We start from the raw sequence: 70,045 nt of genomic DNA, 5'->3' as shown, positions 1-70,045 counted from the left end.
TTTCAAGTTGACGATGCCCTAAGTGACGTCACAAAGGGAACGCCCCTGACCGAGAAAGCGACACACAATGCATTTTGGGTACTTTTTTCATCTGAAAACACTGTGTTGATGGCGAAATTAGAAGGAAAACATAAAGAACGCGATGGTGAATCGTTGTGTGTGGCAGCCAATTGCGGTAACACGCATAAAGGTGTAATTTGACACAAATTCCCAGCGGACAAATCAGCCCATTTCCAACGGAGCTTGTGCGCCATCTTGTCCTCCCTTAATTGATTGCAAACATGTATGCTTTCGTCTTCAGAACTATTTGAATCATATTCATAACTGGATGAGTAACAAGAAAGCATCTTTTTCCGAATGTGAACTCTCTGAAGCCATTGTTTTGATTGTGGAGCAAGGCAGTTTGTGAAGGAGTCTCCTAGCGTGATGTCACGAACAAGGGGGCGGGACTTCCTGAATGTGCCCAGTTCCGAGCTCATTTTGTGGCACTTTTAAGTCACTTTTATTGGTGTTTTGCATTTGACTAAAAATATCAGTCTGCGTGTTTTGGGTATTTTAGATGCTATAAAACGTTTTTCCGATGTGAATTAGGAAACAAAAAAATGGTGTCGGTTGTCCTTTAAGCGTGCCCTTACAGGCGACCTGACTCCATTTTGATTTGTGCCGTTACATGTTAAAGAGGGATTAAAGTAAAAAGAGTAACGTTGACTCTCTTTCACTTTGTTTTTTTTATACTTGACCATTATAAGCGCGACTATGTACACGTGATGTCGACTGAGAACAGTCTGCCACCACCACTTTTTTCACATCCTTGACCTGCGGGGGTCTTCCCCCCTCCCCTTTAGTCGGACTTGTCGCCATCCTCGGGCCTGGGCGGCGGCCTGTCGGCTTGGGCCTGGGCGGCGTCCCCGCGGGCCTTCTCTTCCTTGGCGGCTTGGGCGGCCTGACCGTGCGAGTAGTTGGCCAGGATGGAGGACAGGGACAGCAGGCCCGAGCCGGACGAGGCCGCCGGCAGGCTGGGCGGAGTCAGGCCCAGAGGGAGGGGGGCCACCGGGAGGGCAAGACCCTGGAGCTGCGACAAGTGCTGCACCTGTAGCTGTTGCTACACACACATATACCCACGAAAGGGTCAAGCAATGGCCGACAATCGTTTATCAGTTTCAACATGAAACGTTATTAATACAGTACTACCTTGGCTCACGAACTTAATTGGTTCCCAGACAGTGTGTAAGGCAAAAAGTGTGTATCCCAAAAAATAATTTCCCATAGGAAACCATTAAAATAGGAATAATCCATTCCCAGGTCCCCATAAAACATAATTTTCTACTTTCTAAGTTTCTTAAAGCGACATAAAATATACCTTATTTTATGTATAATAAATGTGCTATGGTATTATAATTAAAGAAATAAACTGTACTATATAATAAAGTCATTTTATTTACCTTTGTGATGGTCGTTGATGGCTTGATGGAATGGAGTGGCCGGTTTCCTCAGCATTAAACACTTGATGAGGAACGTAACCATCTTCTTTCACCATCTTTAGGAATGAGCACCTTGTAGGTGCTTTCTCTGCGATAATTTTACCTAGTTCCTCATCAATCGTGTTCTGTTTAGCTGGGTTGATAGCTTGATAGCACAAAAACGAGTCGGCTGCCATTTTCTTGTTCCGAGAACGGGCTCGTTCGCGAACGACACATCACTCGTGGCGCTCCTTGTGTATCCCGAAAAATAGTTTGTATGCCAAGGTAAAATTAGTATAAATTTCACGTTCGTAAACTGCAAAGTTCGTAAGCCAAGGGGTTTGTAAACCGAGGTATCGCTTTATAACTAACCCGTATGATGGAGTTCATCTCAGGGGGTGTGACCTGCTTGGCTCTCTCGATGGCGCCCATGACTTGCTGTTGGTGCTGAAACGTAAATACACACATTTAGCATGGATGAAAATGGTGTCAAATCGCTTACGGGCACGCGTGTGTAGCATTTACCTCCTGCGAAAGGTACGGCAGCACTTGAGCGCAGATACCGTTTAGTCTTTTGACTATTTCGGCCTGAGCGAGAAAAACGACAAAGCGACATGGATGAGAAAATGCGCACACCACAATGACAAGGATATTTTTTTTTAAATACCTGTTTGTGCATTTCGATGTTCAGTCCGTAGGACATTTCGTAATACTGAAGAAGACGTGAAGAAACAAAGCATTTTAAAATCCGTAGCTCGAGGTTGATTCAAATTTGAGTTGTTGTTGTTGCTCACGTTCTTACCATGATGTAGTGACGCTGCATGTCGGATTTTTCCGATGCCAGTTTGTCACATTCCAATTTGAGACTGGATGACAGGCAGCGGGGAAAAAGACACGGCAAACAGCAACATAGTTCAAAACTTGAGCGCAAAATATTTTTAACACGAGGAATTAAAGGACAACCGACAACATTTTTTGGTTTCTTAACTGACAGGAAAAACGTTTTGCAGCATCTAAAATACCCAAAACATGCAGGCTGATATTTTTAGCCAAACGCAAAACACCAATAAAAATGACTTAGTGTCCGAAAAACTATTTCAAAATGACCGCAGAAAGTTTCCGTTTCAGAAAGTCCCGCCACCTTGTTCGAAACGTCACTATTGGTCACAAACTACCCTGCTCCAGAATCAAAACAATGGCTTCAGAGAGTTCAGATTCGGGGAAGATGCTTTCTTGTTACTCATCCAGTTATGAATATGATTCAAATAGTTCTGAAGAGGAAAGCATAAATGTTTGCAATCAATTGAAAGAAAGTCCTTCCGTTTCAATTCGAGCCGTCTGGACTCCAATGTAGCACCCAGAAAATGTACAAGATGGCGCACAAGCTCTGTTGGAAATGGGCTGATTTGTCCGCTGGGAATTTGTGTCAACTTACATCTTCTTTATGTGTGTTGCTGCAATTGGCTGTGACACACAATGATTCACCATCGCATTATTTCTGTAGTTTTCCTTCGAACAGTGTTTTCAGATGGAAAAAAAGGACCAAATATGCATTGTATACCGCTTTCTCGGTCACGGGCGTTGCAAATGTGACGTCACTTAAGGCATTGTCATCAACTCGAAAACAAGACTTCCTGAATATTCAGCGCGAGTCTTAAAACGTTAAATATAGCTTTATACGGTGGAATTTTCGTAAAATGCGCTCAGTAGAAGTCATTTGAAGCGATTTTACAAATTATGGACGCAACTTGTCCGGAGGTGTCGGTTGTCCTTTAAGATCCGCCTGGTAAGCATGCCCAGTGAAGCAGAAGATTGATGCCAATCTTCAGCCCGCCACAAATATTTTCAGAATTTTAAATAGAAACAACATATTTAATAATAATTATACTAATAATAATAATAATAATAATACCACAAATAATAATAATAAAAGTCTTACCTGTGGTATTGTGCTTGAAGAAACTGGAACTCATCTTTAATGCGATCACACGAGTCAGAGGTGGTGAATTTAAGAGCTTGTCCGGACTGAGCAGATGCCTGGTGACAAAAAAATCACAAGGAAAGAATTTAGGGGAAGCACAATAAGAAATATTTATTTGACATGAAATCATATTGTGTATATTTTGGGAAGAAAAATCATGAGAAATAATTATTAGCACCCTTGATGTTGATACTTGGTACAGCAAAACAGAACCTAATCTTCACAAGATTTTTCACTGAAATTATCCAGTCATTTGACAGGTTTTAATGGGGTTGAGGTCTGGGGACTGAGATGACCATGGGAGGAGCTTGACCCTGCGTCTGGTCAACACTTTTTTTCGTTTTAAGAATATACTTCTGCATTATATGTTGAATTCATATTCAATGTTATCTATAGGTTGAGGAAGGTGAACGTTTAAGAAAAGACAAAAAGTGACTAAAGCATTAAAAAAATATGTGGTCGGTGCAGAATAAAATGTGTTAAACTATGCTAGGCTAACGCGTTCACACTCGTCACTGGCAAGCTAACGTATGCTTCAACTGGGATTTTAGCAGGGATATTTTGATTATAGTTAGACATAAGTGGCGAAAAATGAGACAAAGATGCGAAGCGTGGTGGGGGATACAAGAAAAAGAAGATGACATTTATTTTCCCCGTCCTGGGTCGTGAGTTCGCGTTAGCATAGCTTAGCCTAGCCGCGATGCTAAGGTAAAAACCAAGCAGCCAGCTGACGGGACTTTGACGAGTTTGCATTTAAGCGGACACCAACTCACCGAGTGCCTGGATTGAGGAAACATCATGTCAGCAGCCAAGCAAGCAAGCAGCAGCGTCGCTCGCCGAGGAATCTACGTCGTGTCGAACCCCGAACGAGCTGGCTATCCGGCTAAAGCGAACGCGTTCCCGGATATGGGATTTTAAATGATTGCTATTCGTACTTTGTACCCCGTCATCGTTTGAGAAGAACCCTGGCCTAGCGTGAAAACCACCCACACTCGCCGACACCGTCTTTTGTTTGTCTTTGCGACACAAAAAAAACGAGAGTATGCGGTAAAAAGGTCGATTAAAAAAAAACTTTTACAAGGGAATGTGATTATTTTCCCTGATAACGTTACGCCTCCCTACGGGAAAGCTAGATGAGATATGTTGACACATGAGGCCGCGAGTCTCCAGCATTAAAGTCTTCTTCTGTGGTGTTTTCTTGCTCGGAGTAGAGCTGAGGAGGGACTAGAGCGCCCCTGAGGTGAAGACGTGAACTGCAAGTGTTTTTTTTTTTCTTCAAATGTGTACCAAAACGAGCAAGAAACGTTCGTGGTTGAGGCAGCAACTTTTTTCTTGAACTCTGGAAATGGTCCAATTTGACGGAAGAACATCAGGGCCAAGTTGAAATATATATTTTTTGGAGATGGAATATTATTCTGAGAAAAAAGTCGCAAATTTGCTAGATTCAGATTCCGTATCCGTCAGCTACGGAAGAGCAGGAGGCTGCTAACCCACCGCAGGACTGAAGGAGTTTTTTTTGTTACTTTTTTACATTAAAGGACAACCGACCCCTGCAGACAAGTTGTGTCCATAATGGGTAAAATCACTTCAAATGACTTCTACTGAGCGTATTTTACAAAGTTTCCACCGCATATAGCGATATTTTACCTTTTAAGACTCGCGCTGAATATTCAGGAAGTCTTGTTTTCGAGTTGATGACGATCCCCCATGTGACGTCACGTTTGGAACGCCCCTCACAGAGAAAGCGACACACAATGCATTTTGCGGTACTTTGTTTGGCCTGAAAACTTTAAATTAGATGGAAAACACATAAATAACGCGAATGGTGAATCGTTGTGTGTTGCACCAAGACTACTATTTGACACAAGTTGACACAAATCAGCCAATTTCCAACGGAGCTTGGGCGCCATCTTGTGCATTTTTTGGGAGGCTCGAATTGATACGCAAGTACTTCTTTTAATCGATTTCAAACATTTATGCTTTCCTCTTCAGAACTATTTGAATCATATTCATAACTGGATGAGTAACAAGAAAGCATCTTCTCCCAATCTGAAGCCATTGTTTTGATTCTAGAGCAACGCAGACAAATCAGCCAATTCTGAAACTGCATTTCCGGGTCATTTTGAAGTAGTTCGGACACTTTAAGTCATTTTTATTGGTGTTTTGCATTTGACGAAAAATATCAGCCTGCGTGTTTTGTTTGGGTATTTTAGATGCTATAAAATGTTTTTCTGATGTCAGTTAGGAAACAAAAGAATGGTGTCGGTTGTCCTTTAAATCTAGCAAATTTTCGAGTTTGAATCTAGCAAATTTGTGACTTTAAATCTATTTTTTTTTTCAGAATACACCATCTAAAAAAAAGATTAAACTTGGCCCTAATGCTCTTCCATATAATTTTTATTGTGATTTATTAAAAAAAAAAAAAAAATGAACCGCACAAACGCTCAGCAAATATAGGAACACATTTATTTCAGTGTTTAAAACAGATAACCTTATGTTTCTTTAAAAGGCGGCGAAAAATGATCATACATCATGTTTGAATGAGGATCAGGCAACAGTGGTCGAGAAAAACAAAACAAAACAAAACAAACGCATGAAAAGACATTTAAAAAAATATGGCAAAGAATTATGTAAAATCGATAACCGGCCAACTGCACGGTTACAGGCAATACATCCAAAGCCCCCTCACTTGCAAACAAAAAAAAAAAAAAAAACAGCACATACAATAATTATTATTAGTTTCTTATTTTGAACAAACAAACAGCAGATTAGCCTTAAAAATATTCTTATAGAATATAATATTTACCCATTTAATCATCTATTCTTTTTAGTCATTTAGGGGGTGGAGCAAATGGGGAGGGGGCATTTCCGCTTGGCAGTGGTGTGTTGGCACTTTTGCGAGCCTGGCGTGCTCATACTAATATATATATATATATATATATATATATATATATATATATATATATATATATATATGCACACACCACTTTACGAAGCGAGGATGGGAAGTGGTATTAAAATCATATCTACAATATCGTTCTGGTCATTGTTTTTTGAAAATCCAGAATAACAAGAGCAGGGGTGTCAAACATACGGCCCGCGGGCCAGAATCGGCCCCCAAAGTAGTTTGATCAGGCCCGCAGGATAATTTAAAAGTGGGGGAAAAAAATGCAAAAACGACATTGAATTTATATTTTTAATTAGGTGCAATTCAAAGATTGTCCAATAGAGGGCAGAGTGGTACTGTTTCGATCAACGTAGAAGAAAACAGCGGTCGCTTTTTTTTTTTCAACCGCGGTTTCAACACCCTCATTAGCCAAAATGTCATTATCCGACCAGAGAAAAGTAGATGAGTGTAGAATTTTCTATGAAAAATGAACCATGTCATATTTTTTTACGTGGGAAACATTTGTGCTTGGTGTATTTTGAAGGAAATAGATACATTTATTTAGCCATATTAAATATTGCTCAAGATAAACATTAAAATAGTAAGTTTAAAATACAGTAAAGTCTCGTTATATCGATATTCTCGGGAATGGGAAAAAATATCGATATAACCGGACTATCGATATATCCGATCCTGCGGCATGTAAATTTTCTCCTTGCGTTGATAGAAATAGTATCGTAATAAGCAGTACTATTGATATAACCGATATCGATATAACGAGACTTTACTGTATTTAATTCTGTTCAAAATTGTTAAAAGATTAAATGTAACTGTTCCCGCTAATATTAGCTTGTAATATTCTAACCTAACATTTTTCAACAAGTTTCAGTATTGAAGGAATGCTATTTGGTTATTTATACCATTTATGGTATAATTTTAATGGCCCACGATGTAAAATGAGTTTGACACCCCTGAACAAGAGCATCAAGGCAACATATTAAATAATAAGCGAGGAAAATAAACACATCAAGTGAACACATTGAAGTGTCATGCAAACACCGTCGCCCTCTTTTCAGATCAGACATGGTTTATATAGATTGTAAAAAAAATAAATAAATACATGTGCCAAATAGTACTCCACTGTGCAACACAAACTATACGAAAAAAAACCAAGTTGTCAGTCAATTTTTACACCCCACACGCTACTGACGGATATTTTATGCACTTAACATTGGCACCTTGGCTCCAGCAAAAGCTAGCAATGTATTTTAGTGTTAAAGCAAACAAATATCATTCTTTTTGGCAATTTAAAAAAAACGTATGTGTAATTGCTTTATTTTAAAGGACAACCGACACCATTTTTGTGTTTCCTGACATCAGAAAAACGTTTTATAGCATCTAAAATACCCAAAACACACACGCAGGCTGATATTTTTAGTCAAATGGAAAACACCAATAAAAATGACTTAAAGTGTCCCAAAACTACTTTAAAATGACCCCGGAAATGCAGTTTCAGAAGGTCCCGCCCCTTTGTTCGTGACGTCACGCCAGGACGTCTTGCGTTGCTCTACAATCAAAACAATGGCTTCAGATTTGGAGAAGATGCTTTCTTGTTACTCATCCAGTTATGAATATGATTCAAATAGTTCTGAAGAGGAAAGCATACATGTTTGAAATCGATTAAAAGAAATCCTTCCTGTATCATTTTGAGGCGTCTGGACTCCAATGTAGCGTCCCCGAAAATGCACAAGATGGCGCACAAGCTCAGTAATTTGTCTGCTGGTAATTTGTGTCAACTAGTATCAAATAGTAGTCTTGGTGCAATACACAACGATTCACCATCGCTTTATTTATGTTTTCCTTCTAATTTCGCCATTAACACGGATCGACACGAAGTTTTCACACCAAACTAAGTACTCAAAATACATTGTGTGTCGCTTTCTCGGTCAGGGGCGTTCCTTTAGTGACGTAACATACGGACTCGTCACCAACTCAAAAACAAGACTTCCGGAATATTCAGCGCGAGTCTTAAAAGGTAAAACATAGCTATACGCGGTGGAATCTTTGTCAAATACGCTCAGTAGAAGTCATTTGAAGCCATTTTACAAATTATGGACACAACTTGTCCGGATGCGTCGGTTGTCCTTTAACGTACCATCTGCGCAAAAAAATGGGATTGTCACCTGTTCACTCCTTTCCGAAGTGGATTTTTTTGTGTGTGTGGATATGCAGAATTCAAAAATGAAATCATCAAAAGCTTAATAAAATAATCATGAATGACAAATATGGCAAGTTGAATACGTATATCATTTTCCCTAACATGAGTCCATCACATGAAAACACCTTTCAGTTGTGTTTAACATTTTGAGCGCTTCTCATTGGCAATTGGCTGACATGCAAATACTTATTGTGGCCGTAATTATTTTTTTAAAAATACATCTACCGCATGAAGCTCCAGTTGTGGCTAACACGGCAGAAGACTAGACGATTCTTACTCAAGAACAGGGGGGGGGGGAGAAAAAAGTGGTAGTAGAGGGTAAAAAAAAATAGAAATAAAAATAAAAATCACCTTTCTATTTCTGCATGTACTGTTTTAGCCCTTCATGACAATCAGGGATTCGTAAATCACCTGAAAAAAGTTCATCAGTACTTCATTGGCACCAGCAAATCAATCCAAAACACCGTTTGAAATGTACATTTTTTTCAACATAAGTAAGCATTACAAGCGCTGTTTCTAAATGGATATATAACCTAAAGGAAACACACATTGTGCCCCTCCCCCCCACTCCAACTAAATTAAACTCCTCCGAAAATGGTACATGACAACAAATGGAAATCATCCCGGAATAGAAGGTAAACACTGAAAAATCCTTGTATAATACCACATACAGTGGGACCTTGGCTTACGAACTTAATTGGTTCCAAGACAGAGTGTGTAAGGCGAAAAGTGTGCATCCCAAAAAATTATTTCCCATAGGAAACCATTAAAATGAGAATAATCCGTTCCCAGGTCCCCATAAAACATCAATTTCTACTTTCTAATTTTCTAAGCCTACACAAATATACCTTATTTTATGTATAATAAATGTGCTATAGTATTATGATTGAAGAAATAAACTGTACAGTACAATAAAGTCATTTTATTTACCTTTGTGATGGTCGTTAATGGCTTGTTTGAATGGAGTGTCCGGTTTCCTCAGCATTTAACACTTGATGAGGAACGTAACCTTCTTCTTTCACAATCTTGAGGAATGAACCCTTGTAGGTGCTTTCTCTGTGATAATTGTATCTAGTTCATCAATAGTGATCTGTTTAGCTGGGTTGATAGCTTTTTGCATCAAGTATACAGATGACTTGTGCGGGTTATTTGTGGAGCCTGATTGATGAGATATTTTAACTGTTTTCTATCCATTTTCTCACTATTCTCACACTTTTTTTTTTTTGTTTCAAGCTCTGTCATCTCCCTTTGGTGTGTGTGTGTTTTCTCACTCTCTGTCTGCCTGCCTGTCTCTTTAATGTTTACCCCCCCCCCCCCCCACACACACACACACTGCTGGGTTCTTGACCAATCACGTGGCTTTAACCGAAGACACCATTTTGTTTTTTGGAGAACAGCCTCAATCTCTCTCTGTAACTCCATCACCCACTGCTGCATTCTTGACCAATCAGGTGGCTTTAACCGAAGACTGGGGGCGGGGATTAGAGGACAAAAACAGTGGCCACCATTTTCTTGTTAGAACGGGCTCGTTCGCGAACGACACATCACTCATTGTGGCAGCTCCGTGTGTACCCCGAAAAATAGTTTGCATGACAAGGTAAAATTTTCATAAATGTAACATTCATAAGCCGAAAAGTTCGTAAGCCAAGGGGTTCGTAAACCGAGGTTTCACTGTATTCCTTTTTTGTTGTTGTTTTTTTTTTTTTTACATTTTAAACAGCAGTTCAGACACAGGTAGGGCTCCGTGGTGAGGAAAACCAAATAGAAGGCCTTATAACACCCGACAAAAATGGTAGTTGAAATAATCAACACCTTCAAATCTGGTCCATAAATTAGATACATTAAAACAAAAAAGACTCTTAAAATCATCACCGTATTATATATATATTTATATACTGCTAATTGACCACTCGGCTCTGTGATGTCTCCTTCTACAATCGACAAAGGCATTGATCACAGTATCAATACTATTTATAGAAAGAAAAAAAAAGACCCCAAATGTTATGCTAACCTTTTTTTTTGCGTTGTTTTTTTCCTGTTGTTATTTTTATGCCAAACATGTTTTATCAGAGAGCATTTTTGTACACGGTTGGTGTGTATATGTATTTACAAACAAATATACACATACAACGCATTGAATTACGGCGGTCGCCCTTAATCAGTCAACACCAGCAACCTATCGCTTTTTTTTTTAAAGTTTCATTTTAAAAGAAAGTGACTATACAGTAAAAATAATAATAATAATAAACAGAAGTAAACAAAAGCACATCCTGATATATTAAAAACGAGTGAGCAATAGTGTTAGGCAGCGTCTGATTGGACGGCATGGTGCGAAAGGGCGGGTTGATGGACATGTCAGGGTGATGGCTGAGAAAAAGAGAGAATGATTTATTTTACTTTGAAATTTGCTAAATTGTAGTTGTGACACATTTGGTGAAAAGTAGCATTTGGACTTTGTCTTTAAAATACTGTAGCTTTCCATATGTAGCAGGGGTGTTAAACATACGAAAAAGTGGTGGTGGTCATTGGTAGAGGGTGGTGGGGCAGGGGGTCATAACTTGTTTTCATTTTAAACTGCAATACGATTTTATACGGTCGTAAGTCGAAATCCATTCAAAATGTTGAATAGAGACTCGGAGGGTAAATGACTCGCAAACTCCACCCCCCCTCTGGTGCCATCACAGGGTCGATTGCTGTGCGAGTGTGTGACATGCTGGCTGGCCAAAATTGTAGTACGCGTTGCCGGCCTGCTAGTGCATTGTTGTGCCAGGCATAGAATTAAAATAACACCCCACTATATATATATATATATATATATATATATATATATATATATATATATATATATATATATATATATATATATATATATATATATATATATATAGTGGGGTGTTTTTGATCTCATAATAGCAAAAGTACTCCACTTGATAGCAAACTACGTCTGCACTCAAAGGGGGGGGTGGGGTGGAAAACTAGTCCGCCTGCCACCGGTGGCGTTGTGTGTTTTGGTTCGTTCGCCGAAAACTAGTTCGGATGCCAAGATTATATTCTCGTGAATTTAATGTTTGTAAGGCGAAAGGTTCGTGAGCTAAAGCATTCGTAAGCCAAGGTATGACTGGATATAAATATATATACATATACACATACATATTTCAGAAATATATACAGGTAACATCCGACTTACGACCGGCTCGACTTACGACCATCTGGTCTCACGACCACGACATCCAGACCCTATTTTTAAAATGTTTATTCTCCGCCTGACACCGCAACACGCTAGCAAGGCAGGCAACGCGTACGGTAATTTTGGCCAGCCAGCCAGCCAGCATCTCACTCTCGCACAGCAATCGACCGTGTGATGACACCAGAGGGTGGAGTTTGCCAGTCATTTAGCCTCCGAGTCTCTATTCAACATTTTGAATGGATTTCGACTTACGACCATTTCGACTTAACGCCTGTTTTGTCGGAACGGAACTTGGTCGTAAGTCAGATGTTACCTGTATGTATATATCGAATACATGTGACAAAAAAAATCTTTTATAAACAAATCATTGGGATTTGACATATTTTTGTCTCACAAGGAATCTAGCCCTCGTCTTATTGATAGTACAGTAAAGTCTCGTTATATCGATATTCTCGGGAGTCCGAAAAAATATCCATATAACCGGGACTATCGATATAACGAGACTTTACTGTAATTATGTTATGACTGAGCTGGTCTGGCACTTGACATGAAATTCGGCTACTATAACACCCCCCCTACCACGCCGAAGTACAATGCGTTTGACACCCTTGACATATAATATACTGTATTATTACACTGTAAAGAGGTTCCATTGCCCCCCCCCCCCCACCCAAAAAAAATTGGCACTTTTCACACACTAGTGGGTACATTCATCGATGTGAAAGTGGAGACAAAATCTTGTTGAGGAGCGTTCGTCCCCCGCTGTCCCTCCCGGTTACCGTTTCAGGGTCGGATGTGGATGCGAGGGGGGGGGGGGGTCTTTTTGCTGTTTTTTTTTGTTTTAGCGGGGGGAGGGGGGTAAACGGGGAGTGTGTGTGTGTGTGTGTGTGTGCATTAAAAGTGGAGCGCACTCGAAAAATGAGGTTGTGCAAAAAGGATAGTGAAGTGGACTTGAGAATCGGGGGTGGGTGCGGGGGAGGGGGTCTCACACCAGGTTGTACTCTTTGAGATTGAGCTGTAGGATGGTGTCCTTCACGGCGGCAAATACAAAGCGGATGTTCTCCGTGTCCGTGGCACACGTGAAGTGGGAGTAGATGATCTTGTCGCTGTCAGGGTTTAAGTCCACAAACATCTTGAGGATGAACTCCCGCGCCGCCTGCGCGTCCCTCTGAGGGCCTGGAGAGGGTTGGGGGGGGGGGGGCAAACAAGGACACAAGGAAATTCAATATTGTATGATGTAATTAATTGGTTTTGGAAGATTTTTTTTAATGACATAACTTTGAATTTTATAGGAGATTGGACCGAATTAAACCGTTTACATAGAAAACACGTCTTGACTTACAAACATGTTTCTTTAAAGCTTAAAAATGCACCAAAATCAGAATCACAAAGCCCCGCAATGGGGAAATTTGCAATCTACAGCAGCAAAATTGAAAGTGTTGGGGGTGGAGGGGTCAAAAGAGAAAAAAAAACAAAGTACTTTATGCACAAAAGAAAATGTACAAGTGTCATTCATTTCAGAAGTTAAGAGGTACGACTGTCCGAAGACAACCGGTTCATTGTACAGGCGGTTCTCAAAAAGTTTCACAAAGCTTCGTCACACAAAAAAAAATAGCTCTCAAAGTACAGTGATACCTTGGCTTACGGACATAATTGGTTCCCAGACAGTGTGTAAGGCGAAAAGTGTGTATCCCAAAAATTCATTTCTCATAGGAAACAATTAAAATGAGAATAATCCGTTCCCAGGTCCCCATAAAATATAATTGTCTACTTTCTAATTTTCTAAGCCTTTAAAAATACACAAACGATACCTTATTTTATGTATAATAAATGTGATATGGTATTATAATTAAAGAAATAAACTGTACTGTATAATAAAGTCGTTTTATTTACCTTTGTGATGGTCGTTGATGGCCGGTTTCATCAGCATTAAACACTTGATGAGGAACGTAACCTTCTTATTTCACCATCTTGAGGAATGATCCCTTGCAGGTGCTTTCTCTGCGATAATTTTACCTAGTTCCTCATCAATTGTGTTCTGTTTAGCTGGGTTGATAGTTTTTTGCATCAAGTGTACAGATGGCTTGTGCGGGTTATTTGTGCAGCCTGATTGATGGGATATTTCCCATCAATCAGGATATTGTGAAATGTAAATTTCTCCACTGTGAGACTAATAAAGGCATATCCAATTTTAACCTTACAGTCTAATCTCTGCCTTTGAACTATCAAAGTTGAAACGAATCGAAATTTCACTGTTTTCTATCCATTTTCTAACTCTCTCTCTGTCATCTGCCTGTTTCTTTAATGTTAAAACCACGTCCCCTCACTGCTGCGTTCTTGACCAATCACGTGGCTTGAACCGAAGACTGGGGGCGAGGAATAGAGGACAAAAACAGTCGGCTGCCATTTTCTTGTTAGTAGCACGGGCTCCACATCACTCATTGTGGCGCTCAGTGTGTGTCCCGAAAAATAGTTCTTATGCCAAGGTAAAATTTTCATAAATGTAACGTTCGTAAACCGAGGTATCACTGTACGAAGGTTTGAATCAATGCATCGTTGTATAATATGTAACAAATACATTCTACCAAAGCAATTATTTTTCCCTGTCAAATTCCGAATCTTACCGTCAAACTCCGGGAAGTAGTCCACCAAGTGTGAGTAGGAGATCTTCTCCTCTAACAAGTCCTTCTTGTTCAGGAAGAGGATGACGGAGGAATTTTGGAACCAGGGGTAGGTAATAATAGTCCTAAATAGAGCTTTACTTTCTTCCATACGGTTCTGATGGGCATAAAAAAAAAACAACATTGTCGTTTACGATTATGTTGTCCAAATCTAAAGGAACGTGACTATCGGATTGGTCGCCAGCGCTGACCTCGTTGTCGGACTCCACAAGGACCTGATCGTACTCGCTCAACGCCACCAGGAACATGATGGAAGTAACGTTCTCAAAGCAGTGGATCCATTTCCTCCTTTCTGACCGCTGACCACCCACGTCAACCATCCTACAGGGTGGACGCGAGGGTATGCAAATGAGTAGTGATAAGGGCTAAAAAAACGTTTTTAATTCAAGAAATATGATGGATTCAAGATGTTCAGAAGCAGAAGCAGAGATGTTGACAGAGTTGTGCGCCATGTGAGCGAGTCATGCATGCATTTGGAAGGCAAGGCTGGTATGCGTTTAAAATGGATGCCGCTCATTAAGGGGGGGGGGGGGCTCCTGAAAGGCATCCATCTGTTCCTCACTACTTGTAAAGCGTCACGTCCACGGTGAGCGTGAATGCAAAAAAACAAAAACATTTTTTTTTTTTTGCAATAGACGTGATTAAAGTCGCATTTCGGAGAAGACTTCTTGAAAAGACAAGGAAAATTGGATCAAGGGCAGAATTGATGATACACGGCTAGGAAAGCTAATATTGCTAGCATGCTAAACGGCCTAATAAAAAACAAAACACTTTTTTTTATATTTTATATTTATATGCAGTATTTGCCATTTTGCTACCGTAAGCATTTGTTAGTTTTCGGAGTCTTCGGTCCTTATTCAAAGGCCACATGGACAATCGGATGTTCTTTAAATCTCTCGTTTGCCCTTCAAGAACAGCTCGGTGATTTAAAACACTGATTAATTGACGCGCCGTTTCCCTCGAGAGATTTCAGCTTTCTAGAGCTGTTCTCCTTGTTGAGGTCACCTGTCAATCTTTGGGGAGTTTCCGAGTCCCACTTTCATTTGAAAAGTCATATCGCGCTAATATTTCGCCGCTATTAGGCGCCCTTGTCAATCAACAATGTGATGACAACAACCGAGGGACTAATTACGCAAACAAATGCATAGTTACAAGCTGTTTTTTTTTACTCGGGTGGATGATGCAACGCCGCCCCCTGGCGTTGGCCCAGTCCACTGCGGTCCGCTGAGACCCGGGGCCATTACAGCCCTCCCGGAGGAACCCACCGCCTCCAAAATAGCGCATCCCTCCAATGCGGAGAGGACGACCTGGTTTGTTATGCCAGCCATAAAGGAAAAGAGGCGACAAGGAGGCGACCCAGTTACGAAAATCGGCCAGCGGTATGTAGAACTTTGTGTTCGCTTTCGGATATTGTTCGGTCGTAGAGAGTGGAGGATAAGCAAGCGAGGGGGTTGTTAGGGGGGGGGGGGGGGGTTGTTATATTAAATTCTGGTTTATTAGGTGGTAGAAATTAATTTTTTTTAATTAATTCACGACTTGAAACTCCTTCACAGGAAAAGCTCATTAACCAGGTTACAAATGTATCTGTTCATTGTAAAGATAATATTTTATTGCTTACAGCTGTTCATGCCTAGAACTCAAGAGATGCTGTATTCTAATCAAGAAAATTATATTTTACGAATGTATCACTTAAATTTGCAGATACTCTCAATAAATAGCTTGGCAGAGGTCTGCAGAATTCAGGCGTCTGTCATGAACGGCTGCGTCTCCTGCCGGCAGTAAAAGACAATCATTCTGTGTTCGAGCCTTAGTCCACAGTGTCCGATCGAACATCTCTGACATTAGGGGATGAGGTCAAGGAAGACAAAAAAAAAAAAATCAAAGCAGATTGAGCCCCTCCCACCAAGGCATCTTTCTACCTGAAAATGATGCTCTGCAAGTCGAAGGGGTACTCGATGATGCCCGTGGTGGGAATGCGCACCCTGAGCACATCCTGCTGAGTGGGAAGATAGCTGGGATCTGCAATGCGATCCAGATCGGAAAGATAGCTACAAGGCAAGCCGGGCAGAAGAAGAAAAAAAAAACAGACAAGACAGACACACACACACACACACAAAAAGACAGGAAACGATTACATAAAAGCGTGACAGGCAATTTGAGCAACCTGCTGCCAAGTGTGGAAGTGTGGCTGGATCCAGAAAGAAAAAAAATCAGATAAAAACTGGTGTGTTAGTGTCATCGTTCCACCAAAACCGTTTCCACGGTACGTTTCATATTTGATAGCCTCAAATTTGAGGGTCTGAGTAATTCGGGGTACACAAATCCCGACAATGGTGCAGAATATGAACTTTTTCCGATGTTTAAGAAAGGTTATCCTAAATGATTATCGTGCGGTGTATCAAAGTGATTATCCTGAGGTGTGGCGGGATTGGAAGTGATTTTGAAAAAATCCTGAGCAATCGTATCCGGTGTAGTTCGGTGCAAAGTGTATTTATGACGTAAAAAAAATGATCTGAGCAGTTGTGGTGTGAAAAATAATCATTTTATCGGTATGTGCGCATATTTTTAATCAGATTTTTATCCGATTTTTATCTGAAGCCAAAATGGAACTGTATAGTGCCACTTAGCAGTTTTTTTGACGACGATACTAGTGCACCGTGTTCTACCGGAAACAAATTCCTTGTGTGTTCTACATACTTGGCAATAAAGATGATTCTGATTCTGATTCAGTACTGTCACATTTTGCCGAAAAATGTCTTAAAAAATTATTTTACACAACTTTTCTTCAGTGTTAGCGAAGACAAGGGCTGTCAATCGTAACGGTTAAACCGGTTCAACACATACGATCAGAAGCTACATTGAGATTGTAAAATACCTCGAATCAATGAAAAGAAAAGACATGGAGATGAGTTTGCCAGGCAAATTTTGTCATCCGTTGAGCTAACCGTTAGTCCCGCTTGTCTTATGATTTTGACTATCTGGTGCGATCACAACATTGAAAACATCTTTTAAAACACACTTGCCTCGTCTTTTAAAGGACAACCGACACCATTTTTTTTATGTTTCCTAACTGACATCAGAAAAACGTTTTATAGCATCTCAAATACCCAAAACACGCAGGCTGATATTTTTAGTAAAATCAAAACAGCAATAAAAATGACAAAGTGTCCCAAAAATGCCACAAAATGAGCTCGGAACTGGGCAGATTCAGAAAGTCCCGCCCCCTTGTGTGTGATGTCACTATTGGTCACACACTGCCTTGCTCCAGAATCAAAACAATGGCTTCAGAGAGTTCAGATTCAGAGAAGATGCTTTCTTGTTATTCATCCAGTTATGAATATGATTCAAATAGTTCTGAAGAGGAAAGCATAAATGTTTGCAATCGATTAAAGGAGTCCTTCTGGATCAATTCGAGCCGTCTGGACTCCAATGTAGCGCCTAGAAAGTACACAAGATGGCGCACCAGCTCCGTTGGAAATGGGCTGATTTGTCCGTTGGGAAATTGTGTCGACTTACACCTTCTTTATGCGCGTTACCGCAATTGGCTGCGACACACAACGATTCACCATTGCGTTATTTATGTAGTTTTCTTTCTAATTTCGCCATCAATATGGTGTTTTCAGACGAAAAAAAGTACCCAAAATGCATGGTGTGTCGCTTTCTCGGTCAGGGGCGTTTCCTCCGTGACGTCACTTAGGGCATCATCATCAACTTGAAAACAAGACTTGCTGAATATTCAGCGCGTGTCTTAAAAGGTAAAATACGCTCAGTAGAAGTCACTTGAAGTGATTTTACAAATTATGGACGCAACTTGTCGCAGGTGTCGTCATTTAAAGAACCCAAAACGACATGTGTACCCCGCGTTAGTTGACCCTTTTCCATTTGAATCTTTGGCAATTTTGTTTCCCGGGCAGTAATGGTGGAATCAATGACAAAAGAGGAAAAAGTCCACACTTGGAAGCCGACAAAGAAGGTTTGGACAACCGTCAAGTCAAAGAAAGACGGGAGGATTCTTTGACGTTGACACAGTTGCAAGCCCTGTTCATCACGTGATGAGGTTGGTTGCCCTTTTCGAGCCAGCGTGAAGCCTTCGGTTTCGGTCCCGGGAGGGAAGGCCGTAACCGCAACACAACTACACACAAATCACTGACGTCTGTCTGGTCAAGCTAAACACTTTTTGGCCTTCTGGATATTTTCAAGTCAAATTGCGGCCATGGCAATGTTTAGCGTCCGACCGTGAGTGGATTTGTGCCAGAGTGGCGGTTAGACCTGCTTATCACGTCAGGGGTACCTGAAGATGACATTCTCCAGATCAAAGGGGTACTCTATAATGCCCGTGGTGGGAACGCGGACCCTGAGAACGTCCTGCTGGGTGGGGACGTAGCCGTCGTGGGTCACGCGATCTAAATCGCTAAGGTAACTGGAGATATACACGTGGATATACAGTGCAAATGGCAAACACAAACGGTATCACAGAATCGACTCGTTCGTGGAAGCAGCGATTCCCAACCGGGCGTGCGCGGTGAAACATTCGTCGACGGCGAGATCGCGGGTGTGCTTTGGGGAATGACCCACTTTTATGGAAAAATGATTTTGTGACTATTAATGTATCTTGAACTCATTCATTCATTCAATGCCAGACCGTGTGCAGAAATGTGTCCGCTCCAGTGCCAGGATTTTTGTCATTTTCACTCCAATTGCTTGTTTTAGGACTACATAAACATCAAATTCAGTGTAAGAAAGCTTAGATTCTCTTATTTCAGGGGTGTCAAAGTAATTTTTGCCGCGGGCCACATTGTAGTTATGGTTTCCTCTCGAGGGCCGTTATGAATTTGGGGAAGCCATTAGAATGTTTAAATCCCTTCAAATATTACATATAGAGCACACAGCAAATTAATGAATAAGTCGTTTTCAAATCTGAAGTCAAGAATAATGACTTTTATTGTGGTTGACATCCAAAAATATGAAATTTTGGCTCAGATTTTAGCAATCATCATGGAATTTAACAAGTTTGATTTGCTTTCGCGGGCCGAAAAAAATGAAGTGGCGGGCCGGATTTGGCCTGCGGGCCTTGACTTTGAAACCCGTGTCTTATTTCATCAGAAAAAAAAGTTAATAATAATGACAATAATCATCATAATACATTTCATTTCTAAGCGCCTTTCGAAACTCTCGAAGGTCACTTTACAGTCACAGGATAAAATTTGTATGTGGGTGAGCAGCGGCAGCCACATGCGCCAGCGTTCACTCAACCTCGAAGTAACTCAAATAGATAGAAAGCTAGCTAGCTAATGGATAGCTAATAGATAGCCTGATAGCCAACAGGTAGCCAGCCAGCTAATAGCTAGCCAGCTAGCTAGCTAATGGATAGCTCATTAATACCTAATAGATAGCCAACAGCTAGCCAGCTAAAAGCCAGCAAGCTAGACAGCTAACTGGCCAGCAAATGGATAGCTAATACAACATCATTATTTAGCTTGGAGTAGACGTGCACATTCCACCATGACGTCCCGGATCCAGTGGTGAAAAGAGCGCTTAATTCCTAAGTGATATGGTTCTGGAGTTATCTGAGCTTGAAATGAGGGCAGCTGTGCAAAATACAATACATATTGATCGATACAGCGCTTGAAGCTGTAGCAAAGCGCTAACATGGAAAAAAAGGGAAATGCTTTATCGGCACCCCCCTGCAAGAAAAAAAACCCCAAAATCCGAACAAATTTGGGAATGGCGCTTGCTCCACGTCATGCTTTTCAATGACCAAATAAATTCGGGAATGGCAGTGAATGTGTTAATGTCATTTGTATGCCGGTGACGGAATAAGTAAGCCTGTTGTCGCCGATCTCAAATGGGAGGGACCAGATTAGCGTAGCAAATTGAGAAAAGCTCAAGTCGTCGCTTTTGTGCGGGTGTTGGGAATTCGATCATGTCGATTATGCGCCACGGTTGGGAAATGAGCTGCGTTTAATCAGATCTACAATCGGTAATACATCACGTCTACAGCAAAGGGGTGCTAAAAATTACAGCGTCAACATCACAAATCCAGCAAACTCCGCAGCTAATGTTTCATTTTTGACACCAGAAGTCGGCGGAGCAACCTACTATTTGGTGGAATCGGACAGCTGGTACTCTCGACGGCGATCGTAGGCCTCCTGGATCCCCGGGTCGGACCACAAGCATTTGATGGCGGTGATGTAGGGTTGGTCAAAACCATTGATCTTTTCAATGTCCACTTCTTTCACCAACATGGCGTTCGACTGGTGAGATTAACACAAAGAGATTAGTTGCCAATCCGTTAGGAAATTACAGTGATACCTCGGTTTACGATCCCCTTGGCTTATGAACTTTTCGGTTTATGAACGTTACAGTTATGAAAATTTTACCTTGGCATACAAACTATTTTTCGGGATACACACGGAGCGCCACAATGAGTCTTTCGCGAACGAGCCCGTTCTCCTAACAACAAAATGGCAGCCGACTGTTTTTGTCCTCTATTCCCCGCCCCCAGTCTTTGGTTAAAGCCACGTGATTGGTCAAGAAAGCAGCAGTAAGGGGTGGGGGGGGTTTAAACATTAAAGAGACAGGCAGACGACAGAGAGTGATAAAATGGATAGAAAACAGTGAAATTTGGAGTCGTTTCAACTCTGATAGTTCAAAAGCATAGTGTAGCCTGTAAGGTTAAAATATCCCATCAATCAGGTTCCACAAATAACCAGCACAAGCTATCTATACACTTGATGCAAAACGCTATCAACCCAGCTAAACAGAACACAATTGATGAGGAACAAGGTAAAATGATCGCAGAGAAAGCACCTCCAAGGGATCATTCCTCAAGATGGTGAAAGAAGAAGGCTACGTTCCTCATCAAGTGTTTAATGCTGATGAAACCGGCCACTCCATTCCATCAAGCCATCAATGACCATCACAAAGGAAAATAAAACCACTTTATTATACAGTACAGTTTAATTTTTAATTATAATACCATAGCACATTAATTCTACATGAAATAAGGTATATTTTGTGTCGTTTTAAGAAAATTAGAAAGTAGAAAATTATGTTTTATGGGGACCTGGGAACGGATTATTCTCATTTTAATGGTTTCCTATGGGAAATTAATTTTTGGGATACACACTTTTCACCTTACACACCCTATCTGGGAACCACTTAAGTTCATAAACCAAGGTATCACTGTCATATTTTTTTTAAGCTGTAAGGCGCCACCAACGTTTTTATCCCCGATGGCGGGACTCTGCATCACATTTCTTACCCGATTCTGTTCATATTTGTAAGGGATCTTTAAGTGCTCCGTGGCTCGGATCATGGCCTGCATGGAGGTGAAGATGTTTTGGTAAACCAGTCGGATGAAGCCTCTTTTGTCTTCATCGGAGTAACCGGCGCCGTGGATGATCCTCATTTGTTTGATGAAGGTGCTCTTGCCGCTTTCTCCCGTGCCTGCGATGGACGGACACAAAGGAGGACGTGTGATCAAAGACAACATAAGACCAAAAAAGGCGTCTTGTCAAGAATTTGACTTTGTGTTTGAAGATGAGAAACTTGGGCCATATGCTCAGACTTGAATATTTCATGACACCCCCACTAGTCGCTAGGAAATGGATCAGGCTAGCCCAGGCATGGGCAAACTACGGCCCGCGGGCCACATACGGCCCGTTAGGCTTTTTAATCCGGCCCGCCGAACTTGCCCAAATTATAGTACAAACAGTGTCTAAAACTCATGACAAAAAGTTAGCGAACAACAGGGCAGATAACTGAAAAGTTGCCTGTCCCAATTTTCACAACTTGAAGCACAAAGAGACAACTAATCACATTAAAAAACATTGTAACAAAGTATAAAGTTTTTTTTTAAATCAAGAATGCACCTACTACAAATGCTACCTTGCTTAATTTACGGTAAATGTGCATGGCCGTAGATTTTGCTGCAGTAGTCGATTGTCATTGCGGTGCACAATGCAACGTTTGCATTGCTTCCTACGAGCCACTAAGCCCCTTTCATAAGTCTTACGTACACTTTACAGTCACGGTTTAATGTGAATTTACGTTTTTTTAGCGTCACATATGTTGTTAGCTTCTTTTGAATCTTTCTTCTGGGCTGAGGTTCTGTGCATCTATTTTGGAAAATGACATGCAATTGCGCGACTTTATAACGCTTGCGAAAGTCCGGAAGAAAGAAGCAGGCTTCTGATTGGCTGCCGTGCCGAGAATGCAAATTTCAACTGCAGGTAGTCTATGTTTGTGTGCTCGGCGACGGTACACGTGTTTTGTTTGTGCGTGTAGGCGAGGGCGTCAGTGAGGAGTTTGTTGAGCGCGCGGTCAGGACAAACCATCTATGATTTGGCGGAATTTAACACAAGTAGGTATTATTGAGCTTGAATATTTCGTTGTGTAATAATATGTTTTGAATTTTGAAAGTGATTCCATTTTTCAATAAATGTGGATTTCTTTAACTTTGCCCCTTCGATGGAAACTTATTAAAAACAGACGCAATCTTGATAAATCACAGTGCATGTTATTTTAATCTATTTCCATTTCCTCCTCCAAGTATCTGCGAAATAGTATGTAAACGCCATATTCCTTGAGACAAATTTATTAACTGATCAGGGATATTTTTCACATTTGAAAGACAGTTAATAAATTGGGTTGTAGTGTTCTTACTGTGCTATGAGGTTTGTACATACTACATTTAAAGGACAACCGGCACCATTTTTTGTTTTTGTTTCCCACTGACATCAGAAAAACGTTTTATAGCATCTAAAATACCCAAATCAGGCAGGCTGATATTTTTAGTTAAATGAAGAACACAAATAAAAATGACTTCAAATGAATCCGGAAATGGTCAGTTTCAGAAGGTCCCACCCCCCTGTTCGTGACGTCACGCCAAGACGTCTTGCCTTTGATCGAGAATCAAAACAATGGCTTCAGATTCGGAGAAGATGTTTTCTTGTTACTCATCCAGTTATGAATATGATTCAAATAGTTCTAAAGAGGAAAGCATAAATGTTTGCAATTGATTCAAGGAGTCCTCCCATATCAATTCGAGCCATCAATGACAGCAATTGTAGCACCCAGAAATGCAGAAGATTGCGCCCAAGCTCCGTTGGAAATGGGCTGATTTGTCAGCTGGGAATTTGTGTCAGCGAATATCAAATAGTTGTCTTGGTGCAACACACAACGATTCACCATGGCGTTATTTATGTGTTTTCTTTCTAATTTCACCATCAACACGGATCAACACGAAGTTTTCAGACCAAACAAAGTACCCAAAATGCATTGTATGTCGCTTTCTCGGTCAGGGGCGGTCCAAACGTGACGTCACATGGGGATCGTCATCAACTCGAAAACAAGACTTCATGAATATTCAGCGCAAGTCCTAAAACGTAAACTATAGCTATATGCTGTGGAATCTTTGTAAAATACGCTCAGTCGAAGTCATTTGAAGTGATTTTATAAATTATGGACATAACTTGTTCAGAGTATTTCCGGCCCAAACACTCCCTCCAAATGCTCCTGGCCCGGCCCCTCTGTCAAATTTTAGAACCCAATGCGGCCCGCGAGTCAAAAAGTTTGCCCACCCCTGGGCTAGCCCGTGACGAGCGAAAATCAAAGTATAATGGACACCCAGCAAAATTCAATTTGGAGAAATAATAATAATCAAATAAAAATTACATACAAACAAATGCTAGCTGGAAAGAGGTAGCCCAAATATTATCTGGAATGAGCTAGCCCAAATGCTAGTTGGAAACAGCCAGCCCAAATGCTATCTGGAAACAGCTACACCAAATGCTATCTGAAAACAGCTACCCCAAATGCTATCTGAAAACAGCTACCGCAAATGCTACCTGGAAACAGCTAGCCCAAATGCTATTTGGAAACAGCTAGCCCAAATGCTAGCTGGAAAGAGGTAGCCCAAATGTTACCTGGAATGAGCTAGACCAAATGCTAGTTGGAAACAGCTAGCCCAAATGCTATCTGGAAACAGCTAGCCCAAATGCCAGCTGAAAACAGCTACCCCAAATGCTAGCTGAAAACAGCTACCCCAAATGCTAGCTGGAAACAGCTAGTCGAAATGCTATCTGGAAACAGCTAGCCCAAATGTTATCTGGAATGACCTAGCCAAATGCTATCTGGAAATATCTCACTCAAATGCTATCTGGAAACAGCTAGCCCAAACGCTAGCTGTCCAGTTTTAGCAGTATGGTCCATTTAATACACCATCAACCGAATCGTCACATTACAAATTGCCTCAAGATTAAAATTCGGTTGATTTAATTGGTTGAAACCTCTCACAACGGACTCAGTAGCTTTTTTTGGGGGGGCTGGCTGAAAAGGATGCGCTAATTTAATGACGTTCATTAATCTGACCTCCATTTTAACATCAAGTCTGAACTGCCTGCACACAACAGGTGATAGCGAGGCAGGGGGGGGGGGGGGGTTAGCATTCCTTTAGCACCCCTCATATTAAGCCAGAGGGAGGCTATCCGAAGATGGCAACATGAGTAAAAAGATCATTTTCAACAGAAAACTGCAAATCAGAGCATCTATGTTCATTTTTTAGGGGTGTGTGTGTGTGGGGGGGGGGGTGAATCAAAGAGCAAATGCATAATATCTGCTAAAACAGACTCATCTCAGCACCACCTACATTCAAGGTTTCCGAAAAGCAGCCATGTTTCTGTTACCATGGCAACCCTTCTCACTCTTTTTTTTTTTTTTGCCATTGCCGGTTTTTCTTCCCTTTCCCATTTACGCTCTCCATTTTTTTTAATGCAAAAGAAAAAGATGCTTTTATTTGATTTTTTTAGAAGCATGTGAGAAGAAAAAGTCAATATTTTGATTGATTTTCAGACCCCCCCACAGAAAAAAATGTTAGTCATCGTGAGGTGTGGGTATGGACCATCACTTGAGTTATCTGGCTATCTAGCTAGCTAACTGGCTGGCTACCTCGCTAGCTATCTAGCTGGCTACCTAGCTAGTTCTCTAGCTGGCTAACTAGTTAGCTAGCTATTTGCTATATATTAGCAATCTAACTAGCTAGTTATCTATTTTAGTTATTCCGGCTTGAGTGAACGCTGGCGCGTGTGGCTGCCACTGCTCGCCCACAGAAAAACTGAAACCCTGTGATTGTAAAGTTACCTTGAGAGTTGTGAAAGGCGCTTATAAATTACATGTATTATTATTATTATTTTTCCTGATGAAAAAAGAGAGCTTAAGGTTTCTTGCGCTGAAATGTCGTCCTAAAACTCAATACCCTGTGGGTCCTGCAATTTGAGTGAAAATTACAATTTATCAGCACCTTTCAAAACTCTCAAGATCACTTTACAGTCACAGGATTTTCTGTGGGTGAGCAGTGGCAGCCACACGCGCCAGCGTTCACTCAACCCGGAATAATTTGATGCATGATTTTACTATTTTGTGTATTGTCTTTGTTGTAAAGTGTCCTTGGGTGTTCAGAAAGGCGCTTGTAAATTAAATGTATTATTATTAATAACTCAAATAGAAAGAAAGCTAGCTAGCAAGCTAATACATAGCTAATAGGTAATCAGCTAGCTAGCTAATACATGGCCAATAGATAGTAAGATAGCGAGCTAATAGATAGCTAATAGATAGCCAGCTATGTGGATAGATAGCTAATAGATAGCCAGCTAGCTAGACAGCTCATAGATAGCCAGATAACTAGCTAGCTAATAAATATATAATAGATAACTGGCTAGCTGGATAGACAGCTAATAGATAGCCAGCAAGCTAGCTAGCTAGGTGGATCTTGCGTTTTAATGAGCTTCAAAGATTATTGTGACTACCATTTATTATTTTTTTTTACGTACACAGTAAACAGCCTTCACAATTTAGGTGAACGATAACTCCTCTCGAGTCGCTAAGACCGGTTAAAAAATTTTTATTAATTAATTTTAAAAAAAGTGGGTGAGGTTTCTTGTCCTGGTAATGAATGAAGGCTGCTTTACGTCGCCAGCTTCCAGTCTGATTGACTTCTCGTGACCCCCCCCCCCCCCTTATTAACCCCCACATCACAAGATCTCGCTGCACTATCCCTCTTTCACGAGCTGACACACTACTAGCCTCTGTTTCACAAATTCACAACAATATATGCTTCAATAACTTATAAATATTTAGATTTGATGGTGTGTGTGTGCAAAGAGTGCTAGAAGTAGCTAGCTATCTGTTTGCTATCTCACTACTACTAGCTGGCGAGTTAGCTTTCTATCTATTAACTTCCGGGTTGAGTGAACGCTGGCACACGTGGCTGCCGCTGCTCACCCGCGGAAAAATGGATCCTGTGACTGTAAAGTGACCTTGAGAGTTTTGAAAGGCACTTATCAATGAAATGTATTATTATTATTTTAATTAGCTATCTAGCTAGCTGGCTGGCTATTTGTTAGCTATCTATGAAGGTAGCAAGCTATCTATTACCTTGCTAGCTGGTTAGCCGGCTATCTTTTAGCTATCTATAAGCTAGCTATCTGGCTATCTAATAGCTAGCTGGCTCACTTTCTATCTATTTGAGTTACTTCCGGGTTGAGTGAAGGCTAGCGCGTGTGGCTGCCGCTGCTCACCCGCAGAAAAACTGATCCAGTGACTGTAAAATGACCTTGAGAATTTTGAAAGGCGCTTACCAATCAAATGTATTATTATTATTTGTATTACAGTAAAGTCTCGTTATATCGATATTCAAGGGAGTCCGAAAAAATATCGATATAACCGGGACTATCGATATATCCGACCCTGTTTGCATGTAATTTTCTCCGTGCGTGCATAGAAATAGTATCGATATAACCGGGACTATCGATATATCCAATATCGATATAACGAGACTTTACTGTACTTGTTTTTTGGAACCATTTTGCTATGCTTGCCGGTTTGCTCGAAGCTTTCAAATTTAGCAGGGTTCTTTCTTCTCCGTGGCATGTCAAGCCCTCTCTAATACTCTCTAAATGTGTTAGCTACACCTTAGCTCACACACACACACACGGAGAGGAGCAGATCTGGAAGATCCTTATTGCCATATATGTTCACGAAAAAGATGGCTTGGCATGAGACGGCGAGGTCATCGCGAAACATTTTCAAGCTAACCCCCCTCAACCTCTCTCTTGATCTAATCGATAGCAATCGCCGATACAATCGAGACAGTACACATCAGACTTCCGTTGACTAACGTGAGACATGAAAAGAAAAAAAATATATATATAGAAAGACTGCAGACGTTGGAGCTGTTTGTGGCCAAATCTTTGAGCTTGAAACTTTTTTTGGGGGGGTTTGTTTTGACCAAGTACAGGCAAACCAGTGGTGTGTGCAAGCAGGAAGCTGCCGGTATGACCTGATATGGTGACCGCCGGCTATCAAACTGTGGGCACACTGCGAATGGAACCCGGACCATTGTGTCCATAATTTGTAAAATGGCTTCAAATGACTCCTACTGAGTGTATTTTACAAAGATTCCATCGCATATAGCTATATTTTACGTTTTAAAACTCTGAATATTCCGGAAGTCTTGTTTTTGAGTTGGTGACGAGTCCGTACGTGGCGTCACTAAAGGAACGCCACTTTGTGTTGCACCAAAAAGAGGCAAAAGAGGGCGACAAAGCTCCGTGTAAGGAATTAATCAGCCTGTTGAAATATCCTGACTTCCTGAATATTCAGGAAGTCTTGTGTTCGAGTTGGTGACGCCCCTGACCGAGAAAGCGACACACAATGCATTTTGGGTACTTTGTTTGGTCTGAAAACTTCGTGTTGATGGCAAAATTAGAAGGAAAACGCATAAATAACGCGATGGTGAATCATTGTGTGTTGTGTATTGAGGTATAATTTTAACATGGGAAGGAAGTCAATATTATTTAGTCAATATAATATTACATTATTACCCTAAACCTCAGACACGTGAGGCATATATGCAAACCGCGACATGAAATTAGTGTAAATATGATATTTAATCCTGCCAATTGTTTGACACAAGGGTCAGGTTGTCCCCCGACCGGAATGGGCTGTAACAAAAGAAAACAGGTCACATTATAAATTGCTATTGCATTTTCTGTGTTGCTCTATCTCCCGTTTCTATTCATAATGGAATTTTATTTATTATTACACAAACATGTGGATCAAACCTCTGAAAATGGAGGACACTGATTCTGAAAAGGAGACGATTATATCTTTTAAATAGGAAACCAAAAGTAGCAACCGGCCACATTTACCTCAAACTTTTAGCACTTAAAGGACAACTGACGCCATTTTCTTTGTTTCCTAACTGACATCAGAAAAACGTTTTACAGCATCTAAAATACCCAAAACACGCAGGCTGATATTTTTAGTCAAATGCAAAACACCAATAAAAATGACTTCAAGCGTCCCAAAACTGCCACAAAATGAGCTTGAAACTGGGTAAGTCCCGCCCCCTTGTTCATGACATCACGCTAGGATACTCCTTCACAAACTGCCCTGCTCCAGAATCAAAACAATGGCTTCAGGGTTCAGATTCGGAGAAGATGCTTTCTTCTTACTCATTTAGTTATGAATACGATTCAAATCAATCCGAAGAGGAAAGCATAAATGTTTGCAATCGATTAAAGAAGTCCTTCCGTATAAATTCGAGCCGTCTGCAAGCGATGAAACCAGTGAAGATCTGGACTCCAATGTAGCGTCCAGAAAATGCACAAGATGGCGCACAAGCTCCGTTGGAAATGGGCTGATTTGTCCGCGAGGCATTTGTGTCAACTTATACCTTCTTTATGCGTGTTACCACAATTGGTAGTCTTGGTGCAACACACAACGACTCACCATCGCGTTATGTGTTTTCCTTCTGATTTCGCCATCAACCCGGATCAACACGATGTTTTCAAAGTACCCAAAATGCATTGTGTGTCGCTTTCTCAGTCAGGGGCGTTCCTGACGTGACGTCACATCAGGCATCGTCATCAACTCGAAAACAAGACTTCATGAATATTCAGCGGGAGTCTTAAAACGTAAAATATAGCTATATGCGATGGAATCTTTATAAAATGCGCTCGGTAGAAGTCCTTTCAAGTCATTTTACAAATTATGGACGCAACTTGGCAGGAGGTGTCGGTTGTCCTTTATAAATAAATGGAATTATACAAAAATGGGAACGTAGAGTTGAGTAGGGGGGTCGTTGTCCACAACGTCAACGAGCACGCGGTGGCCTGTTGGTGTCGAATGCTTTTATTGAGTAACTAGGACATGGAAACGTGGCTGCACAGTTAAAACATGTACTCACACGAAAGGCGACATGTATCCACATTGTCCTCTTGCTTTTTGGGGCGTTTTTTAAGCCGCCAATACTGACTTGAAACGTCAAACAAGCATCATTTGAGGGAGAAAATAACACCATTCTCCATTGGCTCCGAGCTAGCACGTTTGTAGCATTGGGTGTAAGAAGGCCCCAGGAGCTAAGTTTTATATTTTAAAAATATATTTTGACACAGGACAGCGGTTAGACACTCACCGAGAAGAAGTAATTTCAGTTCCCGCCTGGAATCTCGCTTGTCTCGGCGAAGTTGCTTGTCAATTTCGGCATTGATTCGCTTCGACTCCTTCGCCTCCTCGCTCAGGCAACAAGCCATCATGGACTCCAGAGTCATCCCCACCGCCGTGTTTGGCCAGTCCCGCTTGAATCCGGAAAAAAATAACTCAACGTTTGGCGTTTTCTTCCCACCACCGCCGCCACCAACCCCGGCGAGTAAAAAAAAAATCAGCTGCGGTCCTCGCGCGGACGTGGGGCGACGATCGCTTGTTGGTGGTCTGGTAGGGACCGGACCGGACCACGGAAAGAGGAGCAAGGGGGGAGGGGAAGAGCAACTCCGGGCCTCGTTGCCAAGTTGTCCCCGGTCTTCTCCGGTAGAGTGTCGGGAGAGGACGGGCAGGCGTGCTGGGGGCTGCTCGGCGTGATGCGCAACCCGCCCCTTGTGAATAACTCGAACTCCGGGAACGGAAAGACAAGCGGCGGTACCTCCTTCATCCAACAGCCGACAAATCTGGAGCCGATGCTAGTAGGCTAACCACTGGGTAAAACCCCGAACGAACGAACGGCACCGCCGCTACTCGAATGTTTCCCCCACTACCCAGCGACGCTACCCTTTCTCGGCGAAAAAAAAAGGCCGACAAGATGCTGCCTGCGGTGATTGGTTACCTCGTCGCTGAAACGGGGTTCCGCCGTTATGCCGTCGCTACCGCGGCTCCGATCACCCCAATGCGGTCCATTTTGACGCCAGAATGCGACATGCGGCTTAATTTTGCCCGCCCCTCTGTTTTTTTTTTCCTTTAAAATGGAGCCCGAACTGAGAGATTCTCCAATGTTGGAACAAGGTGGGCAGCGAGTGTGTCCGCCAACCTGATGCATAACAGGGAGGAAGAGAAGTTGGAGTGACACGAGGAGGGTTGAATGAGGACCAATTGGAAGGATCAAGTGGGCGGAAACCGAACCTGAGAACAACCAGCAATACTGAACTACAACGCCGGAACGTGCATTTTGTGTGTCAATTATAATTGTCCTGAGACAAAATGTCAAAGCATTTGTTTCACTCTGCAACTACCGTAATTTCCGGACTATAAACCGCGACTTTTGTCACAAGCTTTCAACCCTGCGGTTTATGCAACGATGGAGCCAATGTATACATTTTTTTTTCTAAAGGCCGCAATGGGGCGCTAGAGCACTAAAGGCAAGAGTGAGACACAGCGAATATATGTACCGAGGAAGACGCAAGTTAAAGGACAACCGACACCATTTTTATGTTTCCTGGCATGAGAAAAAAACGTTTTATAGCATATAAAATACTCAAAACACGCAAGCTGATATTTTTAGTCAAATGAAAAAGGCCAATAAAAATGACTTACTGTCCCAAAACTGCCACAAAATGAGCTTGGAACAGGGGAAATTCAGAAAGTCCCACCCCCTTTGTTTGTGACGTCACGTAAGGATACTCCTTCACAAACTGCCTTGCTCTAGAATCAAAACAATGGCTTCAGAGAGTTCAGATTGGGAGAATATGCTTTCTTGTTACACATCCAGTTATGAATATGATTCAAATACAGTAAAGTCTCGTTATATCGATATTCAAGGGAGTCCGAAAAATATCGATATAACCGGGACTATCGATATATCCGACCCTGTTTGCATGTAATTTTCTCCGTGCGTGCATAGAAATAGTATCGATATAACCGGGACTATCGATATATCCGATATCGATATAACGAGACTTTACTGTAGTTCTGAAGAGGAAAGTATAAATGTTTGCAATCGATTAAGGAAGTCCTTCTGTATCAATTCGAGCCGTTTGGACTCCAATGTAACTCCCAGAAAATGCACAAGATGGCGCACAAGCTTCGTTGGAAATGGGCTGATTTGTCCGTGGGAATTTGTGTCAACTTACACCTTCTTTATGCGCGTTACCGCAATTGGCTGCGACACACAACGATTCACCATCGCGTTATTTATATCGTTTTCATTCCAATTTCGGCATCAACACGGTGTTTTCAAACGAAAAAAAAAGTACCCAAAATGCATTGTGTCGCTTTGTCAGTCAGGGGCGTTCCCTCTGTGACGTCACTCAGGGGACCGTCATCAACTCGAAAACAAGACTTCCTGAATATTCAGTGCGAGTCTTAAAAGGTAAAATATAGCTATGTGGTGGAATTTTTGTAAAACGCGCTCCGTAGAAGTCATTTGAAGCAATTTCACAAATTATGGACACCACTTGTGGGGGTGTCGGTTGTCCTTTAATTGATATGCATTCGTTAGGTGGGAATAAATAAATAAAAACAATTACATGATCAGCAATTGGGAGTGACCTTCACTTTTTTTTGTTTACAAATTCATCAGAAAACACGGCTAAACATTCATGAGATGTTCCCTATGGAGGAAAAATAGGACATTTAAGGATTTTTTAAAAAAACGTATATTTTTAAAAGTCGGACTTCTATACACCATTTCATTCAGTCATTCTGTTGAAAATAGTCACAGAAAAGCTGTCGTACCTCCTCACCCTCACCCTGATCAGCGTCACCTTTGACCTCAGCATAAACAGGCTGCGGGCCCTCGGCCTCTGCCACTTGGGCCAACCACTCGCCGTCGAAGGCGTCGCCGTGGGATTCGCACACGTTGTGCAGGATGCAGCATGCCCGTATCATTGCGGGCACCACGTCCAGTCCGCAATCGTTGCGCTTGCTCAGGCACTGCCAGCGCGCCTTCAGTCGCAGCAGGGCCTTCTGGGCCACGCAACGGGCACGTCGCAGTCGCCGGTTGAATACGTTTTGGCGCTCGTTCGGCGCCGTCGGGTGGGTCCGCGTCGCCTGGTTCTCGCGGTAGGCCTTCAGCAACCAGCTTTGGAGTGGGTAGCACGGCTCACCTAATATCACGTAGCTGCAACATACGGGGGTGGAAACAGGATTTTTGTTCATTCTAATTTGCTGGTTTCTGTGTGAAAGGCATATACGGGGGAGTTCAAGTGCCCCCCGTGAGAACATTTACTTGAGTTGTCTTCCCATGAAGAAATAGGGCGGCACCGGCGAGAATCCGCCCTCTGCTGCCGTGGTCCAAAGCGACGATTTTTGCAAAATCTCCGCTGGCTCGATCCCGCCGGGGAAACAAGCACACATGTCCCAGATCTGCCCATTGCCGTTTACCGTCACCTGTAGAAAAAAATAACAATAAAGATATAAACTGTACAATATAATAAAGTGGTTTTATTGACCTTTGTGATGGTCGTTGATGGCTTGATGGAATGGAGTGGCCGCTTTCATCAGCATTAAACACTTGATGAGGAACGTCGCCTTCTTCTTTCATAATCTTGAGGAATGATCCCTTGTAGCGATAATTTTACCTTGTTCTTCATCAATTGTGTTCTGTTTAGCTGAACACAACACTGTTTAGCTATCAAAATTGATAGCTTTTTGCATCAAGTGTACAGATGGCTCGTCCGGGTTATTTGTGGAGTCTGATTGATGGGAATTTTAACCTTGCAGTCTACACTCTGCTTTTGAACTATCAAAGTTGAAACGAGTCCAAATTTCACTGTTTTCTATCCATTTTCTCATTCTCTCTCTTTCGTTTGCCTGTCTCTCTAATGTTTAAACCACCTCCCCTCACTGCTGCGTTCTTGACCAATCACGTGGCTTTAACCGAAGACTGGAGGCGGGGAATAGAGGATAAAAACAAGCGGGCTGCCATTTTCTTGTTAGGAGAACGGGCTCGTTCGCGAACGACACATCACTCATTGTGACAGCGCCATGTGTGTATCCCGAAAAATAGTTTGTATGCCAAGGTAAAATTTTCATAAATTTAACGTTCGTAAACAAAAAACTTCTTAAGCCAAAGGGTTCGTAAACCAAGGTATCACTGTATTATTATTATTATTATTTTGACTACACAATATTTGTGACTGTAAAGTGTACTTGAGAGTTTTGAAAGCTGCTTATAAATGAAATATTTTATTATTATTATTACTATTTTTACTATTAGTTATTATTGTTGTTATTTTTTATTATTATTATTATTATTATTATTATTATTATTATTATTATCCATCCATTTTCCAGACGGCTTTATCCTCATTAGTGTCGCAGGGGGTGCTGGAACCTATCCCAGAATTTGTATCTTTCCCTTGATAAATACTACTTGAATGAAATGTGTTATTATTATTATTATTATTATTATTTATCAATTTGAGTTATTCCCAGTTGAGTGAATGCTGGCGCATGTGGCTGCCACTGCTTACCCACAGAAAAACTGATCCTGTGACTGTAAAGTGACATTGAGAGTTTTGAAAGGCGCTTATAAATGAAATGTATTATTATTATTATTATTATTATTATTATTAGCTATATTATTATTATTATTATTATGGTTGTGGTTATTGTTATTATTACTATTATTGCTATTACTACTATTACTACTACTATTACGACTACTATTACGACTATTACTATGACTATTATTATGACTACTATTACTATTACTACTATTATTATTATTACTATTTTACTATTAGTTATTAATGTTGTTGTTGTTGTTATTATGACATCCCAAAAAACGTTTACAAACTAACCTAAAATGAGTAAAAACAGGTGTGATAGACCCACCAGCACCCACCTGTGAGAGCACGGAGAGCCACCCCGCTGGGTTGATGTAGTCGGACGCATTGCTGGACGGCGTGACGATGGCAGTGTGTAACGTCGCCACCGCAGCAACGCAATGCGGGAAACCCCACCGGGAGAGGAACAGGCGTGCCGACGTCTCCAGTTCGAGGTCGGACGGGAGGCCGCAGGTAGTCAGCGCGCAATAGCGCCACGATGCTGTGACACATGTCCCGTACGCACTTACACACGGTGGATTTGCCCACCCCAAACAGAGCGCTGATGGTGCGGTACTCCACGTTGGAGGCCAGGCGCCACAGCGCCACCGCCACGCGCTTCTCTACGGGCAGCGCCAGGCGGAAACTGGTGTCTTGACGGGTTAGGCGGGAGCGCAGTTTGTCGCAAACGTAGAAGAAGGTCTCCCGACTCATGCGGAATTTATCCAGCCAGTCGGAGGGTTGGAATTCCATCATCACCACTCGCTCCCACCAATCCGTGCTGGGGACGGTGGTCCAAGGCCGTGTGCGGATGTGGCCGTTGGAGCCAATGCCTCCTGCTATCGTCATCTGGGTTGGGGCACAAAGAGGCAACGCAAATAAAATGATACTTTTTGACTCGTTAAGAAAGAGAGTGACAGTTTATTGAACAGGACAGTCACGACAGGTGTTAAAACTTGCCATGTTACTGAACAACAGGCTGCCGATGTCACTCTTTTAATCATAATAATAATAATAATACTAATAATAATAATCATCATCATCATCATAATAATAATAATAATAATAATAATAATAATAATAATAATAATAATAATAATAAACCTCTAAAGATGGAGGACACTGATTTTCTGTGGCAACCCCTTGAAGGGAAAAGCCAAAAGGAAAAGAGGCTCATAATAATAATAATAATAATAATAATAATAATAATAATAATAATAATGTTGATAGTAATGTTAAGAATAATGTTAATAATAATAATGGTAATAGTAATAATAATAATAGTAATAATAATAGCAATAATAATAATAATAGTAATAATAACAACAACAATAATAATAATCATCATCATTATAATAATAATGTTAATAATAATAATAATAATGGTAATAGCAATAGTAATAATAATAGCAATAATAATAATAATAATAATAATGTTGATAAGAATAATAATGGTAATAGTAATAATAATAGTCATAGTAATCATGTTCTGCCAATATTATGTCATTGTCCGGTGTCCGTGCTGAAAAGACTGGGAGTGCAATTTAATATTCGACCGTGTGGCAACACGTCACCGATTGCCTCGTTCCTGCGAGACGGTTAGTGGTGTGCCGCAAAAAAATTCCAATGTAAAAAAAACGTGCCGTGGTTCAAAAAAGGTTGAAAAACACTGATTTAAATAATAATAAAATAAAATACAATTCATACACAGGCATAGAATGTATTGTATTATTATCTTGTCTATGTATATTATACAAACAGCCGTAGTTCGACTAATATCGACTTGGATTAAAAACAAATAAAGGGGGAAAACGTGTGTTATTGTTGTCCATGCAGTCTGACCATCATCATTCTCCTCTGCCTCTGGAAGAAGTATTGTCGCTGTCTCAGACGTCTTTGGATCTCATTACGCCGCTGTGCGTCCGCGTTGTTTACGTCCCTGCGGCGCTTTAGTAGAACGTAGGTCATGAGAAAAGCCAACGGACGCAGCCGCTCATCGTCTTCTTCCATTTCGGCGTATGGCGGCTCAACACATTCGGTGAGGTAATATTACCAACGAACCAGAAATTAAGACTGCCAGAATGGAGCTGTCATACACTACGGGTAGATGACGCACACTTCCGGGTTTTCTTCCTCGACGTGTTTTGAGGCGTGACTCGTTTCTTCTTCGTTTTCTAAACTATAATTTCGAGTTACGATTCGATACATTCCTTGTGTTCCATTTTCTGCTCACTCAACTCATTAAATTACATATTTGCAAAAAAAAAAAAAAACATGTTTGAAGACGTGATTGTAAAAGCGATAGAATAATGAAAAATTGTTATTTCATGTGGATTGAACACCCCTTTTCCGTGTTGGCCCTTTTTCCGCTTAATCAACAGGGCGAGTTAGCACCACCTACAGGACAATCGTATAACATCTTTTCTGTGATTCATGCATGTCCATTTCAAGTACGTACAGGATTTTTGTTTAACCTTTCAAAATAACAACGTTTTGTTAATTTTCTTTCAAAATTATTTAAATTGTGATTATTATTTTAATTTTCTTCGTTCCTTCGCCCGCCCAATCAAAATTAATTAAATTTGAAGCTGCGGGAAAGGAGGCTGAATTGGGTTCAAGTACTGCATCTACTTGTAAAGAGACTGATTCAGAACCAAACTTCCATGATTTGGTGCCGGGAAGGCATTTTCTTACAGGTACAGGGATACCTTGGCTTACAAACTTAATTGGTTCCCAGACAGAGCGTGTAAGGTTAAACGTGTGTATCCCAAAAATTAATTTCCATAGGAAACCATTAAAACGAGAATAATCCGTTCCCAGGTCCTTGCGTGGGATATTTTAACCCCCCACACCCTCATTGCTGCGTTCTTGACCAAACGTGGCTTTAACCGACGACTGGGGGTGGGGAATAGAAGACCAAAACAAGCCGGCTGCCCATTTTTTTGTTAGGAGGAGAACGGGTGCGTTCACGAACGACGCATCACTCATTGTGGCAGCTCCGTGTGTATCCCAAAAAATAGTTTGTATGCCAAGGTAACATTTTCATAAATTTAACGTTTGTAAACCGAAAAGTTCGAAAGCCAAGGGGTTCGTAAACCAAGGTATCACTGTATCTCCATATATGAAAAAAATAATTTCTTCTGCCCTCAGTGCTGTTGACGATGGCTTTGTCTCTTTCCGCCCACAAGTATGTGTAATGTCACGCTGAAAAGAATGCTACGAAACCACTTTCACGCGAGCGATAAACAGTTCCGCCGCGGCGTTCTCAAATTCCTCCACGACGCGCGCAAGCCGGTGCGGCGACATCTTGGCGCTAGCCTCCAGGCGGCGCAGCGCCTCGACGCTAGGGGAGTCCCTATCGCGCGTTGTCTCTAATGACTCTCTCAAAGCGCCCAGCACGGCCAAACATGTGGCCCGCGAAGCCGGTCCTTCGTCCGGCCGGCACACCTGGGCGTAGAGCCGCTGCGCCTGGCGAATGTAGTCTGAGAAAACGGCGCACGTCAACACACCGTGGCGGAAGATGCCGTAAGGGACGGCCTCGTGGTCGTGGCAATGGAGGCGGCACAGTAGCGGGGCGGAAGTGGAGGCCGGGACGCCGCCCTCGCCGCACAAGCATTGAAGGGTTTGAGTGTATAAGGCACCGCTCACCCCGCCGCCTGAAGCCCCCGTGGGACCACCGTCATCCGAATGTCCAAAAGGTCCCATGAGGCTCAGGAGGTCGTAAGCTACACGGACGTTGTTGCCAAATGCAGATCTGAGTTTGCAGATATAAAAGAAAGAAAAACATAGTTATTGTGTTATATTCAGTGTTTGAAACAACTTGCAAAACGTCTCGGCTAGCTATGTAGCTGCCTATTTATCCATTTGCTATCTATTTCCTATCTGTCAAGCTAGCTAGTTATGTAGCTGGCTATTTATCCATTTGATATCTGTCTAGCTAGCTAGCTAGCTATGTAGCTGGCTATTTATTAGCCATATGGCTATCTAGCTAGTTGGCTAACTGCCTATCTATTAGCCATCTGTTAGCTAGCGAGCTAGCTAACGTTCTATCTGTTTGAGTTACTTCCGGGTTGAGTGAACGCCGGCGCATGTGGCTGGCGCTGCTCACCCGCAGATAAACCGATTTTGTGACTGTAACGCGAGTTTTGAAAGACGCTTAGAAATTAAATGGATTTTTTTATTAGTATTAGTAGTAGTAGTAGTAGTAGTAGTAGTAGTAGTATAGTAGTAGTAGTAGTAGTAGTAGTAGTAGTATTTTATTTTAAACATGTCAGGTATTTGAACACCTACAATACACTGTCTGTAAGAAAATAATCTGTTTTAAATTAGATATCAAGTAGACATGATGAACTTAATATAACGAGTAGTAGTAGTATTATATTTCTTCTTCTGCTTCTTTTTTGTTGTTGTTGTTATTATTATTATTATTATTATTGTTATTATTATTATTATCACCATCATGATCATTATTATTATTATGAATGATGAATTATTGGTACCTCTGCGAGTGGTGCGCCAGTCGCAGATGCCACAGCGCCCGATTGAGTCGCTGCTGAGCACGGGCGCCTCTGGGGCCTTCAATGGCCGACGGGCCATCACTCAAACGCGGCTCCTTGACTTCTTCGCCGCCGCTCTCGGCCAGCGCGGCGGCCAAGCTGCCGAAGTGGTCGGCGAGGAAGCCGACGGGGTCGTCCGGGCGGGCCTCCACAATCTTCAACAAGGCCCCGCGAAGTAGTTCTCCGACGCCGGCCTGGGATAGGAAGTCACGGTCGGAACCTTTGGTGGCCGGGCCCGGTTCGGTACCCGTTGCGGTGAGACACTGCCCGGACCCGGCTGACCGGCGCTTTTCTCTGTCGGCCATGTTTGTTGATCTATAGTCACGTGTCGCAGCAACTGAGTTGGACGTCGACCTGGGAGGAGCCTCTTAAAGGTACAGTGCCGTTTTTTTTTCCTAAAATGCAAAATTTTGTAATACGAACAAAAAACGATGATAAAAAAATCATAAATTAATAAATTTCAACACTCTTTAAATACTCAAACTTTACTTATTTTACATGTAATTTAAAATCATTTTAAAATACTTTTTTTTAAATTGCTTAAAAGTCACCGGTTCCACCATGTTTTTAAAACATCTTAGTCCCATTTACCCATACTTCCCTTTTATAATAATAATAATAATAATAATAATAATAATAATAATAATAATAATAATAATAATAATAATAAATTATACATTTAATTTACAAGCGCCTTTCAAAACTCTCAAGGACACTTTACAGTCACATGATATTTTTTTCTGCAGGTGAGCAGTGGCAGCCACAGGCGCCAGCGTTCTTTTGTTCATTTAGATGTATTTTATGTCAATTATGTATGCTTGTCTTAGGGTATACAGTTTATCTTGCATTATAAGCTATTGTAAAGTGTCTTTGAGTGTGATGAAAAGGGCTTTCAAATATTATTTTTTTTTACATTTAATGCAAAATTTACCCTTTACAATGATGGTATGTTTTTTTAATATTTTATTTTAATCACTTCTTAATCAGAAAAAAAAACAATTTATATACACTAAGAAAATGTATAGTTATAATTTATAGTTTGGAAAAAATATTTGTGTATTTTTTTTTATATAACATCAAATTTATAGTCCATAAAATGTTGTCTGATTTCATACCAGACACTGTACATTATTTTCAGATTTATCGCAATTCATAATGTATTATTTTTTTTTAAAATGTTTTTCGATGGAAAGCATGAAACTTTGTCACCTTTGGCCCATTTTAGATTGACACCCAGTCAGATTCTTGCTTCAGTACCAGCTTTAATGAAAACCAAATCAGCGCGTTACATGGTCTTAAAGGACAACCAACGTCTCCGGACAAGTTGTGTCTGTAATTTGTAAAATGGCTTCAAATGACTTTTACTGAGCGTATTTGACAAATATTCCACCGCATATAGCTATATTTTACGTTTTAAGACTTGCGCTGAATATTCAGGAAGTCTTGTTTTTGAGTTGGTGACGAGTCCGTACGTGACGTCACTAAAGGAACGCCCCCCCCACCGAAAAAAGGACACATTGTAGCAGTCCTTCCATCACGTCAATGTGTTTTGCTGTATTGTTTGGTCTGAAAACCTTGTGTTGCACCCAAAAGCCGCCAGAAGAGGGTGTCTAAGCTCCATATAAGGAATTTATCAGCCTGTGGAAAAAGAGGTGGCCACAGGAGGTCGCCATTTTGTGCCTCTTTTACTGGTGATCCGTTTCTCCCCAATGTTGCCTCAAAATGGCATGGAATACAGTCTTTAATCGATTGCAAACATGCATGCTTTCCTCTTCGGAACTATTTGAATCATATTCATAACTGGAGGTGTAACAAGAAAGCATATTCCCGAATTTGAAGCCATTGTTTTGATTCTCCAGCAATGCAAGACGTCTTGGCATGACGTCACGAATTGGGGGCGGGACTTTCTGAAAATGCCTAATTCGCAGCTCAATTTTTTGCTTATTTTGGACACTTTAAGTCATTTTTATTGGTGTTTTGCATTTGAATAAAAATATCATATTGCGTGTTTTGGGTATTTTAGATGCTATACAACGTTTTTCTGATGTCAGTTAAGAAACAAAAAAGTGACGTCGGTTGTCCTTTAAAAGATGTATGAATGGGATCAACAGCAAAAAGAAAGTCAACTTCCGTAGAAAGTTGTGCAGTTTACTGTAAGATGTTTGTAAAAGAACACAGTTAGATCCTGGCTTTTATGTAACATTTGTCGTCTACTTGGAATGCTCGGCGTCGTTGTCGTCGTCGTACGCGTGGACGCCGTTGGTGACCTCTGTGCGATTGACGTTGGCGACGATCTTCTTCGAGGTGGCCACGTCGCCATTGATTTGCAGCGGAGACAGGAAGTTATTGTGTAGCTTTTCCTCCAGCAGCATGTGACTCTGAGGGGGAAGGCCCAGACACGCCCTGGAAAAAAGGACGTATTTTAAAAGACAACCGACACCCCCGGACAAGTTGCGTCCACAATTTGTAAAATCACTTCAAATGACTTCTACTGAGCGCATTTTACAAAGATTCCGCCGTATATAGCTATAGTTTACATTTTAAGACTTGCACTGAATATTCATGAAGTCTTGTTTTCGAGTTGATGGCGATGCCCTAAGTGACGTCACGGAGGGAACGCCCCTGACTGACAAAGCGACACACAATGCATTTTGGGTATTTTTTTTCATCCGAAAACATAGTGTTGATGGCGAAATTAGAAGGAAAACTACATAAATAACGCGATGGTGAATCATGTCGCAGCCAATTGCAGTAACACGCATAAAGAAGGTGTAAATTGACACAAATTCCCAGCGGACAAATCAGCCCATTTCCAACGGAGTTTGTGCGCAATCTTGTGCATTTTCTGGGCGCTACATTGGAGTCCAGATGGCTCGAATTGATACGGAAGGACTTCTTTTAATCGATTGCAAACATGTATGCTTTCCTCTTCAGAACTATTTGAATCATATTCATAACCGGATGAATAACGAGAAAGCATCTTCTCCGAATCTGAAGTCTCTGAAGTCTCTGAAGCCATTGTTTTGATACTGGAGCAAGGCAGTTTGTAAAGGAGTATCCTGGCGTGACATCACGAACAAGGAGGCGGGACATTCTAAATCTCGCCAGTTTGAGCTCATTTTGTGGCAGTTTTGGGACACTTGAAGTCATTTTTTTATTGATGTTTTGCATTTGACTAAAAATATCAGCCTGCAAGTTTTGAGTATTTCAGATGCTATAAAAAGTGTTTCTGATGTCAGTTAGGAAACAAACAAATGGTGTCGGTTGTCCTTTAAATACTGTCGATAAATGACAGCATCTAATTCATGTGTTCGTACCTCATGACGTTTTCAATGGAGGCCCTTTGGCGGAAAAAGGCGTTGATGACGGGGGTCCCCGGCGGGACCAGGGGGGCTTTGCATAGGAAAGAGAGCAGCGCAAGGACGCTGTGGAAGGACTGAAAGTGGTCCTCGCCATCAGGCCGGAAGCTCACGCGCTGGCATAGCTCCGTCAGAATGGCCAAGTCCAGGATGATGGGGCTGGCCAGAAGAGAGTCCTGCTCCGAAAAATGTGGCACAGTGGAGGACCATCACAGAGGAAAGTCAAATAAGTCATGAAAAGGCAGTTGGCATTTTACTAGAATGTGAGAATTTTGGGTGGGGGAAAAAAAAAAAATCATAATAATGCGCAATTGTCATATTATCTGAAAAAAATAATCATCTTATTAAAATTAAACTACTACTACTACTACTACTACTAATAATAATAATAATGAAAATTTCCCCATTGTGGGACGAATAAAGGTTTCCTGATTCTGAATAATAATAATAATGCAAATTTCCCCATTGTGGGACGAATAAAGGTTTTCTGATTCTGAATAATAATAATAATAATAATAATATAATAATAATAATCGGAATCACCTTTATTGCCAAGTATGTAGAACACACAATAATAATAATAATAATAATAATAATAATAATAATGCAAATTTCCCCATTGTGGGACGAATAAAGGTTTCCTGATTCTGAATAATAATAATAATAATAATAATAATAATGCAAATTTTCCCATTGTGGGACGAATAAAGGTCTTCTGATTCTGAATAATAATAATAATAATAATAATAATAATAATAATAATAATAATCACCTTTATTGCCAAGTATGTAGAACACACAATAATAATAATAATAATAATAATAATAATAATAATAATAATAATAATAATGAAAATTTCCCCATTGTGGGACGAATAAAGGTTTCCTGATTCTGAATAATAATAATAATAATAATAATAATAATAATAATGCAAATTTCCCCATTGTGGGACGAATAAAGGTTTTCTGATTCTGAATAATAATAATAATAATAATCGGAATCACCTTTATTGCCAAGTATGTAGAACACACAATAATAATAATAATAATAATAATAATAATAATAATAATAATAAACACATTTGAGTGATAAGCGCCTTTCAAAACTGTCAAGGTCACTTTACAGTCAGTTTTTTTTCTGTGAGTGAGCAGCGGCAGCCACAAGCGCCAGCGTTCACTCAACCCCGAATAACTCAAATAGATCGAAAGCTAGCTAGATAGCTAATAGATAGCTATCGAGATTTTTAATAGCTAGCTAGCTCCATAGATAGCTAGCTAGATAGCCAGCTAACCAGATAGCTAGCTAATAGACAGCAAATAGATAGCCAGCTAGATAGCAAGATAGGTAGCCAGCCAAATAGCAAGCCGGATAGCTAGCGATTACCTCGCAGGTGTTATGCAGAACGATAGTGTTGAGGCCGCCCATCATGATCTCAGACGTGTATTCATCCATGGCTCGCTTACTGTCTCCCACATACGGAATGTATTTAATTACCACCTGAAACGAACGGGGAAGAAAAGAAAATATATTTTTTCAAAAACTGACCATCTGCCTCATAATGCGGTGCACCTTATGTATGGAAAAGGTTTTTAAATATGTCATTCGTTGACAAATATACCATTCATTGAAGGTGCGCCTTATATTCCAGAAAATACTGGAAATTAAAGGTCATTTTAAACAAAATGTAGGGAAAAAAAAAATCAGTGGTGTAAATGCATTTTGGATGCACCAAAATTCACTCACACAGTGGTCGGGTTTTTCTCCGTGGTCGTAAAGCACCGAGTTGCAGCGCACCATGTCGTCCACCACGTTGCTCTTGGTGATTTCCTTGGAGCGGAATTGCTGCGGTGCAGACAAATTCTTGCCATCGTTGTTGCCAAGGTGGTTGTAGCTCACGATGGAAGTTGGCTGGAAAAGAAGGAGGAGGGAAAAAAAAAAAAGGAATTTGATAAGAATAAAATTGTTTTGGTACATGTTACTTCGATTGTCCTGACTGAGTATGGGGTCTATGACTGGCCTGATTGGACCATTTGCTCCGGTATCATCTCATCAGCATAACTAAGCCTATGTTGCCTAAGAAGTCTGTTGTAGGAACGATACAAATTGAACCTAACCCCACCATGGTGATTTAGTGAAGGGTTTTGGTGTTTTCTGAAAATAGCTTCTTTTTATTGTTTTTGTTGTTGTGTTATTATTATTATTATCATTATCATTATTATTATTATACTTATCATTATTATAATTATTATTTTAGTCAAGTGTTTTTTTTTTTGCCAGGTGTCACCTTAATTCCTGAGCTGACCAGGAAGTCCACCAGCACGGATTTGATCTTAGTCTGTCCGGACTTGAAGTCATCCCCTCCGATGAAGACCCCCCTCTGCTGCGCCAGTTCCACGGCTCCCGGTACAAACGTATTCTGAGGTGAACCGTTGATGTAAGCGCATCCCTCCAGGATGCTGGCCACTGCGAACAAAGTGGAGGGAGACACCTCTGAGCCCTCCTGACCAAAAGACACAAAGGGAGAAAAACAAACACAGAAGTAGTCAATTTACTGGCTAGGTAATTTTATAATTTTGGATTTATTTTTATTTTTTTTTGACACACTCTACATCAAGGGTGTCAAAGTAATTTTTGCCACGGGCCATATTGTAGTTACGCTTTCCTCTTGAGAGCCGTTATGAATTTGGGGAATCCGTAAGAGTGTTTAATCCCTTCCCCATATTACATATAGCGCGCACAACATATTAATCAATAAATAGTTTGAAGATTTTAAGTAAAAAATAATGTTATTGTGGTTTCAGAATCAGAAAACCTTTATTCGTCCCACAATGGGGAAATTTACATCTGACAATTTGAAATGTTTTGTTGGGACTTTAGCAAGCAGCATGGAACTTGCTTGATTTGCTATTGTGGGCCGAATAAAATGATCCGGTGGGCCAGATCTGGCCCCCGGGCCTTGACTTTCACACCTGTGCTCTACGTCTTGGTGAAAAAAGTGAAAACATGTTTTAAGCCATTTTAACTCATTCACTGAATTTATTCGGGAATTGAAAAGCATGACGTGCAGCGCCATTCCCGAATTTTTTCGGGGTTTTCTTGCGAGTGGGTGCCAATAAAGCGCTGGTCAGACCTCTGGAAATGTTTTTTTTCTCTTCCACGAGGGGGCAGCATTTCTCTTTTTTCATGTTATAATAATAATAATAATAATAATAATAATATCATGTCTCTTTTTTCCATGTTATAATAATAATAATAATAATAATAATAATAATAATAATAATAATAATAATAATAATAATAATAATAATAATAATAAATGTCATTTATAAGTGCCTTTCAAAACTCTCAAGGTCACTTTACAGTCACAGGATAAGTTTTTCAGTGGGTGAGCAGCGGCAGCCACATGCTCCAGCGTTCACTCAACCCGGAAGTAACTCAAATAGATAGAAATCTAGCTAGCTAGCTAGCTAATAGATCGCTAATAATAATAACAATAATACAATTGTTGGCAATTTGTTACAGCTACAGCTTCAAGCGCATTTTCAATCAATATGTATTGTATTTTGTACAGCTGCCTCCATTTCAAGCTCAGATAACTCCAGACCCATATAACTTAGCAATTAACTATTTATTTCTGATGAAAGAAGAGAGTCTAAGGTTTCTTACGCTGAATTGAATGTTTATGTAGTGCTAAAAGTCAATATTTTGTGGGTCTTGGAATTTGAGTGAAAATGACAAAAACCCTGGCACTGGAGTGGACACATTTTTCCACATTTTTGGTAGTGAATGAGTTAATAATACTCCTTCAATTCGGGATTTTTTTTTTTTATTTTTTGCCCCACGTCGAAATGACTGTTTCACTTTCCATCCCAATCACGGCCTCAAACATCACTTCTCACCTGAATGGCAGCCAGCAGGTTTTCCGCCGTGTCGTTTACGCCTGGCGTGACATCGCAGAAGCGCTCGGTGGTGGCGGTCCACACCACGATCACTTTATCCGCTCCGCTGACCTCCTGGAAATCACGGATGTCCGCTCGGATGCGCTCCACCTGAAAACGTCAATTGCGCGCAAACTTCAGCTCGTTGTAAAAGTGTCGCTAAAAACAGGAAGCGGAAGTTTAAACGTCACCTGCTCCGCCATGGTCCCGCCGAGTATGTTGTCGGCTCTGCTTTCCTGGTTGGCGGCGATGAATTCGGGGATGTAGATGGACGGTCTGGGTTTCATGACGACCATATATGGTCGTAGCTGCTCTTGGAGCGACCAATCGAGCACCTGGGCACGCTCCATCGCTTTTCCCAGATCCAGCGAAGAGATATCCCAGCCTCAGAAAACATTCAATATGCCAACAATAAGTCTCAATTAATAATAAGGCAGCTTTTTTTGGTCTTTTAAGGCGGCTTCAAGGACAACTGACGCCTCCGGACAAGTTGTATCCACAATTTGGAAAATCACTTCAAATGACTTCTCCTGAGCGTATTTTACAAAGATTCCACGACATATAGCTATATTTTACGTTTTAAGACTCGCGCTGAAGATTCAGCAAGTCTTGTGTTCGAGTTGATGACAATGCCTGACGTGACGTCACTGAAGGAACGCCCCTGACCGAGAAAGCGACACACAATGCATTTTGGGTACTTTGTTTGGTGTGAAAACTTCGTGTTGATGGCGAAATTAGAGGGAAAAATCATAAATAACGCGATGGTGAATCGTTGTGTGTTGCACCAAGACTACTATTTGATACTAGTTGACACAAATTCCCAGCTGAAAAATCAGCCCATTTTCAACGGAGCTTGGGTGCCATCTTGTGCATTTTCTGGTATGCTACATTTCAGTCCAGATGCCTCAAAATGACACGGAAGGACTTCTTTAATCGATTGCAAACATTTATGCTTTCCTCTTCAGAACTATTTGAATCATATTCAGAACTGAATGAGTAACAAGAAAGCATCTTCTCCGAATCTGAAGCCATTGTTTTGATTCTCGAGCAAGGCAAGACGTCTTGGCGTGACGTCACGAACAAAGGGGCGGCACCTTCTGACTCTGAAACTTTCTGAGGTCATATTGAAGTAGTTTTGGGACATTTTCAGTCATTTTTATTGGTGTTTTGCATTTGACTAAAAAATATCAGCATGCGTGTTTTTGGTATTTTAGATGCTATAAAACGTTTTTCTGATGTCAGTTAGGAAACAAAAGAAATGGTGTCGGTTGTCCTTTAAGGGACTTGGACTATTGGAGAGAAATGGTTTCTATTTCCAAGTCAGCGGCTGCATTTTACCTTCTGAGCACTCTAAAGTTGCCTTAAGATAAGGATTGAAAATGGTGTCATGTCACCCGTCTTACCCATACATACAAAGATACACAAAAAAAAAAAATCGACATGGACACTCTCTACCATCAAAGACGATGTCATTGGGGTGCACCATGGGCAGCAGATCACAGAAAGGCACATTGACTTCGCCATCAGGCCCCGATCCGAGAGACACGGTGGAAGCTTGCAACAGTGACCCAAAGTAGTTTGCTTTCTAAAAAAAGAGATAATGTCATCACAGGACAAAATACAGTAAAGTCTCGTTATATCGATATGGGATATATCGATAGTCCCGGTTATATCGATACTATTTCTATGCACGCACGGAGAAAATTACATGCAAACAGGGTCGGATATATCGATAGTCCCGGTTATATCGATATTTTTTCGGACTCCCTTGAATATCGATATAACGAGACTTTACTGTATGTTCTATATTAAAGGGTGAAACTTTTACACAGAACAAACCAAGTGTTGCTATCATGACAAAGTGGTACTCAGGGATTCTCATTTAAAGGACAACCGACGCCTCCGGACAAGTTGTGTCCATAATTTGTAAAATCACTTCAAATGACTTCTACTGAGCGTATTTTACAAAGTTTCCACCGCATATAGCGATGTTTTACGTTTTAAGACTCACGCTGAATATTCAGGAAGTCTTATGTTCGAGTTGGTGACGATTCCTGACGTGACGTCACTGAAGGAACGCCCCTGACCGAGAAAGCGACACACAATGCTTTTTGGGTACTTTGTTTGGTCTGAAAACTTCGTGTTGATCCGTGCTGATGGCGAAATTAGAAGGAAAACATAAATAAATAACGCGATGGTGAATTGTGTGTTGCACCAAGACTACTATTTGATACTAGTTGACACAAATTCCCAGCAGACAAATCAGCCCATTTCCAACAGAGCTTGGGCGCCATCTTGGAATGGAAGCAGATTTATTTGGGACAGGAGATGTGAGACAATCTTTTTGTCAATGGATGCTACAGCTGCGTGTTTGCGTTCAACATTTAGCTTGTCGTCGACGTGCACAATCCACCATGATGTCCCTGATCCACTGGTGGAAAGACGCTTTGATCTTCTCCTCTTTCATATAGAACTGCTTCAAGTCACAAAGACGGTACAGAAAGACTGCGAGACTAATAAAGGCAAATCCATCCATCCATAACTGGATGAGTAACAAGAAAGCATCTTCTACGAATCTGAAGCCATTGTTTTGATTCTAGAGCAAGGCAAGAAGTCCTGGCGTGATGTCACGACTAAGGGGGCGGGACCTTCTAAAACTCACCATTTCCGGGATCATTTTGAAGTAGTTTTGGGACACTAACTCATTTTTATTTGTGTTTTGCATTTGACTAAAAATATCAGCCTTCGTGTTTTGACTATTTTCGATGCTATAAAATGTTTTTCTGATGTCAGTTAGGAAACAAAAAATGGTGTCGGTTGTCCTTTAAGTCACCCATCGTTTTACATTGGCCATGATTTTTCATGAATATAAATCTAAGGATCTCTCTCACCTTGAGTCCAGTTTTTGTGTTCCAGGTGAGCTTCATCTTGTTGGCCAACACCGCCGCAGTAACTGTGGTGCCGTTGTTGCCACCCCAGCCTACCAGCATAACCCCCAGGCGGGGTACGCGTTTCTCCGTACGAATGGTCATCTCAGTGGAGCGGGGCGTCACCTATTTGGCGTTACGTGCCTGATTAGCGTGTGTGATAAGGACATTCTATTCTGCCTAAGTTAAATTTTAGAGCGAAACTTACTGTGACCGTATTGCCATTTTTGTGCACAGATGTGGTGTGGTAGGAATATTGAGCTTCGATATGTGTGTCCGTATACTTGACATTGGGACTGTTGATGTGAATCTTCACAGGCATGTTTGACAATTCTGAAACAAAAACACACAGGATCCCATCAGGCAAAATGAACAAAGAATTTGATTTTGTTTGTTGGAAAAAAAACAAACTAAGAAACGATACATTTGGCCTAACATTCATCATACATGACACTTTTCAGACACTAATGCTAAACATTTTATGAATGACGTCGAAATGTTCGTCGGGGGTAAAAAAAATAACATTTCATGTTACATCGATGAAAAGGTTTCTTCAGCCGTCATCTGTACTTCTTTGAATAGCAAACCTCCCTTTCGTCACTAAACCTACCTCCCTCTCAATAAGTAAAATAAAAAAAGATTGTTGACATATTATCTCGGCATGTTCTTACAGAATTGAAGGCACTTGTACTTAAAAAATAAATACACTTTAAAATAATACGACCACGTTTAAGACATTTTTAATGAAACCAATAAAAACGAATACTATCAATATACATGCATTATACCGTCTAATTGTATCTCATTCAACATCATTCTCGCACTAACAGTTACCACTAATGTACATATAACAGTTACCACTAATGTACATATTAAAAAAATGCCCAAACATGTACATTAAAAATAAAAAATTAAAAAATGACATACATGCGTCGCCTCCCAAAGTCGTTAAAACGTCCAATGGAAAAGAATTGACACACTCAATAACGTCTAATTAGCATGAAGGCAGATCTGGAAAGTTCCGTTGTTCTTCTTCTAAATTTAGGGTGTTGATCGATAGTGTGCTGCTTCTCAGTGGCGGAAAGTGGAATTACATCCCAAAACAATCGCATGATTAAATTCGTCCTTAAAAACATAAAATTAATCCAAAAGTAGTACCAAGAACCCGAGTTAGAGACATGTTTCATTTAAAGGACAACCGACGTCTCTGAACAAGTTGTGTCCATAATTTGTAAAATGGCTTCAAATGACTTCTACTGAGCATATTTTACAAAGATTCCACCGCATATAGCTATATTCTTATGTTTTAAGACTCGCTCTGAATATTCAGGAAATCTTGTTTTTGAGTTGGTGACGAGTCCGTACGTGACGTCACTGAAGGAACGCCCCTGACCGCAAAAAAAAAAAGACATATTGTAGTAGTCCTTCCATCACGTCAATGTATTTTACTGTACTTGTTTGGTCTGAAAACCTCGTGTTGCACCAAAAAGCCGCCAGAAGAGGGTGACCAAGCTCCATGGAAGGAATTTATCAGCCTGTGGAAAGGGGCTGATTCATTCCTCACAGGAGGTTGGTCGCCATTTTCTGCCTCGTTTTTGGTGATCCCCCAATGTTGCCTCAAAATGGCACGGAATAAATTCTTTAATCGATTGCAAACATGTATGCTTTCCTCTTCAGAACTATTTGAATCATATTCATAACTGGATGTGTAACAAGAAAGCATATTCTCCGAATCTAAAGCCATTGTTTTGATTCTCCAGCAATGCAAGATGTCTTGGCGTGACGTCACCAACTGGGGGCGGGACTTTGTGAATGCCCAATTCGCAGCTCATTTTTTTGCAGATTTTGGACACTTTAAGTCATTTTTATTGGTGTTTTGCATTTGAATAAAAATATCATACCGTATGTTTTGGGTATTTTAGATGCTATAAAACGTTTTTCTGATGTCAGTTAGGAAACAAAAAAGTGATGTCGGTTGTCCTTTAAAGTACACATATCAGGGAAATAAGTAGCAATTACATTTTTTCAGTAAAGTCAAAAACGTCAAGGGAAAAATAAACGGGGTGAAATCGCAAGTAAAGCCAAAAAATTACAAGAATTAAAATTAAAAAAAAGCAAAAAAAAAATTTAATTCATAATTAATTGATTATGTGGATTTTATTCTGCCATATATAGGAACTGGGATCGGTCTAACAAAATAAATATAAAAAAATCATCCATGTCCATCGTCATCCAAACTGGAGGCAATCTGAGCCCTTGTTTCCGTGGACATGATTCTGATACTCACACTACAAGGGGAGTCATTGACATCCATTCAGGCATGCTTCCAAGGAATTCAAAAAAGACACTGTGGGCTTCCAAAACCACTTGGACCAGACGCGAGTCATTGGAGCCCTTTGGAAGCCGAGATGCATGGCAGCTGACAACAATGGATGTTATGCAACCGAAGCTTACATGCCAAAACTTTGGTACAATGTCGCTCAAGTGAGGTCATGTTGAGTATGGATCACTTCTTCAGACCCTCTCTAGTGGAATTGTACTGATGCCGACAGCCCCGGCATTTTTTTAAAGGTTGGGTGGGAATAAAAGAGCAACAAAAATACATAGTCACCTTCCTTTTAAACGTGTATTAATTGATTCCGAACTATTCCAACCAACGTCTACCTGTTCAACACATTCTGGGTCATTGTCATATTATTTCACATCATTCAATATTATCCCCTTTCATTTTATTTCATTTCAAATCATTCCATATACAGTGATACCTTGGCTTACGAACTTAATTGATTCCCAGACAGAGTGTAAGGCGAAAAGTGTGTATCCCAAAAATTAATTTCCCTTAGGAAACCATTAAAATGAGAATAATACGTTCCCAACACAACACACACAATTTTCTACTTTCTAATTTTTCTTAAAACTACAAAAAAAATATAACTTATTTTATGTATAATCAATGTGCTATTGTATTATAATTAAAGAAACAAACTACTGTATAATAAAGTGGTTTTATTGACCTTTATGATGGTCGTTGATGGCATGATGGAATGGAGTGGCCTGTTTCATCAGCATTAAACACTTGATGAGGAACGTAACCTTCTTCTTTCACCATCTTGAGGAATGATCTCTTGTAGGTGCTTTCTCTGTGATAATTTTATCTAGTTCTTCATCAATTGTGTTCTGTTAAGCTGGGTTGATATCTTTTTGCATTAAGTGTACAGATGGCTTGTGCGGGTTGTTTGTGGAGCCTAATCGATGGGATATTTTAACCTTGAACTATCTAAGTTGAAACTCTCTTACTGTCGTCTGCCTGTCTCTTTAATGTTTAAACCATCCCCCTCACTGCTGCGTTCTTCACCAATCACGTGGCTTCAACCAAAGACTGGGGGCCGGGAATAGAGGACAAAAACAGTCTGCTGCCATTTTGAATGACACATCACTCATTGAGGCAGATCCGTGTCTGAAAAAAGTTTGTATGCCAAGGTAAAGTTCGTATGCCAAAGTAAAAATTTTCATAAATGTAATGTTCATAAACCGAAAAGTTTGTAAGCCACGGGGTTCGTAAACCGAGGTATCACTGTAGCTCTTTTCATTCAGCTTTTAGGCTTTCACATGTAATTTCTCCAAGTAAAATGCAATAAACAAAAAAAATGGCTCTGTTCAACATACGAGTTCTTTTCTGGAATTCACACATGATCCCCTGCAGCGGTTGGTTGTTATGCAATGCATACCGGTTGAACACGAGAGTGGATTTTTTCACACACACACACACACACACACACACACACACACACACACACACACACACACACACACACACACACACACACACACACACACACACACACACACACACACACACACACACACACACTCCTGTTTCAATGGTTTTGTGAAGTCCGGATAACTCCAAATAAGTAGTGAGGACCACTGTTGCTGATAAGTTTAGAGAAGAACTTTTGTTACATTTGAACACTAAATGTCACCCCATTTCCCACTTCAACCTCGTTAAAAACAAAAAAAAGTGGACTTTAAACTGAAATAACAGCAGGAGTGAGATTTCTGAATGCCGACATTCAAAGTCCTCACTCCTGTAGTGAATTTGGTTAAAATATCATTTTACTTTTTGTGGTATAAACTTTTTCCTCTCATTAACCACACACACACCCAAAAACACACAAAGTGAGTAAAAAGTGTGTGTCCAAGTGAAATGAAAATACACACCAAAAAATTATTTTGGGTGAATTTGTGAGGACCTCTTTGAAACTTTAACAGATGCATATATAGACCCTCTAGAAGCCTTTAGAATGGAAAAAACTTGTGAGGACCGGCCAAAAGGTCCTCACTTGTCAAAAATGTCCTCACTACGTGTGGTACAAAATGTTAATGGTCTTCACAAGACTAGTCATACAAACACACACACACACATCCAAAAGAAAAGCAGAATTTCTAGTGTGACCCCGGCAATTGACTCCATCGTGAATACAAACACTTATTACAGATATTGATGCAATGACCTACGTGTGAAATCCTGCGTCTTGCTGCTCTGATCGCTGCTGGCAATGTGAGCAAGTAGGAAAGTTCCACAAGCTTCGAACAGCTTGGCTACCTGCCAGTGGGCTTTCTCAGGAACCCCACCTCCCTCCCCCCAGCCTCCCACTTATAGCCTCTCCAGCGCCGTCTAGAGGATATAGGAATGTTCAGTGTAGGATAGTGTGCATACGTGTGTTATTTGTAGACACGTACTATGAACCAGGGTGGCAGCTATAACTTTTTCACTGGGGTGGCCACGATGACACGTTTGAATCACTAAGGTGGGGATGGGCAATTTCAATGATCCATAGCTTTTCGGTCGCGCTATTCGTTGGACCAAATGGTTTTGTAGACTGTGTGGTTGGATTTTTGCATTATTTTATTATTATTTTGCAGTATTTTTTTCTGTTGTTATTTTGACTTTTTTTTTTTCTGTTGGATCCTGTTACTTTGAATTACTTCTTACATAATGATTCAAATTAAAATTTATTGTGTTTCCTATACAAAATATATATTTGATGAACACAAACAAATATCATATAAATCTACTATCTTGGTATATATATATAGGTCTTTTTTAATTTTTATTGTTTTTTGGAGCGGGGGAATTTAATGGGTCAAACGTACAAATGGTATTGGTGACTACTCAAGAGTTGAGTACTCGTACTGCTCCCCGTCTGAAAAAAGGGGCTAAATAAATACCTTAATACCTTAGTTTCTATTATTATTATTATTATTATTATTATTATTAATATTATTATTGTCACTGCTGCTGTGAAATGTAAAATATAAACACTGTCCTTATACAGTACTCTACATGTATTTCCATTATATCTGTTGCGTGAAGTAAAATCATGAGACGAAGCGCACCAAATCCAGCAGACATTTAAACAGCTTCTTCCCCAAGTCATTATCTCTTTGAACTCTTTCAACAGTAGCCAAAATGGAACTGTATAGTGCCACTTAGCAGGTTTTTTTTGACGACGATACTCGTGCTGCGTGTTCTACCGGAAACAAATTCCTTGTGTGTTCTACATACGTACTTGGCAATAAAGATGATTCTGATTCTGATTCTGAAACAGAAACAAAATGTTTATCGGTTGTTTCACAACTTCTAAATTATCTTTTCCTGAAAGTGTAAAATTATGAACTACGTGACAAAGTTGTGACTAAACTATGTGAATTACATTGACTGATTTTTGTATTGTCATTTTGATTAAAAAAAAATTGGGAACGGCAGATGACGTCACGCCACTGTTCTTTTCTGATTGGATGAGCGCGCCATCTACGTAGCAACCGTCCGGAAGATGTCGCTCAGGCCAGTCCTAAAAAAACTTCCGCCTTAAGTTGTACAGAAAACATAGCTGCTAAAAAAAGGTTTTTTTTTTCGGACGACGTACGCGCCCTTGCTTACGGAGTCCCAACACAGGTAGAGACGAGCACACGCTTCTCACCTCGTCGCGCACACGCCGCATGAGCACTTGATGTCGCGTGTTTTCCTTTCGCCACATTTAAGCAGGGCCGAGACAAATGCTACGCTTCGCTTTCGCTGAGCTAACACGGCTAGCACGTCCGCGACGCTTTAGGAAATGCTAACACTTTGGCTTTTCCCCCATCGATCCACTCGAGCTGCAATTACTCATCGAAACGACTCTGACCGAGACATTCAAAGCCTTTTGTTGATATTCATTTTGATCGTCTCGACGAATTCACCAGAACGTTAGAACTATACGTCGGCTACTTTCGGAGCTAGGTTAGCCTAGCCGCCGCTCAGAGGCTACATTAAAGGTGAGGAAAAAGCGTCTTAACAAAAAAAAAAACAACAACCACGCTGTTGTATTAACAACATATTCAGTGTGTGGATACGTCAGTCAAATCACAATTGAATGTAATTTCTTTAAAGTCTTACTTTGTTATATATCCACTGGGCTGATATTTCCACACACCTGCAAAGGAGAACGCTTCCAAGTTGGCCAAATTTTGTGACTCGTCATGTTAGGTGTTAAAAGGCCCCCACGTTGGCCTGCCACTCCCATCTTTCTCTCTCTCTCGCCCTCTCTCTCTCTTTCACATACGCTGGCAGAGAATTCTCAAATTTTCATAAAACAAACAAGTGTCGAAAAGACAGCGATACACGCACACACCCAACAACTAACTATTATGACTTCAAAACATGCGTGTTCTGAGGATATAGCTGCACTCTTACAAGATTAAGGTCAATATACAATAAGGGAAATAAAACTTGGATGTGTTGCATGAAAAAAAAATACTAATGTTTAATGAAGAAGAAGATTTACAGTGATACCTTGGCTTACGAACTTAATTGGTTCCCAGACAGAGTGTGTAAGGCGAAAAGTGTGTAATCCCAAAAATTAATTTCCCAGAGGAAATCATTAAAATAAGAACAATCCATTCCCAACACAACACACACAATTTTCTCCTTTCTAGTTTTCTAAGCCTTAAAACTACACTACATTATTTATGTATAATACATGTGCTATGGTATTATAATTAAAGAAATAAATTGTACTATATAATAAAGTCGTTTTATTTAATTTTGTGACGGTCGTTGATGGCTTGATGGAATGGAGTGACCTGTTTCCTCAGCATTAAACACTTGATGAGGAACGTAACCTTCTTCTTTCACCCTCTTGAGGAACGATCCCGTGTAGGTGCTTTCTCTGCGATAATTTTATCTAGTTCCTCATCAATTGTGTTCTGTTTTGCTGGGTTTGATAGCTTTTTGCATCAAGTGTACATGTGACTTGTGCGGGTTATTTGTGGAGCTTGATTGATGGCATATTTTAACCTTGTAGTCTACACTCTGCTTTTGAACTATCAAAGTCCAAGTTTCACTGTTTTCTATCCATTTTCTCACTCTCCGTCATCTGCCTGTCTCTTTAATGTTTACCTCCACCCCTCCCCCTCATTGCTGCATTCTTGACCAATCATGTGGCTTTAAGCAAAGACTGGGGGTGGGGAATAGTGGACAAAAACAGTTGGCTGCCATTTTCTTGTTCGGAGAACAAGCTCGTTCGTGATCGACACATCACTCATTGTGGTGCTCCGTGTGTATCCCGAAAAATAGTTCGTATGCCAAGGTAAAATTGTCATAAATGGAAAAGTTCGTCAGCCAAGGGGTTCGTAAACCGAGGTATGAATGTAACAATATATATGACACAGATACAAAATGGATGCCAGAGGGAAAATTCAATGTTTCAAGCATAAAGTATTAAGAGCCAATAGTCAAATCGGGCAAAGTTAGGGCAGCCATAATAAAAATCATGACAAAAAAAATGTCATTTTAAATATTAAGTACGTGCATAACAAAAATAGAATAACATTAAACAGTTTGCATTGATGACCCGTTGACTTAAATTCTGATTTTCCCTCTTGTGTTTTTTTTTTTAAAGGTTGCCTTCCCCTGAGAACATTTATTTCTTCTTCTTATTGTTTTTAAAGAGTGTGCATGTGTGCTAGCGTGTTTGTATGTGAGTGAGTTTGTGCGGGTGTATATGTGCGGGTGTGCGTGCATGTGTGCGTGTTCCCCCCCGACCACCATTTGACCCTGAGCCACTCCTCCCTGGAGGATGACAATGGAGGAGATGAAGAATGAAGCGGAGACAAACTCCATGGTATCCATGACGCTCTACACCGTGATGTATCCAGTCTTTAATGAGGTACGCCGGCGATTTCATAATTTCGTAAAAAGATCATTTTAGTGTGATTCCATTGTAATTTGGGACCGTTCAACTGTGTTTTTGCTTTTATGTATTTTGCAATTTTCATGAAACAACTAAATCCTTCATTAAACCGGTTTGGTGGGGTTAGGTTCAATTTGGATTGTTCGTACAACTGCTTACTTAGGCAAAATAGGATTAGGAATAGGCGATACAGGTGGAAGTGGGGCATTCAGGCCAGTCGTTCAGACTCAGAGATGTTCGATCGGACACTGGACAAAGACTCAAACTCAGAAAGATTGTCTTTACTGCCGGCAGGAGACGCAGCCATTCATGAGAGATGCCTTAATTCTGCAGCCCTCTCCCAAGCTATTTTTTTTTAGAGTATATGCAAATTTAAGTGATACATTAGTAAAACATGATTAGAATACCACGCCCCTGGGCGTTATAAGCGCAAACAGCTGTAAACAATAAAACATTGTCTCTTCCATGAACTGATACATTTGTAACCTGAGCTCTTCCTGTGAAGGAGTTTCAGGTCATAAATAGCTTCGGTGATAAAGGAGTTTCCCAAGTCCTAAATTCTGTCCCAGGCCAGATCTCCTCGACGAAGATGACAGTTTAACTTGCTGTGTCTGTTGATCTCAGATTGACCCCAGGTTGTCTGTGCTTCAATCGTGTATTCGAGTCACGCATGTTGACTAAGCATATAACAGCATGAAACTTTTAAATATGATAACTTCTTATTCTGTCTAATCTCTATCACTGACCTCCTTGCCCATTTTCTGCTTTTCCGCGTCAGCTGGAGAGGATCAACCTATCGGCGGCTCAAACCCTCAGAGCGGCTTTCATCAAAGTAAGTACAAGAGAGACAAATATTGTTACAGTAAAGTCTCGTTATATCGATATCGGATATATCGATAGTACCGGTTATATCGATACTATTTCTATGCACGCACGGAGAAAATTACATGCAAACAGGGTCGGATATATCGATAGTCCCGGTTATATCTATATTTTTTCCGACTCCCTTGAATATCGATATAACAAGACTTTACTGTATTTTGTCAAGAAAATTAACACATGACCCCAAAAATCATTTGTAAATACAGTTTAACCAACATAACTATGACCCTGATTTATATACGTGGTCATAATATTGGGATTTAGTGACAGGAAAAATGTGTTAATAAATAAACAACTTTCCTCCGAGCAATTATGTAAAAGTGTAAAATCTATTTACTTGATCCTCACATGTACAAATTTATCTGTGGTAAAACAATCTAAGTCTACCTTAGTTTTGGGCCTGGAGCGGATTAATAGCATAGCATAATAATAATAATAATAATAATAATAATAATAATAATACATTTAATTTATAAGCGCCTTTCAAAACTCTCAGGGTCACTTTACAGTCACACGCTAAGTTTTTCTGTGGGTGAGCAGCGGCAGCCACACGCGCCAGCGTTCAACTCAACCTGGAATAACTCAATAACTGACTAGAAAGCTAGCTAGCTAATAAAGTCAAAGTGACTCAAACATTTTTTAAAAACCGCCAACCTCCCTTAAAATAAATAAATAAATAAAATGGATGAATAATTAAACAAATAAGTAAATAAAAATGAACAGAAAAATAAATACACAAATAAACGGATACATAAAGAAACTACTAAAATAAATACAATATCATGGACAAATGCAGTACTTTGAAAAGTAAAGGTGTATTTTGCCAAAGTTATAGTTTTTAGCTGAGTTTTACAAATTCTGAGTGAAAATGGCAAACCGCACACTTTGCCTTGCATGAAATGTATTTTTCAACTGTAACTGGATTTTCACTATTTGTGACAATTTAGCTCACAGGTGTCAAAGTCAAGGCCCGTGGGCCAAATCCGGCCCGCCACATCATTTTTTTCGGCCCGCGAAAGCAAATCAAACTTGTTAAATTCCATGATGATTGCTAAAATCTCAGCCAAAATTTCATATTTTTGGATGTCAACCACAATAAAAGTCATTATTCTTGACTTCAGATTTGAAAACGACTTATTCATTAATTTGCTGTGTGCTCTATATGTAATATTTGAAGGGATTTAAACATTCTAATGGGTTCCCCAAATTCATAACGGCCCTCGAGAGGAAACCATAACTACAATGTGGCCCGCGGCAAAAAATGACTTTGACACCCGATTTAGAGTCTTCAATCAACCTATGCATGTTTTGGGAATGTGATAGGAAACGAGTACCCGGAGAAAACCCACGTAGGCACTGTGCCACCTAAAATTTAATACAGTAAAGTCTCGTTATATCGATATCGGATATATCGATAGTCCTGGTTATATCGATACTATTTCTCTGCACGCACGGAGAAAATTACATGCAAACAGGGTCGGATATATCAATAGTCCCGGTTATATCGATATTTTCTCGGACTCCCTTGAATATCGATATAACGACACTTTACTGTATATGACAGTATTTGTTTGTTTGTTTGTTTGTTTTTGTTTAAAATGTTCATTTTATACTCAATACAGAATTGATCGAAAGGGGAGAGAAATGTCTTTTTTTTTTTGATGGTTTAAACAAGTGCCCCCTCCCCCCGACCCACCTCAAAAAAAATAAATGTTGCTTTGGCTTATGAAAGTTTCAGGTTAAATAGTGAAACCTCAATTTTTGAATCATAGGCATCCCCAAATATCACTTGAAGCACTATGTTGTGTTTATTCTAATAATGATCTCCTTTACACAAATCCAACAGGCAGAGAGGGAGAACCCGGGCCTGACTCAAGACATCATCATGAAGATCTTGGAGAAGAAGAACGTCCAAATCAACTTCACCGAATCGCTGCTGCGCATGGCCGCCGACGACGTGGAGGGTACGTACACGCAGCACCGCATCGCTAGCAAAGCCGCCTGCCATCCAGTCCCACCTATCAATCAATGAGCTGGTAACCTCTCGTGCAGAGTTCATGATCGAGCGACCCGAACAGGAGTTCCAGGACCTGAACGACAAGGCACGGGCGCTGAAACACATCTTGAGCAAAATCCCAGATGAGATCAACGACAGAGTACGCTTCCTACAGACTATTAAGTGAGTGCTGGAAAAAGTTGAAGGACTACTGTACTCTTTCCTCGAGCTTCTGAAATCGAGCCACTGCGGTTTGGCAAAACCACGTCAGGCACGTCGGATGAATAATAATAATAATAATAATAATAATAATAATAATAATAATAATAATAATAATAATAACACTAACTCTACCAATAATAATAATACATTTAATTTAGAAGCGCCTTTCAAAACTCTCAAGGACACTTTACAGTCACTGGATATTTTTTTTTCTGCGGGTGAGCAGCGGCAGCCACATGCGCCAGCGTTCACTCAACCCGGAAGTAACTCAAATAGATAGAAAGCTAGATAGGTAGCCAACAGATAGCTAATAACTAGCTAGGTTGATAAAGTTATTTTATTATTAGAATGAATAAACAAACCTATAAATAAATATATAAATATATATATAAAAAAAACAAATACATAAATGAAAGGCGGTTATAAATTAAATGTATTGTTGTTATTATTATTATTATTATTATTATTATTATTATTATTATAAATACATAAATAAATACATATATATAAACAAACAAATAAATACATAAAAACACTTAAATACAAACATAAATACATGAATAAATACTATATAAATACATAAATAAGTACATAAATATAGATAAACAAATAAATACATAAAAAAACACTTAAATAAATACATACAAAAATTAATATATAAATACATAAATATATATATATATATATATATATATATATATATATATATATATAAATACATAAATATATATATATATAAATACATAAATAATACATATATGAATACACAAATAAATACATAAATATATATAAACATATAAACAAATAAATACAAATGTAAATGCCTAAATAAATAAGCATAAACAAATGTTAATGATGTTGGTTCCCAGAAAGTGTGTGTAAGGCGAAAAGTTAGTCTGCCAAACATTTATTTCCCATAAGAAACCATGAAAAATGAGGATAATCCGTTCCCAGGTCCTCATAAAACATAATTTTGTCCTAAATAAGCCATAAAACTACACAAAATATACCTTATTTTATGTATAATAAATGTGCTATTGCTCTATCCATAAGTTATCTGGCTGGCTACCTAGCGAGCACTTTATTTGCTCGCTATTTGCTCTCAGCTATGTAGCTATCTATGTATTAGATGGCAACAAGCTATCTATTAGCTGGCTAGTTAGCTTTGTATGAGTGTATTGAGTGAACGCTGGCGCTTATAAATGACATATATTATTATTATGATACCCATCAAATTTCTTTCAAGGTCATAAAGACATTTCAAACGTAACCTACCTGCAACCATTAAAACTGATGGCTCGTGCCATCTAGTGGCAGAAAAATGTAGTCAAGTATGACAGTGTTTCACACTCTTTCATTAACTGTACCCGCATAAATCTTTGTTCTCACCTGTTATTGATGGAAAGGTTTCTTCATCCGTCATTTGTACTTATTTGAAGGTGTCGGATGTTTCGCTCCTCATCCGAAAAGCTTCGTCAGCGAACTAAAATTTTGCTGGTAGCTCTCACCCTATATACATCCATAATGGACAGAGGTGGTGGTGCCTCTGACGAAGCTTTCCGGATGAGGAGCCAAACATCCGACACCTTTAAAGAAGTACAGATGACAGCTGAAGAAACCTTTTCATCGATGGACCACTCCTGTATGACTGAGAGCTTACACAGACGTATTATCACCGTATATTTTCACCCCTGTACAGAGACATAGCCAGCGCCATTAAAGAACTTCTGGACACTGTCAACAACGTCATTAAGAAATACCAGTACCAGAATCGCAGAGTGAGTCACGGCACCGATTCGCGCTTCTAAAATTCCTTCCTTTCGCATTGCCTGCAATATTTGCTGATTGTAAATGTTCTGCTCCAGGCCCTGGAGCATCAGAAAAAGGAGTTTGTGAAGTACTCGAAAAGCTTCAGCGACACCCTCAAAACATACTTCAAAGATGGAAAGTAAGTGCAGTATAATGCAGGTCCCGTCTGCTTTAAAAACATGTGTAAACATCAGCTATTGTCGCGGCTTGGAATTGAAGCGGATTTATAGGAGATGTGAGACGGTCTCTTTTCATCAATGGGGATGCTACGGCTTCGTGTTTGCTTTCAACATTTAGCTTGGGGCAGACGTGATATCACTGATCCACTGGAAAAAAATGCTTTGATCTTCTCCTCTTTCATCTAGAACTGCTTGATTGCAACAAAGAGGGTGCAGAAAGTAAAGGACAATCGACACCTCCCGACAAGTTGTGTCCATAATTTGTAAAATGGCTTCAAATGACTTCTACTGAGCGCATTTTACAAATATTCTACCGCATATAGCTATGTTTTACCTTTTAAGACTCGCGCTGAATATTCCAGAAGTCTTGTTTTTGAGTTGGTAACGAGTCCGTATGTTACGTCACTGAAGGAACGCCCCTGACCGAGAAAGCGGCACACAATGCATTTTGGGTACTTTGTTTGGTCTGAAAAGTTTGTGTTGATCCGTGTTAATGGCGAAATTAGAAGGAAAACACATAAATAACGCGATGGTGAATTGTTGTGTGTTGCACCAAGACTACTATTTGATACTAGTTGACACAAATTCCCAGTGGACAAATCAGCCCATTTCCATCAGAGCTTGTGCGCCATCTTGTGCATTTTCTGGGCACTACATTGGAGTCCACACAGCTCGAATTGATACGGAAGGACTTCCTTAATCGATTACAAACATTTATGCTTTCCTCTTCAGAACTATTTGAATTACATTCATAACTGGATGAGTAATAAGAAAGCATCTTCTCCGAATCTGAACTCTCTGAAGCCATTGTTTTGATTCTGGAGCAAGGCAGTTTGTGAAGGAGTAGCCTGGCGTGACGTCACGAACAAAGGGGCGGGACTTTCTGAATCTGTTCCGAGCTCATTTTGTGGCAGTTTTGGGACACTTTAAGTCATTTTTATTGGTGTTTTGCATTTGACTAAAATTATCAGCCTGCGTGTTTTGGCTATTTTAGATGCTATAAAACGTTTTTCTAATGTCACTTAGGAAACAAAAAAATGGTGTCTGTTGTCCTTTAAGATTTAATGACTGTCTGTTTTTTTTTGTTGTTGTTTTTTTTTTTTTTTTTACGACAAGATGGCGCCGCGAGGTTGGTTGCCTTTCCAGCAACTCCTGTATTTTGTTTTTCTACTTCTTCCTTTCCTCTTACTTTCATCACTTTGCTCCTGTGAAATGTAAATGTCTCCACTGCGAAACTAATAAAGGTTAATCCAATCCAAACTAAACTGGACTGCGTCACGTGAAAGCGGCCATCTTTGTAGTCCTCACTTCTTCATGCTCTTGTCTTCTGTTGCCAGGGCGATAAACGTCTTCAACAGCGCAAATCGACTCATCCACCAAACCAACCTCATACTGCAGACCTTCAAGACCGGAGCTTAGCACAGTGAGGACCATGAAGTCTGGGGAAAGCCGACACCGAACCCTGCGACGGTGGTATTAAGGGGAAGGGGGGGGGGATTTGGAGCAGGTGGGCGGCTGGGTCGACATATGGTTGGAGCGCCCGACTCATATTTGTAAATTAGGAAGAGGTGATTTTTTGGGGGTGGGGGGGGGGGGGATAACAGCGGGAGAGACTGAAAAGTGCCATTTGTTGTAGTCAATGAGGATTTTCCAGTCTCCAGCTGAAATAAGCCCAAAAGTTTGATTTTATTTGGACACTTTTTAATTTATAACCCTGATTTTTTTTTTTCTTTTTTCGGGAGGTGTTTATTAAAGACTAATTGCCATTTTTCTAATATATTCATGTTGATCGTTTTACGGATATTGAAAAAAAAAAGATTAAAAAAAACTGCAACAATCATAGCAACGCGCAAGATGGCGGACGGCGGCATCCATTTTGTGTCCCTCCTTCGATGTTGGACAGGGCCTGCGAGGCGGCCATTTTAAGGTCACTGCTTTTCATTCATTCCTCTTCGCTTTTCTTGACGACCGCGACGCCAAAATGACTTCCAAGCACCTTGTTGTGCACCTTACTACTTCTTATCAGTCATACAACATTCCCTCCTCCTCAACAGAGTGTTAGCACGCCAAGACGCTCCTCGCTGTCTGGGGTTGTAAAGACAAGAAAGAAAGTCTGTATTTAACTGATCCTGGTTGCAAATGTTCAATAAATAGTTTCGAAATGATCACTTTGTTTTGTTGGTGGATTTTTTTTTATGTGGAACCATGAAACTATTAAATGTAATAAAAAAAAATTCCAGATCATGTCATAATCTGTTGATAAAGTGTAAATGTTTGTGGAAACATGACATGGATGAAATACCACATCAAAAGATATTGGGTGTTTTAATAATAATAATACATTTCATTTCCAAGCGCCTTTCAAAACTCTCACGGTCACTTTACAGTCACAGGATAAGTTTTTTTTTCTTTGGGTTATCAGCGGCGTTCACTCAACCCAGAATAACTCAAATAGATATAAAGCTCGCTAGCTAGCTGGCTAATAGATAGCTGGTCGGCTATTGAATAGCTGACCAGCTATTTAGTCAGCGATTGAATCGCTAGATAGCTAGAATAGATAGCCAGCCAGAAAAGCCAATCGCTAGATAGCTAATAGATAGTCAGCTAGATAGCCAGCAAGATAGATAGCCCGCTACATAGCCAACCAGATAGCCCGCTAGATAGCCTGCCAGATACCCAGCTAGAAAAGCTAACAGCTAGATAGCTAATAGATAGCCAGCTTTGAAAATGCCAACCCACAAATATGTGTGGGTTAACTGTTGTCGCGTTAACAAAGCAAATGGCTTCTTTCTCCACTTTTAATGACAAAAAAAAGCAACATTGATTGTAATACGTGTATTGAGCTGACTTAATTGTTTCTTTAATTTTCAAACTACACTGACTGGAAACTCATTTAGATGCGTTGGATTTATCGAGTTCATTTAAAAAAAAGATGGGTTTTTTTTAAATAAATATTTGAATACTGTTAAATTAATAACGTTCGTCAACTTTAAAAGTATGATTTATTGTCATTCTGACGATGTTGCTCATAGGGTGTAACGCACATGACGTCCACTATGAGCCGCTGTTACTCGCAATATGAAAACCGAACAATTGCCGCTCGTGTGACGTCATTCACGGCATCTCTTCCTTTGCTCCGCCCACCTCCTAAAGCAAAGCACAAATAAGGAGAATACATTTGTTGAGGTGAGTGAAGTTACGTCAAATAAGGCAGCGAATCAACACCGAACGTGACGTGCCACAGTAATATAGATATACTATAAACAAAAATCATTTAAAAACGAACGTTGAAGACTCTAAATTACCTTTGAGCAGCCTAACATGGCACAAAGTGCACCTGCCGATTCGTCCCACCAGGCTCAAAGCCTTATTCACGAGTCCGTGATTCAGATATTTTTAGGCCAGCAGAGAAGGCTTTGCAGGCCTTGACGATCCGCCACTGTAGAAATCCAACTGGGCCCTCGTTTCAAATTTCGGTTTCGAGACAAGATAGGGTATTGAAACTGTATGTTCGCTAATTGTTGAGCCGTCGGTTGTTGAGCTTTAAATCATTACACACACACACACACACACACACACACACACACACACACACACACACACACACACACACACACACACACACACACACACACACACACACACACACACACACGTTACACAACACACACGTTACACAACACACACACACACACACACAATAAAAGGCCAATCAATCATCTTGAGAGGCACCTTTCCAGACAATAATTGTGATGTAAGAAGGGAAATGGCAGCGTCTAAATTACTGTCTCTGTGTTGTTGACGTCCGTTTTATCGGGATGCGCGCGTCGCTCATTAAATCGGCAAATTATCGCCGTGGCACAAGGTGACCCGACAGGTCATTTACATTTTCTGTGGTGCCTTGAGATATGAACGACCTGATGAGCGATGATGACTTGAGCTATGAGCGCTGTATATTGGCATTTTGGCACATATTGAACAAGTGAATACCAGTTCTTCCTTTGTATTCAGCCGCATTAACGCTAGCATTTTTTGTTTAAACACAAAAATAATATATTCTTGTTTGTTTTATCATAGCGATTGTCCACACATTGTACTGTAAGCCACAATACCGTTCTGTGTTCTACTAGCAGTCGATGTAAATGATATTGATACGTTTGTCTATGACTACTATCCCATAGTTGACCAGCAGATGGCTGTGCTTTATTTTCCTTTGGGTTGTTGTCACTTCTGGTACACTTTTTACTTTCGGAGCGCTTCTTTAAGTTTCATTTTACTGAGAAAACGGCGAGAATGGTCATTCTTTATCGCTGTACTAGTAAAGATAACAAGGACGGAGATCAAAACTTCCATTTCGGAACAGAAAGCGGGCAAAGTACGTTTTATTTCGTTGATGTAAAGTCCAAGTGTTTATGTGTAAATAATAGCTATATTTTTATACGTGTTTGTAGTTTTACGGTGGTGTCGGTGGTGATTCGTCATGCATGTCAAATCACATGAAAGAATTAACCATCAAGAACCCGGAGTCCTCATGTTTCGAATGGAATCACAGTCGATTAATGGGCTTCATTAGCCCAGCTAGCGATGCTAAATGTTAGCACGAGTGACGTTTTTCTGTTATTTATTTTCAAGTGAGTTGAATTGAGTTCACTGCCACCATGAAATGTTTGTATGTTAAGTTTTGAGTCAGAATTCAGTTCTCATGTTCGGGTTTCAAGGGTGGTTGACAACAAAACATAGACGCCTACCGTAGCTTATTAAAAAACACAAACAGTGGCCATTAGACGGATTTAGCACCTAAATACCAGCACCTGTATCATTTGTTGGGCTTTCCCTCAAAATAGGTACAAAAACAGAGCTGAGAGCTTAAAGTAGCTATTTAGTGGGTGCACGGTGTAGCAGCCAACTCTTCAGCGCTTTTTTTTTGCGGGGTTCAAAAACATTCTGGAAAAACGAAAAGCTAACTGGCTTCCCGAGAAACACGTAGGTGGCAACAAGACTGTCAGTGGCTAATTAACTTCAACGCGGCTTTTTTTTTTTGCTCAAAGCCACCGTCGCCTTGTTTGTTTAACAAGCGAGACCCAGAAAAAAATGCGTATGAGATTTAAAAGGTTCATTTGGTTCCGTTTGGAATGCTTCCCAAACACCCATTGCATGCGTCATTCATGTTTTTTTTTTAATGTGAATAGGGCTGAACCATTTGGGAGAATCATCTCTTTGTGTTTTTTTCCCCACATCAATATTACGATTGTACCGGTAATTCATGATGCGCTTAATTTTCATGGTTCTATTCACAAGTATTTGTCGTTAACAATAAATTCACCTGTGTTACAATAAACAATCTCATATCCATGACACATAAATACAGTGATACCTTGGCTTACGAACTTAATTGGTTCCCAGAGTGTGTAAGGCGAAGTATGTATCACCAAAAATAATTTCCCATAGGGAACCATTAAAATGAGAATAATCCGTTCCCAGGTCCCCATAAAACATAATTTTCTACTTTTCTAAGCCTTAAAACTACACAAAATATACCTTATTTTATGTAAAATAAATGTGCTATGGTATTATAATTCAAGAAATAAACTGTACTGTATAATAAAGTCATTTTATTTACCTTTGTGATGGTCGTCGATGGCTCGTTGGAATGGAGCGGCCGCTTTCATCAGCATTAAACACTTGATGAGGAACGTAGCTTTCTTCTTTCACCATCTTGAAGAATGATCCCGTGTAAGTGCTTTCTCTGCTATAATTTGATCTAGTTCCTCATCAATTGTGTTCTGTTTAGCTGGGTTGATAGCTTTTTGCATCAAGTGTACAGATGGCTTGTGCGGGTTGTTTGTGGAGCCTGATTGATGGGATATTTTAACCTTGCAGTCTACACTCTGCCTTTGAACCATCAAAGTTGATACTTTCTCACTGTCGTCTGCTTGTCTCTTTCATGTTTAAACCACCTCCCCTCACTGCTGCGTTATTGACCAATCACGTGGCTTCAACCGACGACTGGGGGCGGGGAATAGAGGACCAAAACAAGCTGCCATTTTCTTGATAGGAGAACGGCCCGTTCGCGAACGACACACCACTCATTGTGGCAGCTCCGTGTGTATCCCGAAAAATAGTTTGTATGCCAAGGTAAATTTTTCATAAATTTAACGTTCGTAAACCGAAAAGTTCGTAAGCCAAGGGGTTCGTAAACCGAAGTCTCACTGTAATTTTGATTTTAGGGTTTTATACATTGTCCTAGTGTGGGAATCCAATGCTAATAGTTAGCATCTGTGATATTTTCCACACCTACATACACACACTGACTATCGACTACTGTATAGCGGTGAATATGTGTGCCGCTACATTCCACAGAAAAAATAAGTGCAATCTCAAGGCACGTTGATGACTCCTTTTAATCGATGGGATGCAGCCGACGCTCCAATCTGTAAGGACGGCTGGCTTCTTCCAACTCAGCGCCAGTTTACTGAACAGGATCGCGATCAATAGATCACTTTAATTCGAGCTGGAAACAGAAAGAGAGAGACGGATGGGGAGGAAAAACCAAATGGTGAAAAAGGAACAGTATACAGTTGAGTAAGAGAATAATAATAATGATGCATTTAATTTATAAGCGCCTTTCAAAACTCTCAAGGTCACTTTACACAGTCACAGGATCAGTTTTTCTGTGGGTGAGCAGCGGCAACCACATGCGCCATCGTTCACTCAACCGGGAATAACTCAAATGGATCAAGGTAGCTAGCTAGTTAGCTAGTTACACAGCTAATAGATAGCTAGCGAGGTAGCCAGCAACGGTGACCCCGTTCAACCGGGAATATCTCAAATAGATCAAGTTAGCTAGCTAGCTAATAGACAACTAATAGCTAGCTAGCTAATTATACAGCTAATAGATAGCAAATAGATAGCTAGCGAGGCAGCCAGCAACGGTGACCCCGTTCAACCAGGAATAACTCAAATAGATCAAGTTAGCTAGCGAGCTAATAGATAACTAATAGCTAGCTAGCTAGTTAGACAGCTAATAGATAGCAAATAGAGAATACATTTCATTTCTAAGACAATTTCTAAGACAAACATTGATTTTATAATAATAATAATGTTTCATTTCTAAGTGCCTTTCAAAACTCGCAAGGTCAGTTTACAGTCATAGAATATTTTCTTTCTGTGGGTGAGAAGCGGCAGCCACACACGGCAGGGTTCACTCAACCCGGAATAACTCAAATAGATAGAATGTTATCTAGCTGGCTAATAGATAACTAATAGATAGATAGCAAATAGATAGCTAGTTAGGTAGCCAGCTGGATAGCTAGTGAGCAAAAAGACATCAAATAGATATCTAGCAAAGTCGCCAGCTAGATAGCTAGCTAAATAGCCAGCTAGCTAGAAAATGTCCACAATTGAGTGTGTATTTCTACAGCAGGTCCTTTTTTTTTCTTTTTTTTTATGGTGGCGGTGGGGTTGAACGCCGTGTTTTGACTACTCACGTCGGATTGGACAAAAGAAAAAAAATGGGAGGACCTGGATATGGTTTCAAGTAATGTCTCAATCCACAAAAATGCTACATATCTGAGAGTGTGTGTTAGCTAGCCCATATTTACGTTTTTGTAATATTTTCATTATCCTCGCCTATCCCCGTCACGGTGATTAAAATTCAACTGAAATCGACAAAAAAAAAAAACATGTTTTCTCTTCGGAAATAAAAGAAC

General features: G+C 40.3%; 6 protein-coding genes across 11 annotated transcripts in view; 1 reads left to right on the top strand and 5 right to left on the bottom strand.

The window, feature by feature from the left end:
• Positions 1-4,632, bottom strand: part of LOC148893263 (TLE family member 5-like) — a 5,984-nt gene extending 1,352 nt beyond the window's left edge. Inside the window, exons 1-7 of the mRNA XM_089004457.1 lie at positions 4,215-4,632; positions 3,400-3,497; positions 2,263-2,326; positions 2,128-2,172; positions 1,986-2,048; positions 1,833-1,907; positions 1-1,102 (exon numbers count right to left, since the gene is read on the bottom strand). The exon at positions 1-1,102 is cut by the window's left edge and continues 1,352 nt beyond it. Coding sequence (XP_088860583.1) covers positions 842-1,102; positions 1,833-1,907; positions 1,986-2,048; positions 2,128-2,172; positions 2,263-2,326; positions 3,400-3,497; positions 4,215-4,241 — 633 coding nt within the window. The 5' untranslated portion in view covers positions 4,242-4,632 and the 3' untranslated portion in view covers positions 1-841. The remainder of the gene's footprint in view (positions 1,103-1,832; positions 1,908-1,985; positions 2,049-2,127; positions 2,173-2,262; positions 2,327-3,399; positions 3,498-4,214) is intronic.
• Positions 4,633-11,415: 6,783 nt separating this feature from the next.
• Positions 11,416-32,064, bottom strand: LOC148893262 (guanine nucleotide-binding protein G(q) subunit alpha-like). Of its 3 annotated transcripts, XM_089005196.1 has the most exons (9): positions 30,577-32,064; positions 29,893-30,055; positions 21,679-21,863; positions 20,514-20,668; positions 18,706-18,834; positions 16,334-16,462; positions 14,606-14,735; positions 14,358-14,511; positions 11,416-12,909 (listed from the first exon to the last, which is right to left on the bottom strand). In XM_089005196.1, the coding sequence occupies exons 1-9, from the start codon at positions 30,784-30,786 to the stop codon at positions 12,719-12,721; spliced, it is 1,446 nt and encodes a 481-aa protein (XP_088861322.1). In that variant the 5' UTR covers positions 30,787-32,064; the 3' UTR covers positions 11,416-12,718. The 3 variants fall into 3 exon arrangements, with proteins under 3 accessions (XP_088861322.1, XP_088861321.1, XP_088861320.1); XM_089005195.1 differs by lacking the exon at positions 16,334-16,462; XM_089005194.1 differs by lacking the exon at positions 18,706-18,834 and having other exon boundaries at positions 11,417-12,909.
• A 144-nt stretch (positions 32,065-32,208) lies between these two features.
• LOC148893261 (uncharacterized) lies at positions 32,209-36,250 on the bottom strand. Its single transcript, XM_089005198.1, has 4 exons — positions 36,077-36,250; positions 34,534-35,083; positions 32,914-33,074; positions 32,209-32,805 (listed from the first exon to the last, which is right to left on the bottom strand). The coding sequence occupies exons 1-4, from the start codon at positions 36,242-36,244 to the stop codon at positions 32,788-32,790; spliced, it is 897 nt and encodes a 298-aa protein (XP_088861324.1). The 5' UTR covers positions 36,245-36,250; the 3' UTR covers positions 32,209-32,787.
• Positions 36,251-37,442: 1,192 nt separating this feature from the next.
• On the bottom strand, positions 37,443-39,156 carry tpgs1 (tubulin polyglutamylase complex subunit 1). Its single transcript, XM_089005197.1, has 2 exons — positions 38,734-39,156; positions 37,443-37,988 (listed from the first exon to the last, which is right to left on the bottom strand). The coding sequence occupies exons 1-2, from the start codon at positions 39,093-39,095 to the stop codon at positions 37,451-37,453; spliced, it is 900 nt and encodes a 299-aa protein (XP_088861323.1). The 5' UTR covers positions 39,096-39,156; the 3' UTR covers positions 37,443-37,450.
• An 876-nt stretch (positions 39,157-40,032) lies between these two features.
• On the bottom strand, positions 40,033-55,580 carry LOC148893259 (inositol-3-phosphate synthase 1-A-like). 3 transcript variants are annotated; one of them, XM_089004071.1, is made up of 11 exons: positions 55,454-55,580; positions 49,223-49,347; positions 48,979-49,140; positions 47,543-47,672; positions 46,279-46,472; positions 46,049-46,198; positions 44,434-44,649; positions 43,893-44,057; positions 43,533-43,646; positions 42,108-42,325; positions 40,033-41,193 (listed from the first exon to the last, which is right to left on the bottom strand). In XM_089004071.1, exons 2-11 carry the CDS (start codon positions 49,334-49,336, stop codon positions 41,001-41,003), a joined length of 1,656 nt encoding a protein of 551 aa, XP_088860197.1. In that variant the 5' UTR covers positions 49,337-49,347; positions 55,454-55,580; the 3' UTR covers positions 40,033-41,000. The 3 variants fall into 3 exon arrangements, with proteins under 3 accessions (XP_088860197.1, XP_088860196.1, XP_088860198.1); XM_089004070.1 differs by lacking the exon at positions 55,454-55,580 and adding an exon at positions 53,533-53,632; XM_089004072.1 differs by lacking the exon at positions 55,454-55,580 and adding an exon at positions 49,942-50,059.
• On the top strand, positions 54,846-64,501 carry LOC148893258 (programmed cell death protein 10). Of its 2 annotated transcripts, none has more exons than XM_089004073.1 (8): positions 54,846-54,973; positions 56,958-57,224; positions 58,027-58,080; positions 59,977-60,094; positions 60,183-60,309; positions 62,048-62,126; positions 62,214-62,296; positions 63,674-64,501. In XM_089004073.1, the coding sequence occupies exons 2-8, from the start codon at positions 57,135-57,137 to the stop codon at positions 63,753-63,755; spliced, it is 633 nt and encodes a 210-aa protein (XP_088860199.1). In that variant the 5' UTR covers positions 54,846-54,973; positions 56,958-57,134; the 3' UTR covers positions 63,756-64,501. The 2 variants fall into 2 exon arrangements, with proteins under 2 accessions (XP_088860199.1, XP_088860200.1); XM_089004074.1 differs by lacking the exon at positions 54,846-54,973 and adding an exon at positions 55,126-55,332.
• The last annotated feature ends 5,544 nt before the right edge of the window (positions 64,502-70,045 follow it).

Source organism: Hippocampus bargibanti, linkage group LG09 (assembly GCF_051943395.1).
Source record: "Hippocampus bargibanti isolate YZ-2025 linkage group LG09, ASM5194339v1, whole genome shotgun sequence".
Classification (NCBI taxonomy): Eukaryota; Metazoa; Chordata; class Actinopteri; order Syngnathiformes; family Syngnathidae; genus Hippocampus; species Hippocampus bargibanti.
Note: the sequence above shows the minus strand (reverse complement) of the source record. Positions and strands in the feature narration are given on the sequence as shown.

What these genes read in the sequence shown, in the direction of transcription:
- LOC148893262 (XM_089005196.1), bottom strand. Translation starts at nt 30,786, where the DNA reads ATGCATCAGGTTGGCGGACACACTCGCTGCCCACCTTGTTCCAACATT. An exon ending in CTGGAGAATGTCATCTTCAG is followed by an intron (nt 16,463 to 18,705) that starts GTACCCCTGACG and finishes CTTGCCTTGTAG; the next exon opens with CTATCTTTCCGATCTGGATC. An exon ending in TTGCAGAGCATCATTTTCAG is followed by an intron (nt 14,736 to 16,333) that starts GTAGAAAGATGC and finishes TCCACCCTGTAG; the next exon opens with GATGGTTGACGTGGGTGGTC.
- LOC148893261 (XM_089005198.1), bottom strand. Translation starts at nt 36,244, where the DNA reads ATGGAAGAAGACGATGAGCGGCTGCGTCCGTTGGCTTTTCTCATGACC. An exon ending in GGCAGAGGAGAATGATGATG is followed by an intron (nt 35,084 to 36,076) that starts GTCAGACTGCAT and finishes GCCCCAACCCAG; the next exon opens with ATGACGATAGCAGGAGGCAT. An exon ending in GGCTCTCCGTGCTCTCACAG is followed by an intron (nt 33,075 to 34,533) that starts GTGGGTGCTGGT and finishes TTTTTTCTACAG; the next exon opens with GTGACGGTAAACGGCAATGG.
- LOC148893259 (XM_089004071.1), bottom strand. Translation starts at nt 49,336, where the DNA reads ATGCCTGTGAAGATTCACATCAACAGTCCCAATGTCAAGTATACGGAC. An exon ending in ACACAAAAACTGGACTCAAG is followed by an intron (nt 47,673 to 48,978) that starts GTGAGAGAGATC and finishes CTCTTTTTTTAG; the next exon opens with AAAGCAAACTACTTTGGGTC. An exon ending in GCGGGACCATGGCGGAGCAG is followed by an intron (nt 46,199 to 46,278) that starts GTGACGTTTAAA and finishes TGACGTTTTCAG; the next exon opens with GTGGAGCGCATCCGAGCGGA.
- tpgs1 (XM_089005197.1), bottom strand. Translation starts at nt 39,095, where the DNA reads ATGGCCGACAGAGAAAAGCGCCGGTCAGCCGGGTCCGGGCAGTGTCTC. An exon ending in CTGGCGCACCACTCGCAGAG is followed by an intron (nt 37,989 to 38,733) that starts GTACCAATAATT and finishes CTGCAAACTCAG; the next exon opens with ATCTGCATTTGGCAACAACG.
- LOC148893258 (XM_089004073.1), top strand. Translation starts at nt 57,135, where the DNA reads ATGACAATGGAGGAGATGAAGAATGAAGCGGAGACAAACTCCATGGTA. An exon ending in GGCCGCCGACGACGTGGAGG is followed by an intron (nt 60,095 to 60,182) that starts GTACGTACACGC and finishes CCTCTCGTGCAG; the next exon opens with AGTTCATGATCGAGCGACCC. An exon ending in ACATACTTCAAAGATGGAAA is followed by an intron (nt 62,297 to 63,673) that starts GTAAGTGCAGTA and finishes TTCTGTTGCCAG; the next exon opens with GGCGATAAACGTCTTCAACA.